The sequence below is a fragment of the Zingiber officinale genome, chromosome 8B, assembly GCF_018446385.1.
Source record: "Zingiber officinale cultivar Zhangliang chromosome 8B, Zo_v1.1, whole genome shotgun sequence".
Classification (NCBI taxonomy): domain Eukaryota; kingdom Viridiplantae; phylum Streptophyta; class Magnoliopsida; order Zingiberales; family Zingiberaceae; genus Zingiber; species Zingiber officinale.
In genome coordinates, this window is record NC_056001.1 from 99250990 (window position 1) to 99323078 (window position 72089).

The window sequence follows — 72089 nt, forward strand, 5'->3', positions numbered from 1 at the left end:
AGTAATCACTGTAGAGAACTTCTCAAACCAAGAACAAGGTGCTTGTTTGAGACCATAAAGCGCTTTATGAAGCTTGCAAACTTCACTAGGTTGGTGTGAAATACTAGGAGGAGGTGCATATAAACTTCTTCATGAAGATCACCATTTAGAAATACATTCTTGACATCCATTTGAGATATTCTCCATCGACGAACAGAAGCAACATCAATCAGAGTACGAATAGTCGTCATTTTTACAACATGAGCAAATATTTCATCATAATCCATATCATACTCCTAAGAATAACCTTTGGCAACAAGACGAGCTTTGTATTGCTCGATAGATCCATCGATTTAGTTTTGATCTTATATACCCAACGAGAACTAATAGTATGTTTTCCTGGTAGCAACGGAACCAAATTCCATGTATGAGTCTGATGGAAAGCAGTTAGTTCTTTATTCATAGCACTATGCCAAAGTGGGTTACAAACAGTTTCTCTGTAGGATACAGGCTCAAAAAAATAATGAATATATGCAACAAATGAAGTAAAAGAATGAGAATAACAAAAGTAAGTAAAATCTGACAGTTTAGTAGACTTATGAACATGAGTGGATTGACGACGGTGGAAAAAAGGATCATCCGCAACCTAGGAGATGATTGGGTAGTGGCAGAAGGAGAAGCATGTGGAGCGGATATCTCAGGAACCAAAGTATCAAATTCAGTTGAGCTACCACTAGAAGCTGTGGGTGAAACTTCTTTAGTGTTGATATTGAAAGGATCAATACAAAGTAGATCTAACTTTGTCATATTATGTGAACTAGTTGGAATAGAAAAGAATGGAATATTCTCAAGAAATACAATATGACGAGAGGCATACAATTTTTGACTAACGGGATCAAAGTAATGATATCCTTTTTGAGTAACACCATAACTTAAAAAGACACAAAGAGAATATTGAGAAGCTAATTTATTACACTCGACATGTGGACGAAGGACAAAGCAAGTACAACCAAAAACACGCAAAGAGGAATAGAGAGGAGCATGCCCATATAATTTTTCAAAAGGTGACAAACATAAATTGTGTGAGGTTGGAATTCTATTAATCATGTGAGAAGCGGTAAGTATTGTTTACCTCCAAAAGGTACTAGGAACACTGGCAGACAATACAAATGAATGAGTTGTTTCAACAAGATGCCTATGTTTTCGTTTAGCTACACTATTCTGTTCAGGAGTATCTGTTGGAACCCCAAGGTTGTTTTGATGTGATCAAACAAGTTAAGTTAGGTCATGTTTAGTTTAACTCTTGTGTTTAAGTGTGCAGGAGTTTAGGAGCACAAGAAGTCAAGCGGAAGACGCGGCTAGCAAGAAGGACGGTACGGGGGAGAGCCGACGGGCTCGGTGTGTCTAAGGGATGATGTACCGCGGAAGAGTACACCGGTGGATGAAAAGAACGTACGTGACATTCGAGGGATGAGAAGTCGGGGAGGAAGGCTGTTCGAGGAGAAGGTCGGAAATTGGGTTCCGGTGAGCCCTATTCCAGATGCTCGAGATCACCCAAGCGAGGCAGAACCGAAGTGGAAGACCCAGACCGAGGCGAACAGAACCAGAGCAGAGGGCCCGGACTGAAAAAGTCAATTGTGTTGACTTTTATGGGGCCGGGTGCCTGGAACGCAACTCTTATCAGATTTGACGTGTCCGTTGACCTACGCATCGGGGATAGAATTCTATCCCACTCCAGGTGCCCGGAATCCTTCCATGCACCCGAAATCCTTCCAGGTGCCCGAAATAGTGCTATAAATATAGCTCTATTTTCAGTAGTTCAGACAACAACTTGTAATTTATTTCTTTCTGTTCTACTTTCGTTTGTGAACTGTTAACATTGTAAGAGGCTACTCCGCCTGAAGGAGATTGTCATAAAAGTGCGCTTCATTTTCCTTGGATTAGCAATCTTCTGATTGCAAACCAAGTAAGTCTCCTTGTGTTTCTGTGTCTATAATTAGTCTCTAGTTTTTTATTTACAAGTTTTCTTTATTAAGCTATAAGTCGAGAAAGGGTTGAGTTTATTTTTGTAGGGCAATTCACCCCTCCCCTCATGCAGGCCACCAAGGGTCAAACAAGTGGTATCAAAGTAAGGACGCTTCAAAAGAACTAACCACCGACCGAAGCAAAGGAACCAATGGATAGACCAAGCATCGTTCCACCAAAATTCGAGGGAGACTTCGCACATTGGAAATGCCGAATGGAGGTATTTCTAAAAACTGACTTTGAGATTCGTTTAATAATCAAATATGGCTTTGTAGCTCCTACGAATCAAAATGGAGAGGAGAAGGAAGAGACTCTTTGTACGAAGAAAGAACAAAATGATTCCGTAGCAAATAATCGAGCGGAATATCACTTGCTGAGTGTGCTGCCGCCTCAAGAAGTCAACCACATCGGGAGCTACTCGTCGGCCAAAGAACTCTGGGAAAAATTCTTGGAACTCTACGAAGGCACATCCGAAGTCAAGCTCACAAGATGAGACATGCTTCGGAACAAACTGACGAATATCTGTCTAGAAAAAGGTGAGAAGGTAGCCGATCTATACGCGAAGGTCAAATAACTAAGCACTGGACTCGAAAACCTCAGTGAAACGATAACCAACTGGGACTCGATACGCTACACACTCAATGCCTTTCCCAGGACTCTAGAATGGTCCTCGATAATCGACGCCTACTACATCTCAAAGGACCTGGAGGTAAGTACCCTAAAGGAACTCTTTTCTACTCTAGAATTACATGAAACCAGATGTGCAGGTACAACAAAAGAAACAAGTCAAATTATGGCACTAAAAGCAACCAAGAAGGATGAACCCGAGTCAGACTTAGAAGAAGATCAAGAAGCTTACATGGTAAGGAATTTTAGAAAATTCTTTAGATCTAACAAATTTAAAGAAATGCAGAACAGGAAAAATCAAAGAAATAGAAGAAGGGTTCGATGCTACCAGTGTCAAAAGGAAGGATACTTAAAAGATGACTACCCATAACTCAAAAAGGAAAAGGCAAGATGCCCAAGCAAAACAAGCACAAGACCTAACTGCTACTTGGGACAACACTTCATCATCAGAATCAAAAATAAAAGAATATACTGGACTAGCACTGATGGCAAGCCATAAAGAGCAAAGCACCTCAGAAGCCAACATCGATCAAGGGGGAGCGACTTCAGATGAATGCAGCAAAGCAGGGGGAGAGTCAGACTTCAAGTTTGATATGATAAGTGAGGTATGTATCTTACCTCCTGATCAACTTTATTTTGGTATTAAGTCTATGACAAAATCTATGTATAAGTTAAAAAATAAAATTGATAAATTAAAAAATGAAAACTTAGAAATAAAAAGAATTTTAGTAAAATCATGTTTGATAGAAGATTTTGAAAAAGTAAAACTTGAACATGTTAAATTAAAAGAAGAAATAGAAAACTTGAAAAATTCTGCATGTTCAAATGTTTCTATTTTTAGAAACTATAGAGGATTAAATTGGCACTATATATTTCACAAAGGTTAGATCAGAAAAATAACAAAATCTTATATCCCTAGTAAATACCTAATTAACCCTGTAGGAAGGAACCTATATTGGATTCTAAAAACTTGTTTAAATTAAAAAGTGAAATTAGACTTAGGGCTTTCAGGTAGAAAATTAAATATTTGAATTCATTAAAAGACTTTGTCTAGAAGTGGTTGATGATCCAATAACCAAGAAGACCTAGTGCCTCACCACAGCTTGGAAGCCAATTTCTGAATTGAATATTTAATTGACAAACTGATAAGCATGAAATAGTTAAATGCTTTCAATATTTGTCAAAGGTTTAACATTTGTTAAAAATTTTAAATTGTAAACTTCACTTAAATTTTTTTTCAAATTTCACTTAGAAATTTATCTTTAAATTGCAAAATTCATTTAAATTATTTTTGTTAATTTTTCTTTGTGTGTGTTTAACTTAATTTTTTTAAAGTTATTAAACCAAAATTTTAATTTTTAGAACTTTTTTTTTACTTAGAATTTTTTTTCAGATTTACTTTACCAAAATTTCTAAAAAAAATTAATTCTTGAAATTTTTTTTTGAGGAAATTTTTTGTTTTTATTTCATTGTTAGCGCTATCAAAATTATTTTCAACATTTCCAAAATCATAGTTTACTTAGAAATTTTTTTCTTACTTGAAAAAATCTTTTTGGAAATTCAGAGGTTTATTAAAGTTATCCTTAGATTTTTATTGTACCCCATTTTTTATGTGATCAAAGGGGGAGAAGAAAAAGATTAAGTCTAGGGGGAGGTAGCTTAAAATTAAATTTCCTACTTTTAGTGCTTTATTGCAAAATTTATTTTTGCTTTAACTTTATTTGTTTACCTTAGCTTAACTTGCATTGCTCACATCAAAAAGGGGGAGATTGTTGGAACCCTAAGATTGTTTTGATGTGATCAAATAAGTTAAGTTAGGTCATGCTTGGTTTAACTCCTGTGTCTAAGTGTGCAGGAGCTTAAGAGCACAGGAAGTCGAGCAGAAGATGCGGCTAGCGAGAAGGACGACACAGGAGAGAGCCGACGGGTTCGGTGTGTCCGAGGGACGAGGTGTCACGGAAGAGTACACCGGTGGATGAGAAGAACGTACACGACGTTCGAGGGACGAGAAGCCAGGGAGGAAGACTGCTCGAGGAGAAGGCTGGAAATTGGGTTCGGGTGAGCCCTATTCCAGATGACCGAGATCACCCAAGCAAGGCAAAACCTGAGTGGAAGACCCGGACCGAGGCGAGCAGAACCAGAGCAGAGGGTCCGGACCGAAAAAGTTAATCGTGTTGACTTTTATGGGTCTGGACGCTAGGAGTCCGGGCACTCGGAACCCTTCCGGGCGCCCGAAATGCAACTCTTATCAGATTGAACGTGTCCGTTGACCGACGCATCAAGGATAGAATTCTATCCCACTCTAGGCGTTCAGAACCTTTCCAGGCGTCCGGAACAGTGTTATAAATATAGCTCTATTTTTAGTAGTTCAGACAATAACTTGTAATTCATTTCTTTCTATTCTAGTTTCGTTTGTGAGCTGTTAACATTGTAAGAGGCTACTTCGCCCAAAGGAGATCGTCATAAAAGTACGCTTCATTTTCCTTGGATTAGCAATCTTCGATTGCAAACCAAGTAAGTCTCCTTGTGTTTCTGTGTCTGTAATTAGTCTCTAGTTTTTTATTTACAAATTTTCTTTATTAAGCTATAAGTCGAGAAAGGGTTAAGTTTATTTTTGCAAGGCAATTCACCCCTCCCCTCTTGCCGGCCACCAAGGGTCCAACATTATCTGTACAAGAGGTTTGATGAATAGTACCATCAGAAGTAAGTAATTATGAAAAATGATTCGAAGTGTATTCACCACCCAAATCATAATGAAAATACTTTATGACACTAGAATGTTGAGTTTTCACAAGAGCTCTAAAGTTGTTGAAAATGGTAAGATAATCATATCTGTGTTTCATAAGATAGACCCAAGTATAACGAGTGCAATCATCAATAAACGGAATATAATACCTTGACCCCCTTTTGTAGGAATAGGAGAGGGCCCCCACACATCAGAATGGATAAGATCAAATGGAGCAGAAGAAAAATAAAGACTTTTAGAAAATGGTAAGGCAGAAATTTAACCAGTTTACAACCACTACAATTAGAAATATCAGAACTTTTTAAAGATCCAAATACTCCTGTAGAAGCTAAAAACTACAAACAAGATGCTGAAACATGACCTAAACGAGAGTGCCACAAATAAAAAAATAGAAGATGAACGATTCAGATGATAAATCTACACTCAAAGTTACAACTTCTGGTACTTTGAGTTAATCTAAAATATAGAGTCTTCCTTGCCTATGACCTGCTCCAATCAGCCTCTAAGATTACAGGTCCTGAACATAACAATTGGATGAAGGAAAAGAGACTAGTTATCCAGACTTACATAATTAACTAACAGAAACAAGATTTAAAGTAAGACTTAGAATATAATAAACATTAGTAAGAGATAAACAAGATGTACAATTGAGCTGACACCTACTGATCCTGTTCGAAAGCGTGAAGCTGGAAGGTAGGGGATGTAGCGACTTTACTGACTAGATGAAGACCTCACTCCTCTCTGCAAAATAAACCAAACCAGGTAAGGGGTCCCTGGCGTTGACCCTCTGACACTTAAGTTAGAAATAGAAGTGAGAAGAGAAATTGAAAATAATAGGGACAGAGATGAATCTTACCTTTCTTCATACCTAGCATACTCTTTTATACCTTTCTTAGTGACATTCCATCTTCTCCTGTTTAATGATATTAATTACTGACAGAAGACATCTTTATCTTGGCTTCTTCGCATTCAATGATAGATGCAGTGTTCTCTTTTATTTTCTCTTTCCTTTATTAAATATCTCAGTTTTTTCCTCTTTTATTATTTTATCGGTTTATTATTAATATGTACGATGCCAATGTCATACCCCGAGTTGGATGGGTGGTCCGCTTGGCCAACTCTCTTGCTGATCAGGCTGATCAGACACTGGTTCATCCAGATGTCCGACCAGACAGTGGTTTCTCCGATCGACCGATGTAGCCACTTCCAGCTTGAGTCATGCGAACGAGCCTTGCTTACTCCATAGTGCTGACTGCCTTGACTTTGACCTACATCGTAGCAATTGACTCGTGCCAGGTAAGCTCCTTCTTATCGCCGCATCACAAGCCTCCCCCTCAAGTCTAATCAAAGGAGGCTGCAAGTCCGACTGACTAGACAAGTGGTGCCTTAGGTGATTTCCACGTCCGATCGGACTGTGCTCGGTCCTTAATTGTCGATCGACCCATAAGCCAACGCCGCTCGGCTTCATTTTGCTGTTGCCAGGTTCAGCCCTATAACCCATTCTTTGCACGGATGGGGGCGATGAGCAGCAACACTTAGCAAATTTTCGTCCTTTCCTTGCACTTCCTTGGGCGAGCGTGACCTTAGCTGACATCATCTAACTTTCTCGAAGATCATATAAATCCCTGATAATTATGGCCAAGCACTCGACCATACCATTTAATTAAGTGCCTTAAATGCTGCCCGATGATTGAAGGACACGTGCCCCATACTACTACCACACGCTCGATGTGACAGGCGAATATCCGCTTGTGACATGACGTGCACTTTTTCAAATTCAACGGTTAGATCTACTTCTAGGTTTTTGTAATTTTGGATTGGATGGCTGAGGTCGATTGGCCACAAGGTTTATAAGCCTCGCGTGTGTCACCGTCGTGTTCATTTAGTGTGCCTTCATCTTCGAGCTTCCCATTGATGCCTTGCTTCCTCTTCCTCTCTGACGACCTTTTCTATAAGCTTCTATGTCCTCACTTGAATTTTTTTCGTTGTTCTTAGCATCCTTTCTTTTAATCGAACTTTCTCGTTGTTTCCCATTGACCTTTGTTTCCTATGGCAAGCTCCTCGCAACCTCCCGTCTCCATCCTTGGGCTCTAGTACATGTCCATCGAGTCCAGGTTTGACAGAGGCGTCGCCAAGAGTTTGAGAGTCGCTTTTGAAATTCCACTTGATTATCAAATCAGCCTTCTTTCGGCTTTCGACCGCTCGAATGAGCCACCTCTGGATTTTGCATGTTTCATTAGGGACCAATTTACTGCCAGTCTGCGGTTCCTTTCCCACCCCTTCTTCTCTGTAGTTTGTAAATATTTTCGTATTTCTCTCCACCAATTAGTCCCGAACTCCTTTAGGCTGCTGTGCAGGGTTGTCATCCTTTTCTGCCTACACGATATTCCTTTGACCCCTCGACTCTTCTACTACTTCTACTATCCTAAATTGTCTGAGCCGAAGACCTTCTTATTCCAAGCTTGAGTGGGCTTGGTCTTCTTCGATAAGATGACGTCCTCCAATAAACATTGGAAGGACTACTATTTTTTTGTTAAATTCCCCGAGCGGCCCAATTTTCCGGCTGGCTGGTAGCTTGAAGTGGCGAACCCGCCGGAACTCAAGAAGTATAAGAGCCGATCGGACTACCTTCATGTGACTTCACACTTGGCCAGTCAGAAGTACCGTATCCACAAGTTGCTGCATGAGGGAGTCCTCTACGTGTTTGGCTTGAGCCTGATTCACACAAAGCTCCAGTCCAGCCTAGGTATGCTCTCCTTCTTCTCCTTTGTTGAATCTAATTGATTTTTTCTCCTTTTTTCAACTCACATCATGCTAAGGGCGCGTCTGGCTAGCAAGAGCAAACTTGTGGACGCAGAGATCAACGTTGTGGCCGTAGCCAAGTTGGAGAGCCGCGGCTTGTAGCTAGTTAGCTCGCAAGAAGATCTGCTCAGAGAGAGTGTGGGAGTGCCAACCCAAGGGAGCGAAGGGGTAGTCAGCTGGACGACTACTGGTGAAGCGATTGGGGTAGTGAATCCCCACCAGAATAGCTTCCGGTGATTCCAGTTGATGGAGCCTCTGAATTGACTTCTTTCGGGGAGCCACTGATAAGTCGAAAGAGGCACTGCACGAAGGCTGCCTCCCGATCCGCTTCCTTCGTGATGCGATCCCCCACTAGAATCAGCACGCACCTTCCTTCTGAGCGGGGTGAAACTTCGACACCTGCTACCCAAACGACAGTCGTTTCTCATACATCCTTGTCGTCCAATCGGATGCCTTCCTTGTCCGGGCTGCCACAAGGAACCATCTACGCGTCGTTGGTCGCTTTCATACCACCTCCACCGCCGAAGGATCAGAAGTCTCATATCCAACCAGCATCAATGTCTCAGTCGACTGGTAAAGCAACTTCAGCCCTGTTCGCTCCGAGTGGCCGACGTCATATAATGACGATCATCCATTTGCCTACGGATGAGTGGCGTGACTTCGATAGTGTCGAATACCGAGCCCCTGAGCATCAAATAATTATCTAGGGGTCGCTCGCAAATATATGGACTGACGCCCGGGCCCGAGCGGTGGTCATGCCTCTAGGGGTGCTCGTCGACAGTCCTACCTAAATGTCCACTGGGGTAAGTATTTTACTTGTATATTCCTATTTATCGCCGCTCGACCCTAACAAATTTTTGCTTCCTCACAATATTGGGTAGAAAGCCTGGCCATGTGCCAAAAGCTCACCTTTTTAGAGTAAAAAGTTAAACAGCTGCGCACCCCAAGTGGCCAAGCAGCGGCTTCTCAGGCACAGCTGGAGCAAATGAGCACAGAGATGGCTCAATTAAGAGCCGATTTGAATAAGAGCTTCGAGCAGCTAGAGATGGGGAAGAGCAAAGGCGCCGAGTATGCTACACAATTGGCTTGACTTGATAAACATGCTAGCTCCTTCGAGTTCAAGCTCAACTTGGCCAACACTAGGAAGTTCCAGGCCATTGAGGACTTGGAGATCAAAAATAAGGAGTTTCGGGTGCTAGTTCAAAACCTGAAGGATGTAGAGGCCTCGGTAAATGCCGAGCGGGAGAGTAGGTCAGCCGAATGCTCTACCATGAAGACCCACCTCGACGCAAAAGATGAAGAGCTGGCCAAGTTGAAGGAAGAGCTGAAATCCTCCTGAGCGGCCCTAGCGACGTATCAGGAGGCCAAGCCTAGTAGATTCAAGCTCATGAGGTGGGCTTACATCCGCTCGGACCTCTTTAATGACAAGGTTGCTAATCGGGCACTTCGATTATTCAACCTTGCCATTAATGGTACACTCGATCAACTGAAGGAGGACAGCTACATTCTGACCACTTTGACAAATAAGATCATCAAACGGGATAAGATGATTGAGTCATTGCCCGACGATGTCTTGGATTATCTTGAGTGAGCCTCCTCCAGTATATCCCGTCTCCTTTCTGTACTCTGTTTAGACTTGTAAAAGTTACGAAGTATTAATGAATGGTCGCCCGTTCGGCGTACCTTTTTATTTAATATTGATTCTTTTTACCCCGTCATTCGGCTTTTCATATTTTCCGCTTTGTTTCACTGCGCCGTCGCTCAAGATCAAGCAAGTCTGCGAAGACAAGCCTTTTTTCATCCATCTTGGGTTTATAGCCGACGCTCGGCTGTTGGTGTACATGAGAGTTTGAGGTCGCCGCTCGACTGTTAATAGGTGTAGACAGGGGTTTATGGTCACCGCTAGACCGTTGATAGGCGTAGACAGGGGTTTAAGGTCGTCGTTCGACCGTTGATAGGCATAGACAGGGATTTAAGGTCGCCGCTCAACTGTTGACGAAGATTGGGGTTTAACGTCGCCTCTTGACGATTGGCAAAGATAGGGGTTTAACGTTGCAGCTCGACGGTTGGCGAAGACAGGGGTTAACGTTGCCGCTCAACGGTTGGTGAAGACTGGGGTTTAACGTCGCTGCTCGACGGTTGATAGTCTTAGATAGGGGTTTATAGTCATCGCTCGACTTTTAACTTGGCCGATCAACTCACGAGTCTGGAAAACTTAGTTGTTATTCACATCTGTCATGCATGTAGAAGGCATATACACAAGTACATCTATATTTACTCACACACCTCACTCGGATTTGTAGGGTTGTAGATGATTCATGCTCCATGTCCGCTCGAGCCATTTTCTGTCCTTATCCTCCAAGTAGTAGGCCCCCGAACATAGTTTCTGCATGATTTTGTAAAGTCCTCCCCATGGTGCCTCTAGCTTGGAGACATCACTAGCTGATTTGATTTTCTTCCACACCAGATTGCCGACCTGGAAAGACCTCGGGATCACCTTTTGGTTGTAGTTCTGCTTCATCCGCTGTCAGTATGCCATTAACCAGACGTCAGCTTTATCCCATGATTCATCCACCAAATTGTGCTTCATTAACCTCTGCTCGGCATTTCCCTCGTCATAGAGTCACACCCGGTCAGATTCTATTCCAACCTCCATAGGGACCACCGCTTTTCCTCCATACACCAGTTGGAATGGTGTTACACTGGTCACCTCTTTTGGAGTCGTACGAAGTGCCCACAAGACACTCAGGAGCTCGTCGACCTAGCTGCCCCCGGCGTGGTCGAGTCGAGCTCGTAAGCCTCTAAGAATCTCCCGGTTCGTGACCTCCGTCTGACCGTTGCTCTGGGGGTAGGCCACTAAGGTAAAGGCATGCTGGATGCCATACCCTTCGCACCACTCCCTGAGTATCCGACCCGCAAACTGCCTTTTGTTATCCGAGACGAGCCAGTGGGGGATGGCAAACCGACATAAGATGTTCTTTCAAATGAATTTGATGACCATCTGCTCACTTATCCTTTCCAGTGGCTCAGCGTCCACCCACTTTGAGAAGTAGTCTACCGCGACGAGCAAGAACCTCCGCTAACCAGTCGCTATAGGAAACGACCCCACGATGTCCATGCCCCATTAGTCGAATGGGCAATACACTGTGGCTACCTTCATCTCCTCGATTGGTCGGTGCGGGATGTTGTGATACCTTTGACAGGACAGACATGTGGCTACTATCTGAGTGACATTCTCTCAGAGAGTTGGCCAAAACTATCTGTCCAGGAGAATCTTTCGAACCAATGAACGACCGCCCGGATAGCTTCCACAGGAGCCAAGATGTACTTCTTGGAGTATATACTTTATGTCCTTTAAGCCCACACATTTGAGTAGCAGCCTTGAGAAAGATCTCTTATAAAGCTCGTCTCTGATCAGGGTGAATCATCCGTCCCTCCTCTTTAGTAGTCGAGCTGTCTCTTGGTCGGTCGGCGTGCTACCCGATCGAAGGAATTCAATCAGCGACGTTCTCTAATCTCTTGGGAAGACCACTCCTTCCATTCGGTCGATGTGCGTCACCAATGAAACCTATTCAATTGGCTGGCTAATCACGACCGATGATAATGAACTAGCTAATTTAGCTAGTTCGTCCGCTGCTTGATTGCCCGATCGAGGGACCTTCTGTGTAGTGACCTCTTGAAAATTTACCTTCAGCCTCTCAAAATCTTATGCATATAACTTGAGTTGGAAACTGCTAATCTCGAGCGTCCCAGATAGTTGTTGGGTGACCAATTGAGAGTCTGAGTGAATGAGGACTTTTGTGGCTCCGATATGCCGCGCTGCGTGTAGCCGACTATCAAGGTTTCATACTCAGCTTTGTTGTTGGTGGCCCGATAATCCAGCCGAACGAAAAGTTACATCTGGTCTTCACATGATTAAATGAGCAGAATGATGATCCTGCTTCCTTGTCGAGTGGACGAACCATCAACATATATTCTCCAAGTTGCTGTCGGTTCGATATTTTGGACCTCTGTGTTAAAATCAGCCAAGACCTGAGCTTTGATCGTCGTTCGGGGTTGATATTGAATATCAAACTTGCTTAATTCGGTTGTCCATCCGAACGCTTCTGGGTTGAGGAGGACTTTTCCTAGGGTACTATTGGACATGACGATAATCGGATGGACGAGGAAGTACTGGCGGAGTCTCTGAGCAACTAACACCAATGCATAAGCCAATTTTTCAAGACAGGTGTAGCAGGACTCTGCATCTTTCAATATATAGCTTAGAAAATACATTAGCTATTGTTTAAAAATATTATGCTTAACTAATACCGAGTTGACCGCATACTCGGTAGCTGACAGATAGATCCAGAGCGGCTCCCCAACACTTGGCTTAGCTAACACAGGAAAGGAGTTAAGATACTCCTTGAGCTCCTCCAACATCCGGTCGCACTCCACGCCCCACTAGAATTTTATCGCTCGGCGCAGTACCCTGAAAAATGACAGGCTCTGGTCGGATGACTTAGATATGAATCTGGACAGTGCGGTGATCCGTCCGGTCAGTTGTTGGACCTCCTTCATGCTGCGGGGTGGGGGCATGTCTTATAGTGCCTTCAGTTTGCTCGGATTCGCCTCGATACCCCGTTCAGTGACGATATATTTGAGTAAGTGCCCACTCTTAGCGCCGAGCAGACACTTGCTCAGGTTCAGCTTCATCCCATATGTTCTTAAGGTTCAGTATGTTTCTTCGATATCTGCACATAGATCAGAAGCTCGGACTGACTTTATTAATATGTCGTCGATGTATACCTCCAAGTTGCAACTGATCTACTTCTGAAACACCTTATTCATTAGCCTCTGGTAGGTGACACCAGCGTTCTTCAGTTCGAATGACATGACGTTGTAGTAGAACGTTCCATTGGCCGTGATAAAGTTAACCTTTTCCTAATCTTCTTTGACGAGCGACACTTGGTGGTAGCCTTGATATGCGTTGAACATGCAGATCTGCTCGTAGCCCGTCGTAGAGTCCACCATCTGGTCTATCGAGGGCAGCGGATAGAAATCCTTCGGGCACACCTTTTGTTGCTCGGCTTGGAGACCAGCACGACATTAGCAAGCCAGCTTGGGAACTGGACTTCCTAAATGTGATCGACCTCCAATAATTTCTTTATTTCTGCCCAAATGATCAGGTTCTGCTCCGTGCTGAAGTCCCTTTTCCTCTACTTCACGGGCCAGGCGTCCGATCGGATATGAAGCTCGTGTTAGGTGATGCTTGGCGAGATTCCAGGGAGCTTGTGGGTTGACCAGGCAAACACATCATGATTCTGCCTAAGGCAGGCATACAACTCTGCCTTTCTCTCGCTCTCCAGATGGGCGACAATGAAGGTGGTCGCTTCCGATCGGCTTGGGTGGATCTGGACCTCTTCCTTTTCTTCATAAACCATCGCAGGGGGCTTCTCAATGATGGGGTTCACCTTCAAGCATGGGTTTTTCCGAGCGGCTCTTGCTTCAGACTTGACCATCTCGACGTAGCATCGTCGAGTGGCCAACTGGTCTCCTTTGACTTCCCCTACCTTATCATCCACTGGGAATTCGATTTTCTGACAATAGGTGGACACCACCGCTCGAAACTCATTGAGTGTTGGTCATCCCAAGATGACGTTTTAGGCCGAATGCACGTCTACCACAATGAGGTTTGTTGTCCTTGTCCTCTTCAGGGGCTCTTCTCCAAGCGAGATGGCCAGCTCACCCCGGTCGATTTGCAACTGATCGAACACTTTTTTGAATATGATGTTGACCGAGTTCCCTGTATCAACAAAAGTTCGATGGATTATATAATTGGTGATTATCGGTCGGATAATCAGTGCATCATCGTGGAAAATTTCCGCTCCCACTAAATCTCTTGGGCCGAAACTGATTTCGGGTCCTTCAGCTCTCTCTTTGCTGCAGCCAACAACGTAGATCTCGAGTCACTGAGTGTGCGACTTTCTTGCTCAGTTAGAATCCTCGTCGGTCAGACCACCGATGATCATTCCTATCTCTCCTCGAGTGGCGTTACTCTGGTTCTCTTCCTCCCATGCCGATGGTTTGTTCTGCTCGACAAAGACTCGGGCGGGACTTGGATTGCTCCCACGCTGAGGCCGATGGTAGCGTGGTTCATCTGTTGTTCTTTCTTCCTCTCTTCGGATGGTTGATCGACGCCTTTATCACTGATCAGGTGATGGGGATTGACGGTAATATCCCCATGGGGCCGGCCTGCTAGCTACCAGGTTGTAGTAGTCCCGGGTGTTGTGCGTCATCGACTGGTGGAAGGAGTAGAGCATTAGCGTCAACATCTTGCCTTTTGTAGCCTTTGGATAAGCGATCGCCACATGCTGAATGACATGTGTCCTGGGCTCGTGTGGCGGGGCTCCTGATCGAGGCCCCTTGGGGGGTTGATGACTGCTCGACTGCCGCCATTCAACAGACGCTCCTGCGAGCGCTCCTGCGAGCTCGGCGGGCGTCTCATTCTTCCTTGCCGCTTGGGCTTCTTCCACGTTGATGTATTTATTGGCCTTCTTTTGTAAGTGGCCAAAGTCCTTCGGTAGCCTCTGAATGAGCGACCGGAAGAACTCTCTTTCAGTGAGCCCTTGGATGAAGGCGTTCACCAACACGTCCGAGGAGACCGCTGGGATGCCCATAGCCACCTAATTGAAGCACTGGATATAGGCCCTTAATGCCTCTTGAGGCCCCTTCTTAAGCGAGAATAGATTCACACTCGTCTTCTGGTGGTGGCGATTGCTAGCGAAGTGATGTAGGAAGGCTGCTTGGAAGTCTTTAAAGTTGTGGATCGAGCTGATCGACAACTGTTTGAACCAATGTTGTGCCTATCTTGATAGCGTGGTGAGGAAGACTCGGCATTTTACCCCATCCGTGTACTGGTGAAGTGTGTCCGTGTTATCAAACTTGGCTAAGTGGTTGTCGGGGTCGGTCGCTCCATTATATTCCCCGATCGCCAGTGAGGTGTAATGCTTCGGTGGAGGGTCATTTAGAATTCCCTCCGAAAACTACTGATTGACCCGCTTGGGCGAATCAACCACTCTGGGTGCCTTCCTTTTCCTTGTGTCTTGAGCTGGCGCCTCATCTGAGGAAGTTCCTTGATCTCTGTCCGCTCGACCCCTTTCTTCTACTAGAGTCCATAACAGCGCTTGGTGGAATGGGACCGACACATTAGGGGCTTCCCAAGAGGTGCTGATCGACCTCTTGTTCGGTTCCCGAGTGGAGAGTTGTTCCATTCGGTCCTCTTGCTCAGCCTGGCGACCTGCCGCTGAGGCTGCAGGCTCTTGTGCTTGGCGGTCGGCCAACGCCTGCTGTTACTATTGCTCTACTATCTTCGCCGCTCTGGCCTGTATCAGCATGTCGAGATCCTCTTGCGTCAGCATCATCGTTGTAAGTCTTCCAGCATCTTCCATCTTCTCGTTTGGATGCAGGTTACATTCTCATAAACGACGCCAAAATGATTCTGTTCGAAAGCATGTAGCTGGAAGGCAGGGGATGCGACGGTTCTGCTGACTGGATGAAGACCTCGCTCCTCTCTGCTAAACAAATCAAACCAGGGAAGAGGTCCCTGGCATTAGCCCTCCGACGCTCAAGTTAGAAACAGAAGTGAGAAGAGAAATCGAAAATAATAGGGACAGAGATGAATCTTGTCTTTCTTCATACCTAGCATACTCTTTTGTATCTTTTTTAGTGACCTTCCATCTTCCCCAGTTTAATGATATTAATTACCGACAGAAGATATCTTTGTCTTGGGTTCTTCTCATTCAATGATAGATAGAGTATCTCTTTTATTTTCTCTTCCCCTTATTAAATATCTCAGTCTTTCCCTCTTTTATTATTTTATCAGTTTATTACTAATATGTACGATGCCAATGCCATACCCCTAGTCGGATGGGTGGTCTGCTCAACCCACTCTCCTGCTGACTGGGCTGATTAGACACTGGTTCATCCAGATAGCTGACCTGGCAGTGGTTCCTCCAATCGGCCGATATAGCCACTTCCCGCTCGGGTCATGCGGGCGAGCCTTGCTTACGCCCTAGTGTTGACCGTCTTGACTTTGACCTACACTGTGGCAATTGACCCGTGCCAGGTAGGCTCCTTCTTATCGCCACATCACCTACTAATGACATAGGAGTACCATCAGCAGTCACAATAGATATAGATGAACGGGGAGAAAAAGAAATAAAATATGATAAATTAAATGACATATGATGGGAGATACCAGAATCTAAAATCCATAAGGGTGAAGATGTACCTGACATATCAGATGATGACAAATCTATATGAGAGGAAGCTAACATGGCAGAGGGTTGTGAAGTAAGGAACTATTAAAACTGCTCCAACATATACGAATCAGATTTCCATAAAGCATCTGCACGACTAGGCATGATGACAGAACAAATAATGCTCAGAATAACCAAACTGTAAGAATACACATCTGTACAATCCGTAAAAACTAATGTCAAGATAACCCATGGTCACACAGAGAATTTGAGGCAGAAAAGGATGTCAAATGTAGAAATTGGCAGCATAGGGTGTCAGTGTCAAAATCAATAGAAAAGGACGTCAATACCAAAATCGATAACATAGGGTGTCGGCACCAAAATCGACAGAAAAGAGTATCGGCGCCGAAATCAACAACATAGGACGTCGGCGCCAAAATCGACAGAAAAGAGTGTCAGTGCCGAAATTGGCAGGACAGGTCATCGACATCAAAATCGGTCGGACAAGGTGTCGGCGCCGAAATCGATAGCAGCAGTAGGAGATGACAACGACAACAGAAACAATAACAGGGGACGACAGAAAAAAAATAGGTCAGAGAAAGAGAACCTCGCTCTGATACCATATAGAAATTAAGGAAAAGAAAAAAAACTAACTATATTATTGAATCCAAAATTGATAATAGGAAATACAGAGTATAAGGTTTTTATATAATTTAGTTAAGAAATCCTAAACTCTAAATATAAAAGGAAAAACGACCAAATTATCCTGAAAACTATAAATAAATAAATATATATAATCTAACACCTTAAACCCTAAATAACTCCAAACATTAATTAACCCTAAACCCTAAAGTAAACCCATACCTTAAATACTCCTAAATCTCATACTCTCAAATCTAAAAATTTGAGCAACAAGAATAAAATTCAACTATCATGAAAACCATGAAGAACACATTAAATTGAGTATCCGACCTTCTCATGGAAAGGGTTGTACTAGAATAAAATATCCCTTATGATTTATCTATCTATATCTAGTCGAGGGTCCGCTTAAGTAAATTTTATCATCTTTTACTCCAATAAAAAATATATTAAAATACAAAACATTATTAAATATTTCATCAACTGCTTACCATATAAATTAACGGTGATGTGATGACATTAGGAATTATTATTAATCTCCTAGAGGTCTTATACTTTCTAATATAGATATATTCAATTCTTGATTATTGTATACAATATTTTTCATTGGCTTGTATTATTTCAATTCTTATATTCTACTAAATCATCAATAAAAAAAATTAATAAATTGATAATATCTCTACTTTTAGAGGCTCCTTACCAATTTTTCTATAATATATTTAAAATTTAAAATAAATTATTCACTTTATTAAATTTAGACAATCACTTTTCACTCCACGCTATATAACATCAATTTTCCTAAAATTTTCATTATCCTTATTTTTATTATTTTATTCTCTCTCTTTCACTTTTTAAATTATTTTTTCTCCCTATATAATATCTATTTTTTATTACCCAATTCATTCCCTTTATTTTTTTCTCCCAAATTAAATGATATTCTAATGTTTAAGAAATGAATTTCATTTACTAAATTTAAATAAGTAATATTTATGAAATCTAAATTTAGGGAATGAATAGAGTAGTTGATACCAAAGTTTTTTTTACGTCAAATATAAAATTTAATATAAATTCTATATTTAGGGAAATGGATGCAGATGCTCTTATCACTTCTCATTTCTCCCTACTTACAACTATAATCTATCCCTAGCCTAACAAACCCTAAATAATATATATCATAATTATCAACCTTTATATAAAGAATTGTAATTAACAAGTGCAATTTTAACAAAGATAACTAAAAACAAAAGAAAATCATTTTTCCTTTCTAAGAAACTTGAGACTTAAAAGGGATATAAAATTGCTTTAGTTCAATTTAGAATAGAAAGAACAAGATGTGTTAATCGAACAAGAAGAGAAAAATCAAAATAATCCATTAGTACCCTTAAACTCATTTTATAATAGCTATAAAATTATTACTTGCATAACAACATATTCATCTAGCAAGATGAGTTGGGAAGGATAACAGTATCTCACATAAAATGATGGATTCCACTTATTATTCTTCATAATTCGTGTATTGATTTATCTTGTCACTTCTATTGAAATTTCTAGACGGAGAAAGAGAAATAACTAAATATCATTGTTTGTTTTGCGTAGAGTGTCACTTAATGAAAATTAAATTTTACTTATGACTATAAGTATGATCTTCTCTTCTTGTTGTTGTCATTAATATTGGGTTGAGAGTTTATTGATAATAAAAAAGTGTAGATATATGTGTCATGATCTACTATGACAATTTAAACTTTTCATCAGACTTCTAGTTGGTGTTAGAAGATAAATATGTTTCGTATCGGTTCCTAAAATTTTATTGCCTATGTTTCACTATGGAAACTAGAAGGCTATTTTGGAGCAACTTGAAGGTGCCTGAAATATATTGGATCAATATTTGAGTTCAAAATCAAACATGTTTATTCATCATCGTCGATCAGTGTAGCATCCTTAGATCCTAGTTTGGCGATCTCACGAACCATCTCGATCGGAATACCGAAACCATAAACCATTTGGTTCACTGCATCGGCAAGCTAAGCTCATTACTTCTCATCCAACACTCAGTTGATTTTAGCTTTAGAACCTAATAGAAATTTATTAATGACTTGATTCTAGTCAGGGTGGCATTTCATATTAATATCAAGTTCTAAATAGTCTTGAAAATTATAACACAATAGCCCTGATTTGATATTTAAGGTCTTGTTTATTTGAGATGGAAATAAAAATTATAGAAAGATTTTCACGATAAAAAACTTTCCTCTATTTATTTCGTAAAAATGGATAAATTATTCGTAAACGGATCAAGCTAAGCCGTAAGCAACTACAATGAAAAGTAATAGATTCTAGGGTGAACCACTCGGCTCCACCTATTTCCATTTTTGAAAAAATAATGGCATGTAGAGCCACACTAGCAATACCAGCATTGTAAGCATATCTCGCTTAATCTAGCAAATTGGTATCACAGAGTTGTATAAAACTTCCCCATTTCTGTTTCTATTCGCAGAATAACATCATAAGACCGTTAAAGGTTCTAGTTGATCTTGTAATTTCCTAGTACCAATCAATAATTAGACAAATCTTTTGTTTAGCTAAGATTCTTGTATTTCGTTGGTTGCGTTATAATAACCTGAACTATTACAATATAGTTTTGTTTCCTCATCCTCAGGAGGCAACTTTGAAGTCCATAGCCGGAGATTGTCCCTTAGCAACTGTATGATCAAAGCGCTATCTTCATGCGGTTCCTCACTCGAGTTGTCTTGCTCTGCAACTGCAAGATCAAAAGCTTGCTTTGCCAGATAGCATGCCCTAAAGAAATCAACAAGCCATAAAGATAAGAGCAGAATCAACCAAATAATAACAGATGCATAATTTGGAAAGAAGGCATATATACCTATCAGGAGAATTTAGGATTTCGTAGTACAATACTGAAAAATTTAGAGCCAGGCCGAGTCTAATAGGATGAGTTGGAAGCAAATTGATTTTGGCTTTCTCATAGGCAATCTATGGAGATGGAAAATATTACAAGTAGCCATTAAGAATGCAAGACGTAAAAGAATAAGTTGTCTATAATGTTTTAAAGAATACGAGATCCTTATCCAAGATGCTAAAGATAAAGGTTATAGGATCTTGACATGCCTCATAAGCTTTCATTGATTGATCAGCTGCTTTTTGTTTTTCTTCTCCAGTCTTGAACTCTGCAAGGTAGCGAGAATAATCGCCCTTCCTAAGAAAAAAACAAAACCTTCTTAAATATATCTAATTCTTACACAAAAAAAATGTTGCACTTTCTTGAGAACATGACTTCTGAAATCTTCTGAGAAACAATGCTGCATTTTCTCAGATGGAAGAGAAAGGGAAAGAAAGAAATGATAAAAAGGAGGTGAAGCGAAGTTCCGGCCCAAGTTACTTCTGAATGAAAATCCAATCAAACTGCATGGTTGGCTTGCAAACTTACCAACCCTTTCATCATGTTGGACTAAGAGAACCTTTTTTACAAGGGTACCTTTCCTACAAAAATTCAGGGTTCAAAGTACTATTGTAATTTGTAAAACGAGTTATAAATACTGATATGTGTTCATCACATTCTGATTATTTTTGTGGGAAACACGATCGATCTCGTTCATCATAACTTAGCAATCTTGCACATGACAGCCTATGTTTAATAATTGCACATCTTATAGTTTTGATGCCATAGTTAACAAAATATAATACCTTTACTTGCTAGTCCACAGAATATATTAATTCATAACTTCATGTCTAATCATCAGACTTTAGTTTCAGTTCTTATTGATTGTAATGAACCCCCTTTCCCCATTGTTGGAGCTTCATCAGTGAACCAACACCAACATAGATTGATTAAATTGGAAAAACAAAATAAAAGAAAATAATTCTTTGTTAACTAGGCACAATTCATGGATACTGTGTACTTTTAAAATGATTGAAATGTCACTTACAATCTTGTAGAAGTACATGAATCAAGTAGCCGTCCGTGATTTACCTCCTCCATGTTGGCCCTGGGACGGATTGGCGGGGGCGCTGGGGGTGAGCGTATTCGCCTTTTGCCACCATGAATCAAGAAAGTGTCAATGCAATTCCTTAGTCACCAAAAGCAAAGCAACTTTAGATACACATAAGCAATCAGAGAAACAAGAATAAGTATGCTCAACAAAGCTTGATTTGGTGGCATAATCATCAATTCAAATTAACAACTCTGATAACTGATAAGTAGTAACAATTATCAACCAGCCATCTGGCCAAAAACTTTAGAAGATTAAATTAATAGACAAAGTGGTAAAAAATACTTGTTACAAAAGTGCATAACTGGGACAAACAAACAATCTTGCATAGTAAAAAACAGATAAACAAGCTAAGCCGTTCAATAGGCCTTTTTCTAAGTCATTATCATGATGGTTAAACAATTTAAACATAAAAAAAAAAAGTTCTATGCTATATCTATTTCCTTTTCGCACACAGTAAGAAATTTTAATCCTCGCCAACATTTATGACAACTAGTTTGTTTCAGTTCCCAACTCTAACTTTTCAAATTTGTGCTGCCTAAGAATTTTATTCAACTTCAAAATTTTGAAACAAGAAATTGAAAATAATAGTAAGTTTGGCTGGTTGATAATTAGCATAATGTTTGAGAATAATATGCTTACATTTTGTGATAGAAAATTGTTGGTTCGGTACTACTCGAAAATGGGATAAGATGTTGTTCAATGAAGGCCAAAATTTCATCACAAATCTGGACCAGTTCTTCTTCTACCTTCTGCCGATAGCTTTGGATTAACTTAACACTCTGCTCGTTGCTGCTGGACTCCTGTTTTTTGCTCAATCAAAGACATGATGTGCCATGCGGTTCGATGAGATCCAACAACCTTCTTGTAGCCCACTGAGAGGAGGTTTCTCTCCTCTGCTGTTAACTCTACATCAAGCTTGGCAACTTTTTTCATGTTTTCAACCATTTCTATATCAACATTACAAATTACAATCACAATGTCCAACAAATAACAAAATTCAAACCCATAATCTTAGCCATAAAATTACCAATCAGGAACATCAATCGGATTAAAGAGCAACATGATAAAAAAGCCACTAGGGATCGACAAAAGTGCTCTATTAAAAATTGTAAAATAATAATAATAATAATAAATAAAAACAAAAAAAAGGAGGCACCTTTCCCATTCAAATAGCTTAATCCCTTAAAAAAATAATAGAAAGGGAGTAAATTCACACCTATTTACTCCGACACTGAAAGGAGAACTGAAATGAAAAGATAAAAGTACGAGATTTAGGTCAAAAGAAATACGGCGAAGCAGAGGCAGATAGATAGATTAAAAAAAAAGAAAAAGATCACCATCATAGTGCTCGGCTTTCTCTGCGAGTTTGGCGAGAAATACGAAACTTTCTCATTCTCCATGTCGACATCGACTGCATGGAAGAAGAACTTGAGGAATTTGAAGAACGAACCGTCCGGTCCCAAACATGTTATTCACGCGCCAGGCGGATTCCATAAAAGAGGAGAGTTTAGCCTATTGGCCCGATAAAGGCGGCCCATGTTTCTCCATCGAAAATCGAAACCGGAATTTTATGAAATCACGCCTCTAATATTTCATATTTTATGTCTGTAAATTAACTTCAGAAAAAAAACTACAAACCCACACATAAATGTACGTAAAAAACTTAATTTACAAGTTAATTTATAAATTTGTTTATACTTATTATTAACTTTGATCCTGTCTAAAATATGTGAAGTGGTACGTTGACTCTGGTGAATGATGATCTTGGATGAAGATAGCCTCCTGGAGACCTAAAAGAATCTCTCCATGATCCTACGCATAGCGAGACAAACCAACAAAGCGTTAGTGACCTGTGACCGGGGTGGGGATCACTGGATAGACCCTCCGACGCTCAAGTCAGTTTCTCTCTCAAGAGTGGAAGAAGAAGAAGAAGAAAAACAATAATTGAAGTACTTTGAAATTGATTTTAGATGCTAGAATTTGCGTACCTTGCCAACGGAGGGGATCCTCCTTTTTATACTACCTCATGTGCCCTTCATACTCGTGAAGCAGTCTCCGATTCATTAGGGTTTGTTAGGAGATGAAGTCATATCCCGAGCTTCTTGCAATAATCTTTTTAAGGAATTTTTTTTGTATCCCAGATGTACTTCTTTTATCGTTTGTGACTCATATTTATGATGAGATATGCATATGAACACATCATTATAACTGAAGAAGCTTCTAGAAGATATTTCCCGTCAAGTTTGCCGGAGTGTCATACTCATATATTTCTGTTAAGCATGTTTCGACCGATCGTTCAAGTCGGCCGTATATATATTGAGAATACCTCCTGCTAAGAATGTTTCGGTTCAAGAATACTTATGAACTTTAGGAGGCTGAGTGCCCTTACGTCCGGTCAGATTTTATCCAGCCGAATGCATACTGACCATAAGCTACCGGCCGGTAATATACCATAAGCTGCTATAAAGTTAAGTACCTTTACGCTCGGTCGAACTTTGCCTGACTGAGCGCGTGAAGACACACATTGGTACCCGCTCGACCTTCCCTCGGCCAATAATATATTAAGAGTTTTCATAAGGCTAAATGCCTCTACGCTTGGTTGGACTTTGCTTGACCGAGCGCGTGCTGGCACTCATTGGTGTCGACTCAGCCTCACTCGGCCGGTAATATACTAAGAGTTTCCATAAGGCTAAATGCCTTTACGCTCGGTCGGGCGTTGCCTGACCAAGCGCGTGCAAGCACTCATTGTTACCCACTCGGCCTTCACTCGGCCGGTAATATACTAAGAGCTTCCATAAGGCAAAATGCCTTTACGATTAGTCGGGCTTTGCCTGACCAAGCGCGTGCAGTTACTCATTGGTACCCACTCGGCCTTCACTCGATCGATAATATACTAAGAGCTTCTATAAGGCTAAATGTCTTTATGCTTGGTCGAGCTTTGCCTAACCAAGCGCATGCAGGCATTCCTTGGTGTTGGACGGCGTTGACCGGCTAGGGGGGTTGAATAGTCCTGCACAAATTAAAACACAACCCTTCTCGAACTTTTAAAAGAACACTTGCATATAATTAAATAAAGAAAGCAATAAACTAAAAGAAAGGCTCATAGACTTGACTTGGTTATAACCGGGAAGATTATTAATCTAAGGAATGAATCACACACTAAAAAGATCTCCTTCAGGAGGAGAAGCGTCTTACAGCAGTGAAAGCGCAAAAACTAAAAAATAAACTAGAAATGAAAGATCACAAGTGTTATATTGCTAATTCTTGTTCTTGTCAAAAGCTTCTGGACTAAGGCTGTATTTATAGCCTTGGTTGGGGCACCAGGAAGGTTCTAGGTGCCTGGGAGGGGGATAAAATTTTATCCCCTTCGCAACGGATTGCGGTTAAACGTAATTTGGTCAAAATTAGGTTCTGGGTGCTCGGAATCGTTCTGGGTGCCTGGACTGGTCCGGGTGTTCGGAATGGGTCCGGGCGCCCAGACCACTAAAGTCAACTTAGTTGACTTTTGGTCGGGGCCCTCTGCTTCGGTGCTGCTCGCCTCGGTTCGGGTCTTCCGCTCCGGCTCTGCTCGTTTGGGTGATTTCGGCCAACCGAAATAAGGCTCACCCGAAACCAATTTCGGCCTTCTCGAGCAACCTTCCGCTCCGGCTTCTCGTCCCTCAGAAACACCGCGCGCTTCCTTCTCGTCCGCCCGCGTACTCTTCCGCAGTGCCTCATCCCTCGGACGCACAGAGCCCGTCGGCTCTCTCCCGTGCCGTCCTTCTCGCTAGCTGCGTCTTTTGCTCGACTCCCTGTGCTCCTAAGCTCCTGCACACTTAGACACAAGATTAAAACACCATAGGACTTAACTTAACTTGTTGATTACACCAAAACAACCTTGGGGTTCCAACAATCTCCTCATTTTTGATGTGAACAACCTAAGTTAAGTTAGGGTAAATAGACATAAAAGTAAAACAAATAATATTGCAATAAAGTGTAAAAAAAAAATATAAAAATAATTGTAATTTACCTCCCCCTAGACTTAACCTTTTCCTTCTCCCCTTTTGATCACATAAAAAATGGGGTACCAAGAGAAAATCTAAGGATAATAATTTTGAACACTTTTGAAAAATTTTGAAACTTATTTCAATACTTTTTTAGAAAAAATTTCTAAGCAGAAAAAAATTTCTAAGTTAAAAAAAATCTAAGTTTAGACAATTTTGCAGAAAAAAAATTCTAGAAAAAAAATTTCTAAAATTTTTCAAGTATAAATATTTTTGAGAATTTACAAATGAATTGAGTAACCTTTTAAAACATTATTTAATTTCAATTTAATATTTTTTTAGTTAGTCAATTAAACTTTTTATTTCAATACTTGGCTTCTAAGCAGTGGCGAGACACTAGACCTTCTTGATTATTGGAGCAACGACCACTTTCGAGACAAAGTATCATAAAGAAATTAAATGTTTAATTTTTTTGCTGAAAGCACCAAGTCTAATTAAAGTTTAAGTTAGACAAGACTTTGGAACTCAATGTAGGTTCCAGCCAACTGGATTAACTAAGAACTTTTTGGGGATATATTTATTTGAAATATTCCTAATTTGTTCCTTGTGATATCTATAATACCAATTAAAATGAGTGAATTTTCTAAAGCTTGTATTTGATGAATATGTATGATTTTTCAAGTTATCTACTTATCTTTTCAAATTTTCATTTTCTACTTTTACTTTGTCTAACTCTTCTAATGGGCAAGATTTAGCTAGAATTAATTTTAAATTCTTAATCTCTTTTTCAAATTTACAGCAATCTTTAGTTAATATAATTTAACGAACTTAAATAATTTATCGGGAGGAAGAGATCGTACCTGACTTACCTTGTCGATCTCATTATCCATGTCTCCCCCTGAACTGTTGCTTTCTTCCGACGTAGCTCCCCTTTCATCGATGCTCTTGATGCTCATTTCGGATGAGCTTGAATCGTAGTCCTCGTCTTGATGACTTTCCATTAATGCAAGTTCGGAAAAAGCCTTGACTTCCGATTCGGACGGCGTATCATCCCACGTCGCTTTTAGTGTCTTGAATTTGTTCGGTTGGACAGACTTCTTTACTTTGTCCTTGCTTCTTAGCTTGGGGCAGTTGTCCTTGACGTGCCCTTCTTCATTGCAGTGGTAGCATCGGATCGTCCTTTTCTTTCTACCATGCGGATGATTAGTTTTTCTAGGTTTACATAATTTCTTAAAGCACCTTACCATCATTACCAGTTCCTCATCATCGAGAGAAGACTCTGACTCAGGTTCGTCTCTCGATGCTTTGAGGGCGATGTTGTTCTTCTTCTCCTACGTACCTACACATCTCGATTCATGCACTTCAAATGTGGAAAATAATTCTTATAAGGAAATAGATTCTAAGTCCTTAGATATATAAAAAGCATCTACTAGTGATGCCCATTTTGTGTTCCTAGGGAAGACATTAAAAGAATACCTTAGCGAATCTTGGTTACTTACCTTTTCTCCGAGATTCGAGAATTCGGTGATGAGCTACTTAATCCTCGAGTGGAGATGCGCAATGGTTTCGTCCTCTCCGAATTGCAAGTTGGTGAGTTGGTTACGAAGTAAATCCCGTCTCGCGAGCTTGGCTTCAGACGTCCCTTCGTGTAGCTCAACGAACTTCTCCTAAAGTTCCTTTGCTGAGTTGTAGGTGCCGATCCGGTTGACTTCTTATGGCGGAAGGATGCTTAGCAGATGAAACTCTGCTTTGTCATTTGCCACATAGTTGGCCTGCTCCTTTTTCGTCCACTGGTATTCCTCCTTACCTTCGGGTGCTACAAAATCAAACTTCATTATTAAAAGTAATTCGAAGTCGGTTTTAAAAAATACCTGCATTCGCTTTTTCCAGCCAGCGAATTCCCCTTTTAACTTTGACGAGTATATACTTGGTCCGACCATTGATTCTGTGCTTCGATCGGCGGTTAGTCCTCCTGAAGCATCCTGGCTCTGATACCACTTATTGGACCGTGTTGACCGGCTAGAAAGGGGGGGGGGGGGTTGAATAGCCCTGCATAAATTAAAACACAACCCTTCTCAAACTTTTAAAATAACACTTGCATATAATTAAATAAAGAAAGCAATAAACTAAAAGAAGAAGCTTACAGACATGACTTAGTTACAACTGGTGAGGTTGTTAATCCAAGAAATGAATCACACACTAAAAAGATCTCTTTCAGGCGGAGAAGTCTCTTACAGCAGTGAAAGCGTAAAAAAAAGAAGCTAAACTTGAAATGGAAGCTCATAAGTGTTATATTGCTAATTCTTGTTCTTATCAAAAGCTTCTGGACCAAGGCTATATTTATAGCCTTGGTCGGGGTGCCTGGAGGGTTCTAGGAACTTGGGAGGGGGATAAAATTTTATCCCCTTCGCAATGGATCGTGGTCAAACGCGATTCCGTCAAAATTAGGTTCCAGGCACCCGGAATCGCTCCGGGCGCTCAGACTGGTCCGGACGCTCGGAATGGGTCCAAGTGCCTGGACTACTAAAATCAACTTAGTTGACTTTTGGTCTGGGCCCTTGGCTCTAGTGTTGCTCACATCGGTCCGAGTCTTCCACTACGGCTCCGCTCGCTTGGGTGATTTCAGCCAACTGAAATAAGGCTCACCCGAAGCCAATTTCGTCCTTCTTAAGCAACCTTCCGCTCCGGCTTCTTGTCCCTTGGAAACGCCGCACGCTTCCTTCTCGTCCACCTGTGTACTCTTCTGCAGCGCCTCATCCCTTGGACACACCGAGCCCGTCGGCTCTCTCCCGTGTCGTCCTTCTCGCTAGCTGCGTCTTTTGATCGAATCCTTGTGCTCCTAAGCTCTTGCACACTTAGACACAAGGTTAAAACACAACATGACCTAACTTAACTTATTGATCACATCAAAACAACCTTGGGGTTCCAACACTTGGTGCCCACTTGGCCTTCACTCGGCCGGTAATATACTAAGAGCTTCTATAAGGCTAAATGCTTCTACACTCGGTCAGACTTTGCCTGACCGAGCGCGTGTAGGCACACATTGGTGCTCGCTCGATCTTCACTCGGCCGGTAATATACTAAGATCTTCTATAAGGCTAAATGCCTTTACGCTCGGTTGGACTTTGCTTGACCGAGTGTGTGCAGACACACATTGGTGCCCACTCGACCTTCACTCGGCTGGTAATATACTAAAAGTTTTCATAAGGCTAAATGCCTTTATGCTCGGTCATGCCTTGCTTGGCCGAGCGTATATGAGCACATGGGTACTCACTTGGCTTTTGATCGACTGGTAATGTACTAAAAGTCATACATAATGTTGAGTGTCTTTATTCTCAGTTGGGCTTTGTTCGATCGAGCGTATATGAGCATACTGGTTCTCGCTCGGCCTTCGGTCGACCAGTAACATGTTAAGGACTATCTACAAGGCTAAGGGCCCTTATGCTCGGTCGGACTTTGCTAAGCCAAGCCTATATATGCGCACTGGCTCTCGCTCAACCTTTGGTCGGCCGGTAATACACTGAGAGCTATTTATAAGGCTAAGTGCCTTTATACTTGGTCGGGCTTTTCCTGACCGAGCGCGCAAAGGCTCTTTGGCTATATACCTATCTTATCTTTCTCGATCTTGACTCCTTCTTCATTTGATAGGTCGTCCTATCATAACCCATATCACTAGCCTCCCCTTTAAGTCTAGTCAAAGGAGGTATGCCCGACTGGCCAGACACGAGTTTCAATTTTGTTTGTTTTCTTTATTTGCCTAAGTCATTATTGTTTCTTTTTTCTCTTTTTATACTTCAAGAATCAAGCGATTTTTCAAAATTGTCTCTTTGGTAATTGGTTCTTCAACGGAAAGAGAATACCAGAGGTGCTCGAAGATATGACGTCTAGGCATAGGATTTGGCCTATTCTGTCTATCATAAATGCCTCTTTATGGGTGATCGCCATGTGACCTTTTTTTTTCTATTTCTTGAAGTAACCTTTAACATGCTTCTTCATTGACGTCCTATCACATGCCCTTTAGCAAATCAACACCTTTCCCATCACGAGCCATTTCATTTTGATGGAGATCCTTATACCCTCTTAAACCCTAACTCTTTTTTTTTTTAAAAAAAATTTCTTTACTCTTCGTCTTCCTTAACTCATTTTCTGGCACTTCTCTTTTTTGACCTTCTTCAACATTCTGTGCTTCTTCATCTTCCCCGATCTTCTTCTGTTACCTTCCATCCTTAAGGACCTAGTAAGTTACCTATCCCTTAAGTGTCTCTATTTTTCGCCATGGCGGAGGAGTCACTAGTTCCTTGCTACGCTCTAACTTATTCCTCATTTAGCACCGATGATCGAATTTCTATTCGCACTCAGTATGAAATACCTAAAGAATATCGCATTTGGTCTCGCAACCTGATGTTCATCCTCATCTTCCTCCTGATAACTGTGTTACCTTCTTCAAAGACCAATTAGCAGCAAGCTTACATTTCCTTGTTCCTCCATTCTTGTCGGAAATAAGCCAATATTTTGGTATCCCTTTACAACAATTTGCCCCAAATGCTTTTAGATATCTATGTGGGTTATACATGTTATTCCGTCTTTTCAGTATTCCTCCTACTTCTCAAAACTTCTTCATATTTTCCTATCCCAAAAAATCAGAATCAGGAGTATTTCTTTTTCAGTCTCATCCTAAGATGATGTTCTTCACAGAAATATCTTCCTCCAACAAGGGTTGGAATCACGTTTCTTTTTCATAAAATTTTTTAGACCTGTTACATGGTCTACCGCATGACAATCTTCTTTCCCTCCTCTTCCTAATGTAAAAGAACTTCATCAACAACCAACCTTTTTTGATTATTACAATAGATTACTTGGCCATCGCTTTTACATCCATAAATGGCTACGTAATGATCTTCTCTACCTTTTTAGCCTGAGCCTTGTTAAAAAAAGATTGCAATGTTCCTTTGGTAAGTCTTTACACTTCAACCATCACTCTTTTACTAACTAAAATACTCTTTTTATTTTTTGTAGTGGATGTTGTATTTAGAGCTTTGGTTGATAAAGAAATCCACCTGGAAGAGGAAGCGTTACTAGCCAAGGAACAGGAGCTTAACGTCGCATCAACTCAAGCTTCTAATGCTTCTTTGCCTGAACCTTCGACCCAACCTATGCTCGCTTCTAGTTCTCACACCACCTCTGGGAAAACATCCACGAGTTTACCTCCTTTACCGAAGGATGCTCCTTTAGAGCTACTAGAACATGCGCCAGAAAATACTCCTACCAGAAAATGCCCTGGGCGGATGTTAACCTTAACACCCCTCTCTAAGAAACGGGCTCTCTCTATTCCTGAGGATATATCTGTAGGAGATATTCAACCCACTTCTCCAGAACCTACCATATCTTCCTTATACCCAATGCTCGCTTCCCTACCTATTCAACCACCAGAAGATCCTCCCCTTCAAAGTACTAGTTTGGATCCTGAGTTCATGATGACCTTCCAAGAACCAATTCCTTTACTTAACCAAGGAACTCAGGGTCCTCCTATTCTTCTCTTCTCTCTTCCTTCCCTTCATAGTTCTTTATCATCCTCCTCCACATCTTCTTCCACCCTTCCAATATTATTAGGGGGTTCTTTAACTACAGTTTGGGTAGAGGCCTGTAAAGAACTTGAAAAGTTCACATATGCTGATTTGGCTGATAGGTTTTCTTTCGAGGAGACTAAGGTAACATGCCCTTCATCCCTTTGTTTTTTCATTAATACATTCTAATAATAACTTTCCTTTTTACAGCGGTGGGTAATAAATATGAGTGTGTCACACCAATTATATAATTTGGCTCAAGAAAACTACACACTGATGCAGCAAACGCCTGGAGCATCTTCTTCTCATGCCTTTAGAGAATTAGCAGAATTATCTAATTGGCTACAAGAGACCTGCAAACTTCTTAAGGTAGAATCTAAAAATTCGAGTCAATGGAAAGTCTCTATAGAGAATTTTGAGTCTCAAGTTAAATTAGAGGCCAGCCTTCGCACTAAATTGACATCCAAACTAGATAAGTATACTGCCGAGAATGCTCAATTGTTATCTCATCTGCAAGCATTGAAGGATGCTCATGCTCTAGAATTGGCTGCTAAAGACTTTGATTTATAATCTAAAGACTCTGAGCTAGATTCTCTATGTTCATCCCTATCCGCAGCTAAGGCAGAGATTTCCTCCAAAGAATCTGAATTAAAAACTTCTCAAGATACTCTAGCGGATTATCAGGTAGGTGAAGATGAATGATTTGAAAAGAGAAAAAGAATACTTCTAGAATCTCCTAAATTCAATGCTCCTATCGCTGCTTCGATTGCTAGGGCTTTCACTCTTGGGGATGAGGGGGGGGGGGGGGGTATGAGGCAACTAAAAGAAAAAAGACATATAATTTCTGATCCTCCAGCCAATTTCCTTGATTGTTGAAAATTGCTTGAGACCATACCCCCTGATTTGTTTCCCAAGTTGATTTAGCTTTTGATTTGATTTTCAATATATTTTTATGATGTATAACAATTTTAATTGTTAATTTTTTCTTATGATGTTTGACTATTTGTATAATGTATCTCTATCCTGATCCCTTGAGTATCCAGAAATTTGCATACTTAATTGGGTAAAGTTATGTTGATTTTAGTTGATTTGGTTTTATTATTTAAGTTATTATTTTTAATCAGAATTGGTATGTTTTAACATTCACTCGGATTTGTTTTATTGCATTTGGGGTTATCATTTATTAATCTTCTTACAAGTAGATTATCTTTATTTTAATCTCTACATTATTTCTTGATAAAATTTTTTTGTTAAACCTTTACCAACCGAGAAAGCCCACTTCTGTATTTAATTTCAATCGAACTTAATACTCGACCGACCTTTAATGACCGGTCAAGTTTAGATATATATGTGCATATATCCTTAATTAACCTTTGGACTCGATCACCCAATAATCTTAAGACCCGATCAGTTGATACTATCCGACCGAGTTTATACACATATTTTGAATTAGCCTTAAGATTTGATCGGTCGGTAATGGATGACCGAGTTTACAATACAAGAAGCATATAAGTTTTATTTTATGCAAATATTTAGTCTTTCTCGGGATCTTAAAATTTTTTAAGTTTAACCTTGATAATGGATTTAATATCTTGGGAACATAACCTTTTGTATCGGTTATCCACATTGTTTTCCTATTGGTGACATATATGTCTATGATGTCTGAACAGTACCTTTCTCATTATGTCCTCCGCCTTATCAATCAATCCAGCGGTTCTTCTTTGACTTTGTTTTTCTCCTTACCTTAATCTAACATTCCCCCTTAAAACATCTTCCTTCTAAGGCTTTTAAAGAGGAAAAAGAGGAAAATCCCTAACACTTCGTCTTCTTCCTCCGGCGTGCATACTTCTTACTTTCTGCCTTTCATTAGTTGTTTTTCTTGTTCTCACCGATCCTTCAATGTCGACCCCTCGATGAGTGGTATACTCAATGCTCTTCCTAATTTTTATTATAGGAGGCCTATGAGCTCCAATGGAACTATGACTTTTCTCCATACCTGGACGCCCCTACCTCCAGGGATCGTCCTCATCTTCCCCCTCTAGAGAGTGTGACCATCTTTTGGGAACAAGTCCTATGTGGTTTCCGATTTCCTATTCATCCCTTTTTGGTTGATGTTAGTAGGTATTTTGATCTTCCTCTAAATCAACTTATTCCCCAATCCTTCTCTATTATGGTTGATTTGTTGTTGTTTCTCATCTACTTGACTTTCCTTTATCTCCTCGACGATTCCACCATTTTTTCATTCCTCGTCAAGTGGAAGATAGTGTTTTTAAGTTTCCATCACGCCCTAAAATCACTCTGTTCCATAGAATTCCCCTCAAGGAGAATGACGGGACAATCTCTTTTTTATACATCTTCCTTCTCCCCCACCATATCCCATAGCCTAGCATCGCAACCTTTCTCTTATTCTTCAATTGGGCAATATTTCTGAAGATCCCTCTCTTCGCACTTCCCTGGGAAAATTAAAAGGAGCAAAGTTTAACTTGCCTGTCTTAATCGCTGAAGGCTTGTTTTTTTTCCTTTGGTCTCAGCCCAGCTGACATAGCCTTGAATGTTTCCTTTGGTAAGATTATTCTCCTTATGCATGTTTTTTGGTCATTTTCATATTATTTTTAACATGAATTTCTCTCTTTTTCTAGCTGATGCTATCCTCCCTGCTTTCATGTACAATAATACTCGACTCACAAGAGAAGTCTTGACTAGAATTGGGGATGAATTATTAAGGGATCATCATCTCAATCACCCTTCCTCCTCTCTTGGTTTACTACTCTGAGCAACCTCAAGAATCATCAAGCTCATCAGATTAGGAAGGTCCTTTTGTTGTGAAGCGTAAAAAGCCTCGTGCTTCCTCCCCGTGTCCACTTTCTTCTACTATAGCTACTTTTGAACAAATTCCTATTACTTCTTCTGAAATCTACCATAGCAGAGGTAAGGAACCTGCCCTTCCTACACATGCTCGTTCTAATTTTGCTTTGAATATGATGAGGCCAAGACTTCTTATTCCTATGTCTATTGATATTCCTTTAGCTGTTCCTTCACTTGAGGAAGCACCAACTATTCCTATGGCTTCATTGCCCCTTCTTCCGGCTCTACCTTCTTCTTCTACCAAGCCCCGTGATAAAAGAACTCCTTGCAGGAGATCAATTACCTCCAGGCTCATCAGAACATCCACTGAACAGGATCCTTCATTAGCTAGCCTTTCATCTCCTGATCTATCTCCACAGGGTTCTGAACTTTCTTCTTCTTCTTCTTCTTCTTCTTCTTCTTCTTCTTCTTCACCGTTTACAGCTTCCACCAACTCCTCTATCCTTTTTAAACAATCTCATGGGCTACCATCTCAACTTGGTCAAACCTCTATTCCCACCTCATATGGGCTACTTCAACTGAAAGGATCATTAGCTGAGTCCTGGTTGCAGTCACAAGCACATATGAAAAGGAATACAATATCTGAACGTGCTGATGATCATAATCATCAAGCTACTACGGTAAGTTTCTGATTAAACTTTCCTAATTGGTAACCACAAAATATAACCATGTTGTTATTCTATTCAGCTCTATGCTTCAAGCCTACATTTGAGAAAGCTAGTTGGGGATTTAAAAAGGACTAACCAAACTTTGAAAGATAAAGTGGAGGAATTATAAGCTACTTCCAACCTCCCTAATAATGAACTCATTCAGCTACAGGATAAAGTGCATTCACAAACTGAACACAACACTAGCTTAGAAAAAGCTCTACAAGATTGCTGTCAATTGCTATAATCTCGAGAAGAAGAAAAGAAAAACTTAGAGCTACAATTACAAGGGATTAATTCTAAGCTTGATGTTGAAAAGGCCTTAAAAGATAAAGCTCTCTCGGATGCTGCTCACAAAACCTCTCTTCTAGACCAATTACAACTGTCCTATAGCTCGAAGTCTCCTGAGTTAGCCCCAGAGTTAGCTTATAAAGATTTTGCCTTATTTCAGCAACAGGAAGGATTACGAGCCCAAGACTTGCAGATAAGCTCACTTTTGAAAGAACTAGAGGACAGGGGGGAAATGATAGTCTACAATTTGAGTTTTAAGCATATAAGGCAAGTGAGGAAGAGCGCTGGCAGAGCAAACGCAGATCCTATTTGAATTCTCCTGAGTTTGGTCATGTATCGTAGGAACCCTTACCCATTCTGTTGAAAGGGTAATTCAACAGTTAAGAGAAGGGGGTTACCTATCAAAAAAACCTCCTCCCTTGTTCGTAGATCACCGACGACTTAACCAGGAGCTTCCAAGAGACTTTCTAAGCAAATTTGAGTGAACTTGGGATCTTGTATCTATATTTTCTTATCATTTCATCACTACTGTATAATACTTGTTGTTTATCAAATGTTAATGAAAATTTACACTTACCTGTCTTTCCTTGTGTAACTTCCCTATCTTCAGAACCACCCAAGTGTTTATATAAATAAACTTTTTCAATATACTCGCTATATGTAGAGAAATCCCATAGAAAATTTATAATCGAAGGAAGTAGATCTCATAGTTATCTTTTGAGTAATATATAATTCTAAATGAGCTTTTTTTTTATGATCTCCAGATTTGTATGATGAGTTAAATGCCTTGTTTTTATATATATAAAGAATCCCCGACCTTTCTAATAGGCCGGTGAGACGTACATTTCTGGATGAAATAAGCATACAATATAAATGCTCTTTTGGACTATTCCCGATGATATAATAGACTGGTCGAATTTATGTACCCAGGCGAGATTAAACATCTGCAATGTAAATGCCCCTTTGGGCTTTCCCCGACTGTATGATGGATCGGTCAGATTTATATACCCGGGTGAGATTAAACATCTGCAATATAAATGCTCTTTTGGGCTTTTCCTTGACTGTATGATGGACCAGTCAGATTTATATACTCGGGCGAGATTAAGCATCTGCAATATAAATGATTCTTTGGGCTTTCCCCTGACTGTATGATGGACCGGTCGGATTTGTATGCTCGAGCGAAATTAATTTTCTGCACAATAAGTAATGTTGATGCTAAAACCCATGGTTGATCTTAAGGAGGGTTTAAAGTTTCTGGTTCCCCTTAAGGAAGTATGTTTGGTCACTCATTAAGGTCCCCGATCGACTATATAATGATTTAAGTTTCGGATTCCCTTTAAGGAAGCTTGTCCGGTTCCCCTTAAGGAAGCCTGTCCGATCACTCCTTTTCTGTTAATATTGCCCATGGTTTAAAGAGAAGTATATGACCCCTCCAAATAATATTGCCTGTACCTTTTCTGTTACTCATATCAACAATGTTTGTACAAAATATATGAATGACTTATAGGAATGTTTGCTAAGTTCTATATGATTGCAAATGATTAGCACTCCAAGGTCATTCAAGTTTTCTCCCTTCTACATCTTGGAGGTAATAGGAGCCTGATATAAGTTTCTGTATGATTTTATAAGGTCCTTCCTATTGGGATTCTATCTTGTTAACATCTTCAATAGGCTTGATGTGCTTCCATACAAGATCACCTACCTGAAAAAACCTTGGAATAATTCTTTTATTATAATTTTATCTCATTATTTGATGATATGAAATGAGCCGGGTTGCCGCTTTGTCCAGTGCTTCCTCTATTAAATTAAGTTCCATGAGGCGTCGATCTACATTGTTGTCATCATAAAGCCTTCTTCGATCAGATTCCACTCTGACTTCAATCGGAATCACTGCTTTGCCCCCATAAACCTGGTGAAAAGGAGTAATTCTTGTGGCTTCTCGAGGAGTGGTACGATATGCCCACAATACATTGGATAATTCATCTACCCAGCTACCACCAACATGATCTAATTTTGTTTTGAGTCATTTGATAATTTTCCTGTTGGTTACTTAGGCTTGCCCATTACTTTGTGGATATACCACAGAGGTAAAAGCTTGTGTGATGCCATAATCAGAACACTATTGTTTAATTTTCCTACCCTGAAATTATTTTCCATTATTAGAAACTATTTTGTGTGGAATGCCAAAACTACAAATAATATGCTACCATAGAAATTTGATAACTGCATGTTCAGTGATTCTAGCCAATGGTTATGTCTCTACCCATTTATAAAAATAATCAACAGCTACTAATAAGAATCTCCTTTGAGCAGGTGCAAGAGGAAAAAGTCCAACTATATCCATGCTCCATTGATCAAAAGGATAGAATACCATATAAGTCTTTGATAGTTCAGTGGGATGATGAGGAATATTTTGATGTTTCTGATAAGATAAACATGTTCTCACAAGTTGAGCAACATCTACTTGTAAAGTAGACCAAAAATATATCCCGCTAATAATATCTTTCTAGCAAGAGATCGACCTCCCATATGACTATCATAATAGCCTTGATGCATCTCTTGTAAGATATATTGTATATCATCTAATCCAACACATTTAAGTAAAGGACTAGAGAATGCCCTTTTATATAGATGATCTCCAATCATAGTATACTGGCCTGCCCTTTTCTTGAATACCCTAGCTTGTTCTGCATCAATAGGTAGAATTTCTTATCGTAAAAATAGAATGATAGGTGTTCTCTAATCACTCTGGATTTCTAGATTGACCTATTGCTCAACACAAGATACTAATAATGTTTGCTCTACTAGTCTATCCAAATTCCAAGGTATAATGACAGAAGCTATTTTAGGAAATTCATCTGCTGCTTGATTGTCTGCTCGGGAGATTTTTTTTATACTTACTTTATGAAATTCAGCTTTTAATTTATTAAATGTCTCTGCATATAGCTTGAGTCGTTCATTGCTAATTCCAAAATTACCTATTAATTGCTATGCTGTCAATTGAGAATCAGAATGAATTACCACTCAAGTAGTTCCCACATGCTTAGCAGCCTATAAGCTTGCTATCAATGCTTCATATTCGACCTCATTATCGGTGGCTCTATAATTCAATCTAACAGATATCTGTATTCGATCTTCTCTAGGAGATATAAGAAGAATCCCTATTCCACTACCTTGTCGAGTAGAAGATTCATCCACATAGATGATCCAAGTTTCCTCTGTTTCTGGACTTGGTATTTCTGTTATGAAATCCGCTAAGGTTTGAGCCTTGATAGCAGTCCGAGGCTGATACTGTATATCATATTCACTAAACTCGATCGTCCACTTGATCAACCTTCCGGACACTTTTGGATTAATGACTACCCGACCCAGAGTGCTATTAGTCAATATTAAAATTGGGTGTGACAGAAAGTAAGGCCGTAATCTCTGAGCTGCTAAAACCAATCCATAAGCTAATTTCTCGAGTGTTGTATATCGACACTTTGCTCCTTTTAATAAATAGCTCAAAAAATACATAGGTAACTATTATTTTTCTTCCTTCCTCACTAATACAGAACCAACAGCATGTTCGTTGGCTGATAAGTACATCCATAAGGTCTCTCCTACTACTGGTTTAGCTAATATAGGGAGAGTAGACAAATATTCTTTCAGCTCCTCAAATGCCTTGCTACAATCCTCATCCCATTGAAATTTAGTTGCTTGTCAGAGTATTTTGAAGAAGGGGAGAATCTGATCAGCCGACCGAGAGATGAAGCGGGATAGAGCAGTAATCCTCCCCATCAATCTTTGTGCTTTCTTTAGGTTCCGTGGAGGAGTCATATCTTGTAGTGCTTTTACTTTGCTGGGATAGACTTCTATTCCCCGTTCGATCACCATGTATCCCAAGAATTTTCCACTCTTGGCCCCAAATAAACATTTGCTGGGATTGAGTTTGAGTCCATACCTCCTCAGGGTCCTACAAGTTTCTTCTATGTTAGCACAAAAATAAGAAGCCTGTATAGATTTAATAAGTATGTCATTCACATAAACTACCATGTTTCTTCTAATTTATTTATGAAAAACCTTGTTCATGAGCCTCTGATAAGTAGCTCCTACATTTTTAGACCAAAAGATATAATATTGTAACAATAAGTACCTTCAATAGTTATAAAGCTAAACTTTTCCTGATCTGCCTTAGCGAGTGGAACTTGGTGATACCCCTAATAGGCGTCTAGCAATAGAATCCACCACTTGATCTATACGAGGCAGAGGATAATAATCCTTCGGATAAGCCTTGTTGAGATCCCTGAAATCAATACATACTCGCCACTTATTACCTGGCTTAGAAACTAAGACGACGTTAGCCAGCCAGCTTGGAAATTGTACTTCTCGAATATATCCAGCCTCCAACAATTTATCCACTTCTTTCTTTATAATTTTATTCTAATCGGCTCCAAAGTCCCTTTTATTTTGTTTGACAGGATGGACATCTGGATATACATGAAGAGCGTACTCCATAACCGTTGGAGCCACACCTTTCACCGCCTTAGGTGTCCAGGCAAACACATCGTTATTTTTCATCAGGCACTTTATCAAGTCCTCCATGAGATCAGGAGCAAGATGGGACGCGATGTGGGTAGTAGCTTCTGGTTGGCCGATTTGTATATACACTTCCTCCTTCTCCTCATATACAAGGGTGGACAATTTTTCATGGATGGCATTGAAATCCATCCTCTGATGTTTTTGGGTGGCTTTGGCTTCCGCTCTCACAACCTCCACATAGCACTTACGTGCTACTATTTAACCTCCATTCACTTCCCCCACTTGATCATTCACAGGGAATTTTATCTTCTAACAGAAAGTAGAAACGACTGCCCTGAATTCATTTAAGGCTAGTCGACCCAAGATAACAATATAAGTTGACGGGGCGTCAACCACCATGAAAGAAGATTGGCGTGTCCTCATAAGGGGCTCCTCCCCTAAGATATGACCAATTTTATTTGACTTAGTGGCTATACTTCATTGCCTGTAAACCCATATAATGGAGTAACCATAGGATGAAGATCGCTCGGGTCCATCTGTAGCTGACCAAAAGCTTGTTTAAAGATAATATTAATAGAACTGCCGATGTCAATAAAAGTACAAGAAATGTTGTAATTGGCTATAACAAACTTAATTATTAATGCATCATCATGGGGCACTTCTACCCCTACTAAATCTTTGGGTCTAAAATTGATTTATAGTCCCGCCGCCTTCTCGGCACTACATCCGATGGCGTGTATCACTAATCGCCGAGCGTGTGACTTCCTCGCCCAGTTGGAATCACTATCAGTGGGTCCTCCCACTATCATATTGATATTGCCCTGAGCAGTGTTGTTGTGATTCTCTTCTTGCCGAGCCGATGGTTGCTCTAATTGTACTTGGTCCGGTGTTTGTGCCTGCACAGTGGGGAGAGATAATATTCCTGCTTGTGATTGGCTCGGCTGATATTCGATCTTAAGCGAGCTATTCTGCCGTGGTATCATTGACAATTTGGAACTGGGGAACACCGATGGTAGCGGGTGTTACCCGCTTGTTGATTCTTTAGAACAAAATAATTTTCAGTATTATGACTACTTGTCAGATGATATGTGCACCATCTCTGAGGAAAGCGTTGAGGAACCTCCACATGTTGTACTGCTTGAGGTCGAGGTTCCGAATGACGATGATTTGGATCTGCCCGAGGCCCCTTATAATGCTGAATAGGCCCCGTAGAACGTACTGTGGCAGGAACGGGCATGGAAATAGTGGTATCCTTCCTCCGGGCAGCTTGAGCTTCCTCCACATTGATGAACTCCGAAGCTCGCTCGATCAATATATCGAAATTGGTGGGAGGGTTCCTAACTAAATCTTTAAAGAAATCATTATCGTTAAGCCCCTAAGAAAAGACGCTTACCAAGATCTCCGTGGTGGCCGAAGGGATATCGATGGTCATTTGGTTGAACCTTTTAATATAAGCTCTGATAGATTCTTTAGGTCCTTGCTTGATTGAAAAGAGACTCCAAGGGGTTTTATGATACCTCCGATTGCTAGAATAATGATGTAGGAACACCTTGCGGAAGTCCTTAAAGCACCGAATAGAATTTTTCGGTAGTCACTTGAACCACCTCTGAGCTGCTCCCCCAAATGTAGTAAGGAACATTCGACATTTAACACCATCGATAAATTGTTGGAGGAGCGCCACATGTTTGAATTTGAGAAGATGATCCTCGGGATCAGTTGTCCTTGAGTACTCTCCAATATTTAAATTTTGATAATGCTTCGGCAAAGGATCATCTAGCACTGGTTGAGAAAATGGAGTGATAATCCTTTTAGAGAACTATCACTGGCTACAATCTTCCCTTTTCATTTTATTCTTACACAGGTTTCTCCAGAAGACTCCTGAAGAATTACTTTTCATCCCCTTTGTCCAAGAGGTGTCCGAAAATACGCTTTAGGACGTCGGGTGGGAGAGAGAGGGGTAGAGAGCAAATGAACTGGATTTCCCCCCTCGATCCCTCTTTCCCTATGATGAGAAGTTATAAACATTGTCGGATGTTGTGCTACAGGTAGCGTGCCAGCAGTATTGACTTGTTGTTGTTGCTGCAATATCTTCTGCACTCTAGCATTGATGAGCAACTCTAGATCCTCCTGCGATATAGTAATAGTGTTGAGTTTTTCAGCTTCCTCCATCTTCATAGCTTCAGATTCAGGTGAATAGTTTTTTAGAGACGGCGCCAAATTTGATCCTATCTGAAATCTACAAAATGGTGCGCTGGCTCAGGTGAATGATGATCCTTGATAAAGATAGCCTCCTGGAGACCTAAAAGAACCTCTCCACGATCCTGCGCAAAGCGAGATAAACCAACAATGCATTAGTGACCTAAGACCAGGGTGGAGATCCCTGGCTAGGCCCTTTAACGCTCAAGTCAGTTTCTCTCTCAAGGGTGAAGAAGAAGAAGAAGAAGAATAAGAAGAACAGTAACTGAAGTACTCTGAAACAGAGTTTAGATGCTAGAACTTACGTACCTTGCCAACGAAGATAATCTCCTATAACTTCATGTGACCTTCATAGTCATGAAGTAGTCCCTGGTTCATTAAGGTTTGTAAGGAGATGAAGTCATCTCTCGAGCTTCGTACAATAATCTTTTTAAGGAATCTTTTTGGTACCCTAGATGTACCTATTTTATTATTTGTGACTCATATTTATGATGGAATATGCATATAAACACATCATTATAACTGAAAAAACTTCTAGAAGATTTTTTCTGCTAAGTTTGCTAGGCTATCATACTCATATATTTCTGTCAACCATGTTTCGACCAATCATTCAAGCCGATCATATATATATTGTGAATACTGTTGGAACCCCAAGGTGTTTTGATGTGATCAAACAAGTTAAGTTAGGTCCTGTTAGTTTTAACCCTTGTGTTTATGTGTGCAGGAGCTTAGGAGCACAGGAAGTCGAGCGAAAGACGTGGCGAACGAGAAGGATGGCACGGGAGAGAGCCGACGGGCTCGGTGTGTCTTAGGGACGAGGTAACCCCGGAAGGGTACACCGGTGGACGAGAAGAACGTAAGCGACGTTCAAGGGATGAGAAACCGGGAAGGAAGGCTGCTCGAGGAGAAGGCCGGAACTTGGGTTTGGGTAAGCCCTATTCCGGATTTCGAGATCACCCAAGCTAGTGGAGCCGGAGCGAAAGACCCAAACCGAGACGAGCTGAACCGGAGTAGAGGTCCTGGAGCGAGAAAAGTCAACCCTATTGACTTTCCTGGTCCGGGTGCCCGGAACCATTCCGGGCGCCCGGACTTGACTTTTTTTGACCAGATCAAGTTTTGACTCGATCTAAACATTAGGGGATAAAGTTTATCCCCACAGGGCGCCCAGACCCTTCGGGGCACCCCGAATAGTGCTATAAATATAACACTGATCTGCACAATTTATTTAATTCACTTGTAATCCATTTCTATATGCTTTACTTTTCTGTCTATGCTGTTAACGCTGTAAGAGGCTACTCCGCCCGAAGGAGACATCAGAGTGTGCCATATTTACCTTGGATTAGCAATCTCTTGATTGCAAACCAAGTAACTTCCTTGTGTCTGTTTGCTTTTTATTAGTCTCTTTATTTTAATTACAAGTGTTTTATTTAGTTGAAAATTTGAGAAAGGGTTGTTTTATTTTGTAGGGCAATTCACCCCTCCCCTCTTGCCGACCTCCAAAGGGACCAACATATGATGGAATATGCATATAAACACGTCATTATAACTGAAAAACTTCTAGAAGATATTTTCTGCCAAGTTTGCTAGGCTGTCATACTCATATATTTCTGTTAAGCATGTTTCGACCAATCATTCAAGTCGATCGTATATATATTGTGAATACCTCCTGCTAAGCATGTTTCGGTCTGAGAATGTTTATGAACTTTAGGAGGCTGAGTGCCCTTACATTTGGTCAGACTTTATCTAGCCGAACACATACTGACCATAAGTTGCCGGCCGATAATATACCATAAGCTGCTATAAAGTTAAGTACCTTTACGCTCGATCGGGCTTTGCCTGACCGAGCGCTTGTAGGCACACATTGGTGCTTGCTTAACCTTCCCTCAACCAATAATATACTAAGAGTTTCCATAAGACTAAATGCCTTTACACTCGGTTGGGCTTTGCCTGACCGAGTGCGTGTAGACACTCATTGGTGCCCACTTAGCCTTTACTCAACCAGTAATATACTAAGAGTTTCCATAAGGCTAAATGCCTTTACGCTCTATCGAGCTTTGCCTGACAAAGCGCGTTAATCCCCCACACTTAATCTTGAACATCCCGTGCAAGTCAAGAAAAACCTAAAAATTATCTTCACAATAATTCCCTAGCAATACCTAGAAGATGGTAAAAGGTAATTAACTAATGTCATCTAAAGATCACAAACAATCATGAATATAATCCAAACAATAATCAGTAGGTATGGTGGTTTCAATCCAATCAAAAAATTAAACAAGTTACAACCTCACAAGGTATTCACCTATTCTAACTCTCACACTCAAACATGCATATAAGTGGAGCTCAACTCAATGTCACTCACAACATTTCACTACCAAAAGCTTGCTTATTTTCTAATTCTCCACCATTATAAAACATAGCATACATGAATCAAAAGGATTTATCAAGAATTGAAATGGAATAAAAAAGAACAAGGAAGTGAATGTAGTAGGCAAAAGAAAAGAATTTAATGAAGAAAGTAAGAAAATGAGAGTATTAGAGGAATATACTTAATGAGTTGACCAATTTGATGTGAAAAGAGATGAATACCATTTGTCGTTACCAACTCAAAAGATCAAGCTAACCTCTCCTTGAATTTGATAGTCATCCATAATTCTTGATACTCTATCTTCACACTTGATACTCTTTGTCTTGCCACTATTTTTTTTCACTATTTTTTTCCACTTCAATTCCAGCACTTTGAAACTAAAACAATCTCAAATCACCTTATGGAGAAGAATTCCGTCCCCCACACTTAAAACATTGGTTGTCTCGGACAATAGAACACTGTTAGAATGTCTACTAAAAGCCTAGCTTTTTATATAAACATTTATTTTAAAATAAGAATCACATTGGTCAAATATCTGTATTTAGTTAAATGTAGTTGCCCATTTAATTTATATTGTAGATAACATAGTGTGTGGTGTCACATAGAAGATCATGTTATCAGTTCCTTATAAATTATAAATAGTAGTTCACAACCAAGATGGATTGGGACAAACCATTAGAATGGTTGTAGTGTAATTTGGTATGAGTTTATCTTGACTATAAAATTACATTAGTACACTATGTGTGTATTGAGCAGGATCATTTGAGGTTGTTCCTTTTATACTGACTGCATAAAAGAACAGAACCTCTGTTATTATGGATGTGCATACTCTTAATCCCGATATAATAACAAGCACATGTACTTAGTATTTATTTCTTTAATTTATCAATGGGTGAGATTTATTCGTTAAATCAATAGGCCCAATAAGTTGAGAAATAATATTATTTATATGGCGTGTTGTTGATTATAGAAGGAAACTGTGTCCTAGTTATCTAGGTTGATGATGTCCCCTTGAGGAGCTCATAAGGATTGTCATGTAAACCCTGCAGGTGGACTTAGTTCCGACATAACAATGAAGTTGAGTGGTACTACTCTTAGAGCTAGATGTTAATTAAGTGAGTTGTCAGTAACTCATTTAATTAATGGACATTCGATATCTTAAACACAGGGAGATTAATGCACTCATGATAAGAAGGAGCCGATAATGTAACATGGGATTGGTGCGGTAGTTCAATAATAACTCTTTAGTAGTATGAGTTATTATTGATGAACTTGAGTTGGGTGTTCAGGTCGAACATAGGAAGCTCAAGCTCATCAGGAGGCCAAAACCAATTCCTCCTCTAGGTCCCTGTTATAGCCTCTATAAAGCCTCATATTCACCCATGTTGATTATCCTTCCTACCCATGAAAGGGGCTGGCCACATCCTTGCTTGGTGCCCAAGCAAGGGGCCGGCCAAGCCTTGCTTAGTGTCCAAGCAAGGGGCCGACCATACCATAAAAGAAGAGAAAAGGAAGTTTTTATTTAAAATAAAATTTTGTTAAAATCTTTTCTTTTATGGTTATCTATAATGGCTTAAAAGAGAGATTTTAATTTTGTTAAAATCTTTCCTTTTTTGTAAACAACCATTATAGGAATAAAAGGAAGATTTTGTTTAAAACAAAATTTTGTTATCTTTCCTTTTATAACTATTTACAATGGTTTAAAAGAGAGATTTTAATTTTGTTAAAATCTTTCCTTTTTTGTAAACCATCCACAATAGAAATAAAAGGAAAATTTTATTAAAACTTTCCTTTTTTACCGCTACCAAAGAATATAAAAGAGAGGTAGATGGCGTCTTATAAAAGAAGACAACCTAAGCTCTCTCTTATATTCCCTTTGGTGGCCGACCCCTTCCTCTCTATTTTTCCTTCCCTAGGGCCGACGGCATATACTCTCTTCTTTCTCCTTTTCTTCCCTCTAGGGCCGGTGCTCATCTCACCTTGGTGATCACGACTTGAAGGAGAAGAAGAAGAAGAGAGGAAGCACTTGGTGGTTGGTTGCTTGGAGGAGAAGAAGAAGGAGGAGGAGGCACCTCTTCACTTTGCATTCTTTGTGGCCGAGAGTTTGGAAAGGAAGGAGAAGGCCGGGTGTCTTTGTCTTTGTAGATCATCGCCCACACGACGTCCAAGAAGAGGAGAGGAATACAGCAGAAGATCAAGAGGTCTTTGTCTACGAAGAAAGGTACAACTAGTTCTTTATTCCGTAGCGAAACTAGTTTAGTTTTTCTTTGTATGGATCCTGAAATACCAATACAAGAGGCTATCGATTTTGTGCTTCAATTGAGTTCTCTGTAGTTAAACCTAGGGTTTACTGTAAGGTGTTTAAATATTTAATTTCTTTGAAATGCTTTGTCTAGAAAGTGGTGGATGATCCCATAACCAAGAAGGCCGAGTGCCTCATCAACGACTTAGAAGTCAATCCTTGAAATAGATATTTAATCAACTTCTGTAATATGGTTTAACTTCTGAAGAACACATGAGTTGAACTTGGATTAATAATGTTAAGTTTCGTTTGCAATCCAAGTTTAACTTTTGAAGAACGCATAGGTTGCTAGGAAAAGTTCTGTACTTGTATAAATTTTTGTACAGGGGAAACAAAATAGAATTCTAAGTATTGGAGGAATATACTTGATGAGTTGACCAATTTGATGTGAAAAGAGATGAATATCATTTGTCGTTACCAACTCAAAAGATCAAGCTAACCTCTCTTTCAATTTGATAGCCATCCACAATTCTTGATACTCTTTGTCTTGCCACTATTTGTTTTCACTTTTTTTTTCACTTCAATTCCAGCACTTTGAAACTAAAACAATCTCAAATCACCTTATGGAGAAGAATTCCCTCCCCCACACTTAAAACATTGGTCGTCTCGGACAATAGAACACATCATACCTTCCAATGACTTGATACATCTCTTGCCACTATTTTTTTCTCTCTGCTGCAGGTTTCCTTTTTCATTCTTTCTCTATTTCTATACTTTTGGAACTCAAGTAACCAAACTATGTGATTCAAAACCTCAATTCCAGTAGGAGCTCAGATCATTACAGCTGTCAAAGACTAAGAATTTCAACAACTTGCATATCCAGATTGTGCAGAAATCACAATATCTATGGCTGTTGCCACTTTTCCATCTTAAATAACCTCTACACTCATAAATTAACAAATTTAAAGATTCAAGTTCAGCAATATCTTTCTTTCAACAATCCTTGCTAAATGTTTCACTAAATTTCAGTAGCTGTGATGCCCTATCAAACTCTTTAAGTTCTAGCTTTCACATTTGCTGAAATAAACATTCCTACATCTCATCATCCTCTAACATATACCAAGCTTAATTAAGTTCCAAAATCCTCTTAACAGAGCCAAATTGAATTCAAGTATATCTCTTTGTGTGTCACTCAAGTTTTGGAATTCTTCACAAAACGTGCAGATTTCTTTTGCACAGAACTGCACTTCTTTGAAATCAGAATACAAACTCCACTTTCAGCTGCACACTTCCCTCTTTAAATTTTTATATCCTCCTACACTTGACTTGCAGCAAGATTTAACCACTTCCTTGCAATAGCACAAGAATTCAGCTCAAATTTAAACTTCCCATAAATGTAATTTCAGTAACCGAACCCTAGAATATAGAATCAAGTGCTAAGTTTCAGTTCCAACTTGTGTTTCTGATTTTTATTCATCTTTCATCCTAAAAATCAGGTAAACTCTGGTGAAGCAAGATCAGCATCTATCAACTCTGAAACAACAGTTGGATTTCAATTTTTCCATGAATGAATGGCTTTAAACTCCATTTCATGCAGCAAGGTGCAGATTTCGGCATTTTTTACATAATTTCTTGACTTTGTATCAACTTGTAATCGTTTAGCCACTAAAAATTCCTTTTCATCTAGCTTCTTAAGATCTTTATCAATTCATACTCAAAAGCTTTCCAAGTTTCAACAGTTCTAGCTTGTTACAATTCATTTCCCAAATTGGCACATAAATGATACATTCCTTATTCTGCAAAATTTCGCACTTTGTTCATTTCTGTCCCTGCAGCAAACACATCCTTTTGTCTGCATTTGTTCAACTTCCAAGCTTAGATTATAATCCTTGAATGAAGTATCACTTCATAACTTAAAATTCATCACTGTTTGCTCTTCTCTTTTTGTGGCACAGATTGAAGAACAACCACTCCTACATTTCCTTTCTTTTCAGAATCAGCTTCTAGGCTTAGTTTCCCTTGTTAACCTCCAAAATTCAAATTATAGCAATTAGTCGCTAATCAAGTTTATTTTTCAGCCTATCAGACTAATTAGTTCCCAAGAGTTCTAGAGATTGAATCTTAACAATTGCTACAAGTGACAGGATAGTAGAAGTTGAAACACCATATTGATATTATCCTTCAAATGTCACTTGTTTCCTAAACCTCTTAAGAGTTGCATCAACTGCACATAGGTTAAGAACTTGTCTCTGATCAGCAATTGATTTGAAAGGTTTGTACCATAAAAAGAACATGCACATGTGGAACAAACTCTGTAACTACAATTTGTAAGAATAAGAAGTGCCATGAACCTCAAGAATAACCTCTCTCCCCTACACTTAATTCTTTGTTCATCTAGTCAATCCAACTCATCAAGAATTTAACCAAAACTCTCAATAGAAATTCAACAAGCAAAGATAATCAATGGTTAAAATGCTAGATGACAATGTTTCAAGAAAATTGTGGGGAAAGAATTTGAAAATTATGAGGGAACAAAAATGACAAATATCCTTCATTTTCATGCATACATATGTTATTGTGACTTTGAAAAGAAGCAAAGCAAGTTCTAGAGTTCAATTGCTATGAGTACATGGCACACAAGAGGAAGTAATGAAGTATAGGCTTAAGGTGGTCCTCTCTAGGTAATTTTCATGCAATCTTACTCAATTAATCAAAATAGAATCCACCACCACACTAACCAATATCATGCAAGTAGAGCATCCAGTCATGTTAAATGACCTAAAGTTAATGATTAAATTTAAGAAACTTTTACCATCTTAAAAATATTACTAGAACAATTCCATGGAGAATTTTATTCAAAATGACATGCTATGTAAACTAAACAAAATGCAAAGTATGGAAACAAAATACAAATATAAAGTATTAAACTAAAGAAACATATAAAGCAAAAAGAAAAGTAAGGAACAAACTGCACATAATGGCACAGGAATTCAAGGGACTCCCCTTAAGTCTCGGTGGTTGAAGGAGATTTAGAAGAATAATCCACGCCGGTAGTGGAGTAATTGTGATTCCACTTAAATTCTTTTTATTAATCATTTTTCCCATGAAAACTCGTTCTGGAGGTCTATGGCGGTTCAGTATAAGAATCCACTCCGGAAGCTTAAATTCTCCTACACAATCAATAAAGGAAAACACCTCCCACACACATATGGGATAAGAAGAAAATAGGAGAATATTAGTTTTGACAAAAAATATTCCAAGCAATGAATCACATCTAATAAAATCAATGAATGATACCTTTATGAAATTTTATGATAAATTACAAGAAATACTAACCTTGTCATACTAAAAGGTACCTGTGAGTTCTAAAATGGTGATTGTTACCTCCTCTTCATCAAGTAATGCACATGCTCTGGTTTAAGTGAATGTATACCCTCACGCAGTGATTCTTGGGTCCTTGCCTCTATAGCACAAGTCCCTACACTCTCTTCATCATCATCATTCCTTGGGGTATTGCTTCCAATAAGCAATCCCCTACACTTATATCTTTATCAAGTAAATCTTCATTTCCTGCATCATTCACAACATCTAAAGCAACAATATTAGTAGAATCAGAAATCTGAACAACTACATCATCATCACAAATAAAACTAGAGAAATCTTGTGAAGTAATGGAAGTAGGGTCAGGCTTGACAGAATCTCTACTTTCCATCTCCCCACTGGAGTTTTGTGTTTGTAACTGATTGATGAATGATGTAATTTGATCTAACTGATTCTGTATATTCTGTATCTTTGAGAATTGTTGCTCTTGATGTTCTCTCATTTGTTGCATTACCTCATTGAATTTCCATGTTGACATTCCAAATTGAGGATCATTCTGTTGAAAAGAATATGACATAGAAGATGTTGAAACCTCTTGAACCCCATATGAATTCTGGTAGGTTGGATATGGCTCAATAAATTGTCCTTGTACATTTCCATACCTGAAATGTGAATGATCCACCCAATTAACATTATAAGCATTTGAAAATAATTCATACCTATTTTGTTGATCCATGGTTGGGTAAAATTGATGCTCAGGCTAAAAATACTGATTCTCCATTCCACCTCCAAAATTCTGAAAATATGGATCCATACTAAAGAAATCTCCTGTGCTTACACTACAACACTAACAATCAAAATTAGAAGACTCAAGAGCATAAAGTTTCAAACACATGAATTTATGAACATTAAAGAAATTGACAATTCAAGAATAAGCCAGCATGAAAATACAAAAGATAAGCAATCAAATCAAGAATGATGCTAACAAAATAAACCAATCAATGCACAATCCAAAATAAACACACACTACTAGTTTTGATTCCCCAGCAACGACGCCAAAATTTGGTAGTCGTCATTTTACATGTCACAAGGCGCTTCAAATTAATAAAGAAAGGGAACCAAAGTACTCAAGAAAATAGATGTAGTAACGAGTCCCAAGTCATATTTTTCTAAGGGTAACTAATGAATGTATGTGAATTCTAGTATTGATTCAAATTGAATTCTTACATCAACAAAGTTGACTAAGCACTTCCATATGACTCACATTACAAATTGTTTTCATCTAATTAAATCAAGAATTGAATCAAAGAAAGGTCAACCTCATCTAAACATGATTCTCTTCCATCTCATCAAGCGAGCTTCAACTAAATTCGGATTCTTATATAACATTGAATCAAATGAGTCAACTACAATATCCTCATTCACAATCCAGTAACCATTAAACTCAATCACCAAACAAACTTGTAGAGATCAAAATAGCATTCAATTCACAATCATAATCAAATTCAACAATTAAACTAAATTGCTTAAACAAACAAATGTTGAATAGAAGTAACAATCAAAAACTCAAGTTAAGCATTCAACACTTAAACAAGATCATAGTCACAAAGATTAATTGAATAGAGCACGAAATTGCTAACTAATTAACAAAAACCTACAAACTAACAATAAACAGTACTACAAATTCAAAATAGAACATGGACCATTTGCAAAGGTTCAATAAGGTCGAGATTGCAAGCAAGAAATCAAAATTAGAATTACAAAAACTCAAACAAAAATTAAATTGCAATGCAAGGATTCAGATTTGAAGATCTGAGTAAGTTTAATAAAAAAGAAAAATAAATTGCAAGAAAAGTAAATTGTTCACAACTCAAATCCATGCTTAAGCTTCTTCACTCTACCAGAAAGCAGAGTCACCTCTGAGAACACCCTTCGAGCAATCACTGGTGAAGATCCAATCTCCCAGCTAGTGCAGCCTTTCGATCACAGCTTTTGGGAATGCCCTTCAAGCTCATGGACTGGCTGGCACTCTCATCATACGAAGAACAGTAGCTCAATTCTGGAAAATTGCGTCACTCGATCGATTGATCAGTTCAACTCGAGTACAGCAGATGAAATGGAAGTCGTAATGGAATCGGAAGCTTCTGGGAACGCCCTTCGAGCTCCGTTGGCTGATGGAGATCTCAGATCTTGGGGAACGCCCTCTGCCTAGATCGCGGACATATATCAGAAATCGAACTCACGTTCTGGGGAACGCCCTCTGCCGCTCTCTGACCTCGGACGACGAACGCCGGCAGCTTAGGAATCACCGACGATGAAGAAAACTTACTCACGAATCTAGAAATGGAACGGAAGCTGTGGGAACGAAGATGAACAGTGGATTTGTTGCGAGAAATACCGAGCTCCCAAAACACTGTAGCTTCTCAAGCCTTTTAAATCAACCTCAAATCTGATCAACGGTTGAGAATGCTCTGATCTCATCTAACGGCTAGATGACTTCAAATCTAGATCAAAAGCTTCGGATCTTCATCAACGGCTAAGATCTGCTCTTCATTAGGTTGGATGGGCCATATCTTCAATTGATGGCTTAGATCAGCTCCGATCTTGGATGAATGGTCCATAATGCTTTTAAAGCTTGATCGCCTCGTTTAACCCTACATTTGATCACAATTTTGATCTAATTTGATCGGATCATGATCCTTTTGATACCTACAAAGAATATATCAACTATTATTATCAAATACCATGATTATAAGCTAATTTACAATTAAGTCTAAAATAAATGTAATGCATGAAATATGATGTAAACATATGTTTCATCTATGAACAAGATCATTAAAAACATGCATTATGAATCAAAATAATGTAACAAAATCATGGTTATCATGTGTGCAGACACTCATTGGTACCCACTCAACCTTCACTCGGCCGGTAATATACTAAGAGCTTCCATAAGGCTAAATGCCTTTACGTTCGGTCGAGCTTTGCCTGACCAAGCACGTTCAGGCACTCATTAGTACCCACTTGGCCTTCACTCGGTCGGTAATATACTAAGAGCTTCTATAAGGCTAAATACCTTTACACTCGGTCAAGCTTTGCCTAACCAAGTGTGTGCAGGCACTCCTTGGTGTCCACTCGGCCTTCACTCGATCAGTAATATACTAAGAGCTTCTATAAGGCTAAATGTTTCTATGCTCGGTCGGGCTTTGCCTGACTGAGCGCGTGCAAGCATACATTGGCGTCCGCTCAACTTTCACTCAGCCGATAATATACTAAGAGCTTCTATAAGGCTAAATGTTTTTACACTCGGTTGGGCTTTGCCAGACTGAGCGCGTGTAGGCACACATTGGTGCCCGCTCGGCCTTCACTCGGCCGAAAATATACTAAAAGTTTCCATAAGGCTAAATGCCTTTACGCTCAGTCGGTCTTTGCTTAGCCGAGTGTATATGAGAACATGGGCACTTGTTCGGCCTTCGATCGACTAGTAATGTACTAAAAGTCATACATAAGGCTGAGTGCCTTTACGCTCGGCCGGGCTTTGCTCAGCCGAGCATATATGAGCATATTGGTTCTCGCTCGGCCTTTGGTCGACAGTAACATGCTGAGGACTATCTACGAGGCTAAGCACCCTTATGTTCAGTTGGACTTTGCCAAGCCAAGCGCATATACGCGCACTAGCTCTCGCTCGACCTTCAGTCAGCCAGTAATATGCTGAGAACTATTTATAAGGTTAAGTGCCTTTATGCTCGGTTGGACTTTGCCTGACCGAGCGCGCGAAGATAATTTGACTATATACCTCTCTTATCTTTCTAGATCCTGACTCCTTCTTTATTTGACAGACCACCCTATCATAATTCATATCAAACTTGATCTTAAATTTAGAAAGAATTTCAAAATGGGAGTAAAATTAATAAAATTGATAGTACGACTTGGCAGGCAGTAAAAGGAGTGTGATTTAATAATTTTAAAATATATATATAAGGAGTGCCACTTGATAAATACTTTTCCTATTTTTTATTTATAAATATAATAAATGTTGGTGCAAAAATGATGGTAAGTTATATTTGATCTTTCATTTTTGATGTTTAGAAAAAGAATTTAAGTTAGAGTTTATATTTGTATTTGGTATATGTTAAGTTGTGAAGGAATTTGCAAAGACACACACTGAGCTCATGGAACTAGTGACATTTAGGGATCAAAGGATAACAAGTATTAAGGTAGTGTTGGAGATCGTGTATAGTTTGATTTGGCGTGACCAAGTTGGTTAATGTTGGGGAGTTGATGCAGGTACATCCTAAAATATGTTTCATAAACATGCATAGTAAAAAATAAAAATAATAATAATTTATAATTATTACAGCACATACCACATATATACAAGGATATATCTCATGCGGACAAGATTGCAATATAAAATTTTACGGAAATAAATTTACGCTAGGCATATCTGACGGATGACGTGAAGTGAAAAGGGCATCAACCAAGCGACACTCTTAGAGCCTCGCCTCTATTCGTATCCACGTTGAGTGATCGTTGAGATGACTTCGGAAGTCACGAGTTTCATCCTCGTGAAAGGTACTAGCCTTACGGTTGAAGATGGAGTTTGGTGCCCAGCAACGTACACAACCAAACGACACCAAACGGAGAGAGCAAATGAACAAGAAGGCTTTAGTCTCATAAAAAAAAGGGACTATCCACTCCTTTTTCTTCATTGTTTAATGCCCATAATTCGCTGCCAATGAGGTATGAAGTACCCTGAGACTTTGGGATTCTAGCAACAATGCTTGCTCGCTGAAACGGAGTGAAGGGGGGCCGGAAAGGGGGGTTGTGGCGCAGGCAGAAAGAATCTATCCGTCGATTCTTCTTGCCTTAGATTGGCGATGGTCGGCCGGACGGAGCACCTCCGGGTTCCTATTGGCCAGCGGGGGGTTGCTGGCCGGTGTTGGTAGGCGGTGGCATAAAAGGGACAATCTGCTCCTTTTTCTTCATTGTCCAATGTTTTTAATTCACTGCCAATGAGGTATGAAGTACCCTGAGGCTTTGGGATTCTAGCAACAACGCTTGCTCACCGAAACGGAGTGAAGGGAGGCTAGAAAGGGGGGTTGTGGCATTGACAGAAAGAATCTATCCGCCGGTTCTTCTTACCTTGGAGTTACGGTGGTCGACCGGAGGTGTTGGGACACTTCGGAGCTAAGGGGGGGGGGGGGTGAATAGCTCGTCCCACTCACTCGCTCAATAGATGTTGTTGTAGTGGATAAATTTGAAGTGACAAACTCCCCAATGCTAACACTAGGATTTACTTGGTATCCACTTCAAAAAGAGGTAACTAATCTAAGGATCCACATAGAACACTCTCTCCACTATCAAAACACTTGTTCTCGAAAATAATCCGGAGGTGGAGAAACCTTTTACAACTCACACAAGCAATACAACTCGAAACAAGAAGTAAATACACAAATATAAATGAAAAGTCTTCTTGCTTGATCTCTTGTTACTTGTGAATGCCTCTTGGAAGTTTAGAAATGTAGCAACACCTTAGCTCTAAGCTTCCAAGAACTGGCGGAGAAGATCAAGTAAAGAGTAATTGCATTTGAACCTCACTGTTGCCTTATACTTCATGATCTAGGGCTCCCAATCGATTGGGCTTACTCCCAATCAATTGCCACATAAGATCCAAGCAATCCCAGCCATTCAAAGGTCACAACTTGCGCAACGGTCATCTCCCAATCGATCAGCTGATCGATTGGGAGTAGCTGGATCGATCGGCTGATCGATCCAGCAACCTTCTGTGCTTTCACAGAAGGCTCCGGAATCGATTGGTCAATTGATTTTGACTTTCCTCTCATTATCATGAGAAAACCTGCTCCAATCGATCAACTGATCGATTGGAGCATCCCAATCAATCGGCTGATCGATTGGGGAGCACATTGTGCTATTGTGCGAATGACCACCAATCGATCAGTTGATCGATTGGCGTAGCCCCAATCGATCAGCTGATCGATTAGGCTATCATTGCTCTCAAAACTCTCCCAATCGATTAACTGATCGATTAAATTCTGGTTCAATCAATCGACTGATCAATTTACTAACCCTAACTTGACTAACTCAAATCTAGGGTTCCAAATCCCAACATCTGGTCAATCGTGACCTGTTGGGACTCCCTCATGCCTAGTATCTTATCAGCCTTAACCTGCTAGGACTTCATCACAAAGTGTCTGATCAATCCTTTGACCCACTTGGACTTTTCTCCCCATGCTAAGTATTCAGTCAACCTTGACCCACTTGGACTTATCGTCTCATGCCAAGGGTCTGGTCCTCCATGATTCACTTTCACTTCCAAATACCATGTGTCCAATCAACTTTAACCCACCTAGATTTACATATGCTTGACTTTACTCACTAGGACTTACTCACTGCCTAGCTTCACTCACTAGGACTTTCAACTTGCTTCATTTACTAGGATTTTCCATCTATCTGGCTTCACTCACCAAGGCTTTCCAATTGCCTAGCTTCACTCTCTAGAGCTTTTCACCTGACTCCAGTCACCAGAATTTTCCTCTGCCTAGCTTCATTTACTAGGATTTTCACCTGGTTTCACTCACTAGGATTTTTCCCATACATAGTTTCACTCACTAGGATATTTTCACTACTCGACTTCACTTACCAGGACTTTCACACCAGTGTTCGGTCAACATTGGTCCACTTAGATTTTACATGTTGCTGTCAACATTTCAGTTGGACTTGTCCTTGCCCAACCTCTAGTTAAGACTTTCCAATCAAGTATCCGGTCAACCTTGACCTATTTGACTCTTCTTCATATTAAAATGGTCAAACCTTGACCGAGGAGAATTACACCAACAATCTCCCCAAACAAACAATTGCATCTGCAATTTCTATATATTGTGAAACATCAAAACTCAAAAATCAAGACTTAATCTTGAGCTAACTCAAGCTTAGTCAAACTGATCAAACTTGACCTAGGGAAATTGCACCAATAATCTATTAGATTTCGAGAGATGTCCTGAGACAATCACCTTACGATTTTTGCTAAATATAGATTCACTATTTGAGCGTATATTATATGCTTGATTATCTTAAACATATTTATTGAATGTTCGTAATATAATTCATAGCATGAGAGAAATTATGATTAGATCACAATTAGTGATTATCTCTACATGTGCAATTATGTACGTATTAGAATTTCCCTAGTCATCGAATTGATGCATTCATACATCATCAATACTGTAAGACTAGCATGGGTTATACTCTTTGGTTCGCCAAGTAGCTATTTTCTCACTGGTTGGAGACATTAGGATGTCGAGAGTTAAACGTAGATGCTAGTTATGGTAACTAGTTCATTGGAGTGACTCACTGTAAGACTTCATATGGTTATCTATATATATTGATATGTCTGTAAATCTCTTATTGCAGCTCAAGTGTAAGTTTCCTTCGACTTGAGGTATACAAGTCATCTTGGTTATGAAAACTTATACTTTAGCATCTAAAGCAAGTACCTCATTAAGGTGTGGACCCAAGATGAGTCAAAATACCCAAAGATGTTTGGATAGCCCATAGAGAATTCACCTCTCCTTGCGAGGAGACGTATACCCTATGACAACTCATTAGAATTATTACTTAAAGTTTTCGGCCAAAATATCACATGTTAAGAGTGTGAGACTCTTAGACACATGTACGAGTAATTTAAATCCATAGAACGAGAAAGTATTACTTGGGCTAGGTGTGACGTAATCAGTCTAGTGGGGAAAGTCACATAGGCCATGTCCTGAACTAAGCGGGTATAAGATGAATGAAAGGAATAATGCACGACTCACTATCGCTGCTGAAGAGTTTAGAATTAGTTCTAAGATCAACTATGATTTTTCAACTAATTGGGGATCATGATGTACTACTAGGTGCCATTTATGATTATTCTATAATTAAGTAGTTAATTATAGATAGTTAAGATAAATCGAGAACCTATTGGGTCACACACATTAATGATTCTCTAAAAAACGTAAAACAGGTTAAAGAATATGATTCTTAGATCAAGAGATAAATATTTAGTTGGATCATACATAAGACAAATATGAAAATATTTGTTATAATGGAAGCGTGGATGGGTTCCCAGTTTATGCTATGCGTGCAATGTGTCATGTCATCATTTATGTCATGCATGCGACGTGCCATGTCATCATTTATGTCATGCATGTGACGTGTCATGTCATCATTTATACCATGCATGTAATGTCATGTAGATAGAATATTTGCATAATGTAAATGAGACCAAATCACTTACTCAATATTAAAACCTACACCTTCCATTAATATGGTAAGAACCAGAATTTAAGTTCTTATTTGAGTTGTTGGCTAAAGTCAAGCTAAAACTTGAAATTAAATATGTTCAAACCATAGAGATACAATCTCATGATTAACGGGTCAGTTTTAAACTTGTAACGTTGATTTGTTGTGCTAAATCCATAATCAATATGAATAGAGGTGAAGTTGGGTGATATGCATTTGATGTATACTTATTAATGTGTTAACAACCCGATGTTTATGCGAAGATCAATCAGTTGCTAGTATAATATGATAACTGCATATACGTGATATGCAATTGGAAAACTTGTTACCTACCGCTATAGCTAAGAATGGTTTGTTGGCCAAATTCAGGGTTATTCTTATCTATAGTGGATATCAACCCACTTGGAGAAAACCTACCATCTCCCGAATTCAAAAATAAGGGTATTTGAATTTGATAAATAAATGGGCTTTTATGTAAATTATTTACATAAATAATATCATATCTCTCATACATTCTCGATTTTATATTTCTAGACTAATTATTTAATTATGACTTCTGTTAATTTTGTTTAATTTTGGACTCAAATAAACTAACTAAGCCAAACTTCTTGGATTGGTTTCAAAATTTGAGAAATATTCTCAAAGCTGAGAAACTAGCTTATGTCCTTGATCAGTCTCTTTTCACAAGTCTTGATACTGATGCAATTATGGACCAATTGTTGGTCCTTCAGAAATATAAGGATGATTTTGTATTTGCAAGTTGTTTCATGCTAGCTGCTATGACTCCTAAACTACAGAAACAACATAAGCATTTGGATGCTTATGATATTGTCTATCATCTTCGTGAGCTATTTGATGAGCAAGCTAGATCCAAAAGGTTTTGTTGGTGCAATCAACCTCTAGGGTTTCGATGTTTGACAATATACCTAAGTTTGGTCAATTTGACCAAGGGTTGATCCAAACAGGACTTGATGTTTGGAAGAGAGAAGTCTAGTCAGGACTAGATGACTAGCAAAGGTAAGTCCTAACCAAAGGATAGGCAGGTGAGAAGTCTACTGTGTGACTAGTTTTAACTAGAGGTTAGGCAAAGTGGAAGTTCTGGTGAGTGAAGCCGGGCCCTAGTGAGTGAAGCTTGGTAGTGGAAGTCCTGGTGAGTGAAGCTAGGTAGTGGAAGTCCTGGTGAGTGAAGTCGGGCCCTAGTGAGTGAAGTTAGGTGGTGGAAGTCCTGATGACTGAAGTTAGGCAATGGAAGTCCTAGTGAATGAAGCTGGGCAGTCCTAGGGGAGGTAACCCTAGGTTATATGTGATCGACTGGTTTCCGGTCGACCGCGTGCGGTCGACTGGACCAACGAGTCTTAAAATTTGTTAACACTATTTTACTTTACTATTTTATCTATTGTGCTAACTTAGTGTTGCAGGAAAGTCTAGCTAGGTCAACGTGCCGATCGGATAGCTGACATGAAGTCCAGATAGGTCAATGGGCTGACCAGATGTCTGACAAGATGGTAAGTTAAGGTAAGTCACTGGAGGAGAGTGATTTGGTGAGGACGCGTTCCCCGTTTAAGGGAACAGTAGGCATTGATTCAACTTAGATCCATTTCAAAAATATAACTTAAGATCTTGACTAGTTCTGGTCTCGAGGAGACAGAATTTAATTACTATTCTATTTTTATAATTGTGTTAACTTTTATTTTGTAGGATAGTATAATGTTTATTACCTCGGACTAATCTTTTTCTTGCAGGAAAAAAACTTTGCTAGAAAAAGTGGTCTGGGCACCCGGAAGGGATCTAGGCGCCCGGAGTTGGTCCAAGCGGCCGGAGCTAGTCTCGGCTCCCAGAATTGGTCCGGGCGCCCGAAATGCAAAAGTCTATCTCGTCACAAATGTGGAGCAGGCTGATTGGCTAGGCCGATGTCACAGTCTAGGCACCTGGAAGGGATCCGAGCGCCTAGAGCTACCTATATAAGAAGCCTTCCGCCAGAGCACGATACACAACTTTCTACCATGATTACTCTATTGCGCACTGCTCCAAAGACGATCCTGCGATGCTACGAAGCACCTCCGACAACCTGCGACTCAGTTTTAATTTCCTTGTTGTCGGTAATTTAGTTTTATAGTTCTTGTACTAATCTTGTAACTCTTTTCATGAACTATTAGTGGATTGCCTAACGAAAGCACTCGACAAGTGCGGGCCTTGGAGTAGGAGTTGATGAAGGCTCCGAACCAAGTAAAAACTTAGTGTGTTAGCATTGTTCTTATTTTTCTATTTCTGCTGCTTACTCGATTAAGTTTCAATGATCACTATTCACCCCCCCTCTAGCGAACTTTACGCCTTTCATTTTTTCCCTCCAATTTTTTTTTTAAATTATTTTAATTTTTTCACTATTAGTTTAAATTGACAAAATAACCATTCTGGTAAAATTTTTCATAATACTTATTGATCCTGTCTGAGAAGCTGGACAAGACGGAGATCCGGTGAAAAGAAACCCACCGTTGATGAAGAGCAATGCCTGGAGAACGCCGATCCGAGAAACCCAAAGCGGATCGGGAAAAATAGAGTCACCGAATGCCTTCCTTGCGCGGAGATCCGATGACGAGAGAGAAGCCCAATCGAAGAGACACCCAGATTCGGAGCTTCCAAGACCTCCTGCGCACAAGAGACCAGCCAACACTATCGTCAGTAACCTAAGACCGGGGTGGGAATCCCTGGCTAGGCCCTCCGATGCTCAAGTTAGTAATCTCCCTTGGTGTAGAAGAAGGAAGGAAGAAGAAGATGAACAGTAGCTGGAAATTAGGGTTATAAATGTGCGCAATGATTTGAACCTACCTAGCCAACGGAGAGGATTCCCCCTTTTATACCACTTCATATAACCTCCGTAGTCATGAAGTGGACCCCGGTTTGTTAGAGTTTGTTATGAGATGACGTAAGCTATGTACTTGTGGAAAATGACTTTTAAGGAATCTTTCTTGTATCCCAGATGTACCTTCTTTGTCGTTTAGTACCTGCAAAACAATCTAAAAACACATTTCCCGCCAAAATATATAATGCCTATCATATAGTCACATATTGCAGATATCTTCATTAATTATCTTATTTGAAATATTTACCTGTATCCTATCTCATGAGTTCCTTTGAAGTGTTTTATCGTTTCTTCTAGTCCCTCCTGCTTTTATTATATCGTGGATAGCTCAATATACTCATGTTTCTTGTATCGGTCGAAGTTAGTCATGACTATATTTAGTTAATGATTATTATTCCTCCTAAGGCTTCTGTCCGCGCCCTTCTATGTGAATTATCCTAAATAACACGAGGCTATATTTTATTAAGTATCTTTCCAAGGTATTGGTCAACCGGCCGGTCTTGGCTTTTCTTCTCAAAGGCATATTTAAGTCGATACAGACCTACCTCTTCTCCAGGTATAACCCGTCTGATATCAGCCTACCTCCTTTGAGGTATATACTAACTGATATGGATCTTCCTCCTTGGAAGCATATTTCGGTCGATACAAACCTACCTCTTCTTCGGGTATATACCGGCCGATATTAGCCTACCTCCTTTGAGGTATATACTAACTGATATGGATCTTCCTCCTTGGAAGCATATTTCGGTCGATACAAACCTACCTCTTCTTCAGGTATATCCCGGTCGATATTAGCCTACCTCCTTTGAGGTATATACTAACTGATATGGATATTCCTCCTTGGAAGTATATTTCGGTCGATACAAACCTACCTCTTCTTCAGGTATATCCCGGCCGATATTAGCCTACCTCCTTTGAGGTATATACTAACTGATATGGATCTTTCTCCTTGGAAGCATATTTCGGTTGATACAAACCCACCTCTTTTCTAGGTATATCCCGGCCGATATTAGACTATCTCCTTTGAGGTATATGCTAACTGATATGGATCTTCCTCCTTGGAAGCGTATTTCGGTCGATATAGACTGACCTCTTCTCCAGGTAGAACCCGGACGATATTAGCCTACTTCTTCTCCAGGTATATCCCGGCCGATATTAGCCTACCTTTTTTCCAGGTATATCCCAGCCGATATTAGCCTACCTCCTTTGAGGTATATGCCAATTGACAGGAGTCTTCCTCCTTGGAAGCATATTTCGGTCGATACAATCCTACCTCTTTATGTGGTATATCTCGGCCGATATTATCCTACCTCCCTTGTTTGGTTGTATCCTTTCTCCTTCTTACCGGGGACCTATGAAACCTAACCCATATCACTAGCCTTCCCCTCAAGTCTAGTCGAAGGAGGTGTAGACGACTGACTAGACATAAGTCTGATTTTGTCTTTTCCTACCCGTGACTCTGCTCCAGATATTGAAATGACCTCACAAATTTTGTGTACAACTATCTGATGAAACTGAGTATAGCGATCCTGTGAACCCCAGTACAGTGATTCCCTGAGTCTTGTGATCCTTTAAATAGGGTTACAACCTTCTCTTTGTTCACCACCCATCTTAGTTCTTTTCCTTCCTTGCTAACTCTTATTGCTATGGTTATGGTCTCGGATCCTCCTCTTTGGAGGCAACTTTTGTCGGACAAGGCGAGATCTATATATGAGTTTATTCAAGTTTTTTGCTTTGGCTAACTCTAGGGTTCAAAGGATTGTCTTAAGAGATGAAGCTTCAAAGTCCAGACTTTTCATCCAAAGATGCCAGGGTTCTGAAGGCTCAAGAAACTTTAGAGAGATTTTCACCACTCATGGAGATCCAACTAAATAGCCCATGGATGTCGCGAGAAGGGCACAACACATGTTACCAACAGGCTAAGTTGGGTGGCTCTAGTTGCAGAACTCCAGGGCTTGAGAGGGGAAGTGACTTTTTCATTTACTTTTCCATCATGGTTTGAATAGATCCTTCCCCTTCCCCTTGCCCTTGAGTCTTTTTGCTTTGTTGCTTTCTTCGTCCCAGGCAAAATATTTCCACTTATGCGCCTTGACAAGCTTGGGTGGAATAAAATATTTCCATCTCTGCTCCATGGTAAGTTTGAATCCAGTGGGACTGAAATTTTTCAAGAACTTATGTTTGTAACTTTTGTTATCTATCTGAGGTTTACTGTTCTGAGGGAAAATGTAATGTTATGTACTTGATCAGATTCTAAGTGTAAAAATAAACTTTTGTATTGAATTAAGTGACTCTATTGAATCCTTCTTTAATTTATAAGAATAAATGTGATGTTGTATTTATTACCCCTTCATATATCCTATGTGTCATTTATCATGGCTGAGATTATCTTAACTATTGGAATACTTCTATATTATAGCTAATATTGTACCAACCAATATTGTTTCGTTGATTATAAACAATATTATTTCAGTTAATATTATACTTATCTAGCATAACCAAAGTTATACCGGCCAATATAAAATTATTTTGATCAGTACTAGTTTGCATTTTATAAGGATGTTAATTCAACATCTATTATTCGCCTAAATCTACATCCTTAAATGTTTTTGTCCTTAGCCTGGGCTTAGTCAAAATTTAGTCCTTTTCACTTTATTATGTCCAGTTAATTACGTCTCCTTTCGAAGCTTCCTAGCTGGTGATTGGCTCTTCTTCGGGTGAGAGAATGTTAGAAGTGTACCCCGAGGTGTTACCAGCCCCAGCGTGATCCGACTTGTCACATCCAATATAAATGTTTTTATGATGGTATGACACATACTTTTCCTGGTCGCCACGTCACGTAAGTCTTTGCCTTTTTCATGTGATCCTCAGCGTCTGCTGAGATAAAAGTGTTTTGATCTGACGACGGTTGTGTGCTTTTCAAACCCTAAACCCTTCATCTTCTTTTCAACTTTGTCCCTTCTTTTCTCTTCCTCAACATTCTTTTCTCGCTGCATCCTTCGACCAAACCCCGCGCTCACCGTTTCTCGACGATCTTCTTTCTTGTTTCCAGTAAGTAATCTATTGTTTCACTAGCCTATACTCTTGTCCATGGATGAGGAAGAAATTGCTCCTTGGTATGTCCACATGTCTTCTTCCTTTGATAAAAATGCGAGGCTAGCCATCCGTCGTCAATATGAAATTCCCCGGGAATATGGCATCATAATCCCAAAATCGAATGATCGTCCTCATCGCCCCCTGATAATTGCGTAACCTTTTTCAAGGATTAGTTGATAGGAGGTTTAAGGTTTCCCATTCCTCCTTTCTTGATTAAAATAAGCCAGTATTTTGATATTCCTTTGCAACAATTTGCCCCCAACGCATTTTGTTATCTATGCGGTACTTACATGCTGTTTTGTTTGCAGGATATTCCTCCTACTCCTCAAAATTTCTTCATGTTCTCTTATCCCAAATTTTCGGAACCTGGTGTTTTCTTGTTTTATTCACGGACTAAAATGGTTCTTTTTTAGGATATGCCCTCGTCTCTCAAAGCCTGGAAATCTCGTTTTTTCTTTCTAAAGTTTCCAGGACCCATTCCTTGGTCTCATGCCTGGAAATCCTTCTTGCCCCCCTTGCCCGACGTCAAGGAGTTCCATCTTCATCCTTCTTTTCCTGTTTATTGTGAGAAGTTGTTAAGCCATCGACTTTCTATTCCTAAGTGGTTGAGAGTCGATCTTCTATACTTATTTGGCTTAAGCTCCGTCAAACCTGATACTCAAGTTCCTTTAGGTAACACCTTGTTTCTTCCTTCTTGCTTTTAACTAACTAAACTATTTTTCTTTTCTACGTAGTGGAGAGCTTTATGACGCTTTGATCGACGAAGAACTACGTCTAGAAGAGGACGCAATTCGTGCCAAAGAAGCCAAACTTCTGGCTGCTATTATCCCTCCCCCTTCAATCAAAGAGCCGGTTCCCTTAGCGAAGGCACCTAGTTCTTTGGGGGTTCTTGAAGCTCTTGAGGCTCCTGAAGGTCCTTCTGCAGAGATCCTTGCTGTTTCTTTACCCGCTGTTACTTCACCAGTGGCTACTGCTGTTTCCTCATCTGCTCCTCTTCCCATCATTGAACTCACATCTTCTGGTAGCCCCAATAAATCAATAGCTGAACTTGTTACTGGCAAACGCCCGGGGCGCAAACTTACCAGAATTCCTCCGTCCAAAAGGAGGCTCATCCTTCCGGCTGATGAACAGGTTTCAGAAGGTTTTGTTCCTGCTGACCCTCCTTCTTCTCCATCTTCCTTGATTCCTCTTTTATTGTCTTTCTGCCCCCAGGGCATAACGTAGATAGTGGGCGCATGGTATCTCTGGCGTAATGGCCAGGGGTCGATTCTCAGGAACTGACGACCTGGGGTTTACCCCGCCATGCGCCTATGGCCTGTGTACCTGCATGAACCTCCCTCCATATCCGTTGGGCCGGCACTAGGGGGGCCGCTAAGGTAGCGGATCTACCTTTTTCTTTTATTGTCTTTCTATGGAAACTTCCCCTCCTGCATGGTTTCTCTCATGCACTTCTGACCTTATAGATACAGAAGAAGTGGATTTAAAGGCGACCTATGGTTTTCCTTCTTATATAACTCGTCCCGCTTCTCATGAGGGTCCACATCTTCCTCCTTTAGGGTGTATTTCTATCTTCCGAGATCAAGTCCTACAAGGTTTTTGATTTCCTCTTCACCCTTTTTTTTGTAATGTTAGCCTCTATTTTAATATTCCCCTCAACCAGTTTATCTCTCAATCCTTTTCTATTCTTATAGGTTTTATTGGGGTATCCAAACTGTTAGATTTTTCCTTGTCTCCCCGTCTTTTTCATCACTTTTTCATTCCTCGTCGAGTAGATGTTGGTATTTTCAAATTCCAATCTCGTCCTAAGGCTATTCTGTTCAACCGTATTCCTCCTCAAGGGGAATGATATCACAAATTTTTCTATATGCGTCTCCCTTCTCCTCCTCCATTTCCCATCCAATGGATACATGATTTACCTCCACTTCCTAGCACCCAGGATCTTCTTAACGATCCCCTTGCTACTTCTGCTTTACCTAAACTGAGAGGCGCGAAATTCATCTTGCCACATCTAATTGTGGAGGGTTTAATGTTTCCTTTCGAGATAGGCAATATTGACACCCCTTTGGATGGATCTTTTGGTATGTATAAACATTTCGGTCTGTATTTACTGCTTAACACATCTCTTTTATAACGGTGTTTACTTCCTGTGTTTCAGCTGATGTTCTTCTTCCAGCCTTTATGTACAAGAACTCTGCTATGACTAAGTCCTTTGTCAATAATCTTGGAGAAGAATGGTTACGCGCCCGCCGATCTAATCCTAATTCCTCTACCTTGGGTTTGTTATCTGAAGAAGACCGACGGGCAGAGGCCGTCGCATCCATGGAAGAGGAAGAAGAAGAACCCTTTGTTGCCTTAGTTAAAAAGCCAAAGCTTACTGAGGATTCTCCCTTTAGCAATTTCTTTGGTACTTTTGTGTAAACTCCTCTTGTCCCGATGCCCATTTCTCAAGAGAGAGGTAAAGCACCGATAACTCCTACCCATATTATCTCTAATCCTTCTCTTAGGATGATGAGACCCGGTCTACTTATCCCCTCTTCTTCTATTATTTTAGCTCCCTCTGCTTCTGCTTCTGAGATGGCCTTTATCCCTTCTGTGTCTTCTGCGCCTCTCGCATTGGCCTTGCCTCCTTTGGCTTCTAGGCCCCGGGCAAGACGGACGCCTTGCCGAAGATCTTCACCAAGTGCTAGTCCTTCAACTATTAGCGTTCCCATAACTGAATCAGCCTCCCCGCATTGTTACCTTCTATTCCATCTAGTTCTTCTTCTGCTTCTATTGTTTCTACTATTTATTTTCCTTCCATTGCATCTTCTTCTTCTCTACCTCCTTCTTCCTCCATTCCCCTCCCTTTATTTAAACAGGCTATGAGTTTGCCCTCTCAACTGGGACACCCCTCTGATCCACCTAGCTATGGTTCTTTACAACTACAAGGCCTATTGGCCGAATCTTGGCTACAAGGCCAAGAACAGCTAAGAGGCCTTAGTCTTCCACATCGGGCCGACCGCCATAGTCGTCAAGCAGTAACTGTTAGATAGAGCCCTAGAGCCAATCATTTGATGATTGTATTTTGGACTTGTTGTATCATATTCTATATATAAATAAAGGCATTTGGTTTTTGGTTATTATACTTACTTGTATTGGTGTCAAATAAACTAAGTATAATAACATCCTTCAGTAGACGATTCTCACCTATATCAATCGGTTAGTTGAACCGATAGTGAGATGATATAGGGAACACTACTCTTAATCATTCCTAGTCGAGTATTAACATTCAGGGACAATGTTAATGCAATAAGACTAGCATGTAGGTCAACTCGATGATTTGATCTCACAAGTCATGGATATAGAGATATCAAGTTGACACATGGGTATGCATTAGAGAATGTATACTGAATGACCCACTATGAGAAAGTATCATGGATCGTTATATGAGTGTCATATACTTTCTCATATGACTATTAGTATGACTACTAGTCCTTAGACCTGAAGTCACCATGGTTCCCTACATAAGGAGTTATGTACTTTGGTTTCGTCAAACGTCACCCGTAACTGGGTGGACTATAAAGGCGATTACTAGGTATGTAACAAATTATGCGGAGGGATGTGAGTGATGTAGATGAGATTTATCCCTCCTATATGACGGGAGAGACATCGATATTCTTGATAGAGTGAGACCACGAAGTGCATGGCCATGCCCAAATGAGTCAATATGAGATATTGAGCTCATTTGATTTAGTGAGTCTACTTAGAGTTCAAGATTTAGATTGATTAGAGGATGACACGGTCTATGCCTCATATTGATCAATCTAGATGTCTAGGATAGAAGGACATTTGTCATATATTGTGAGGAGTCACAATTAGTAGTCACAAGGTGATGTTGGATCTCAACATTCTTGTAACTTGGGTAGTAATGATGTGTTGCTAGATACCGCTCATTACTTATGCTCCTAAATGGGTTTAGGGTCATTGCCAACATTACAAGAACCTATAGGGTCACACACTAAGGATAATTAGATGGAGATTAGTTTCATATGATGAACCAAGAGGATTAGATTCATTTGATGAATCAAATTAGATTAAGAGTAATCCTAATTGGGCTAACTTGAGTTGGACTCAAGTTGATTCATGTATTCAATGAGTCTAATTTAGATTATGACTCATTAGATCAACTTAATTTAATGAATTAGATTCATTATATTAAGTTGGCTTGAATCAAATGGTTAGATTAGATCAACCATGGAAGAGATTTGGTCAAGTTTGACTTGACTTGAGAGGAAGATAAAAGTCAAGTTTGACTTGACTTTATGCCACCTCATTGGTGAGTTGGCATTGATGTGGACTAATGATGTTACTCCACATCATCATGGGGTGCCACCTCATGGAAGTTACAAAGCCATTCTCTTTAATGACTTCACATTAATTACACTTAATGCAAAATTTGGGGGTTACACTTGGGAAGTGGCCGGCCACTTTTGAATGGGAAGTGAATTCATTTTTCTCATTCAAGTGCATTCACATCTTCTTCCTCTTGGAGCTCTTTCTTCTCCCTCTCCTCCTCTCTTGGCCGAAAAAGACAAGGTGCTAGCACACCTTTGTTTGGTCTTCTCCATCAAGGATTGTTCGTGTGGATACTTCTAGAGGACCGTACGCTTGACGGTCTAGAGATCCGGCACCTTGGACGAGCGGGATTCGCGAAGGGCGCGCTTCAAAGGTATAACCTTTTCTTCATGTAGATCTAGAAGTAGATCTAAGTAGAAACTCGTACATGTAAATTTTTGAAATCTATCCTTCGCACGAGATTCAGTGGCATGGGTGATTCGGGGTTTCCGCGACGCGAAAACGTGGTTTTCGCGGCCCGAAAAACCCAACAGTGGTATTAGAGCCACGTGAGAAGGCGTGTACGAGTTTATTTTTGATTTTATGAAAAAAATAGCTTCTGTGATTTTCTGTAAATTTAGGTTTTTTATAGTTTTTATGGGTAATTTTCTCGTAGAAGCGAAGCACAAGTGTTCGGCACTTGTAGGCTTCCGCTACCGGGAAGATTTTTCCAAAACGGCTTGGTTTCGCCCCAAATCTTTTTGGGACAGCGGGCTAAGGCACTGTTAGATCGCAAAGGAACCCTCGCGATGGTTAGATCGCGGGTAGGGGTGCTCCCCCTGGCCTCGCAAGGGGATTCGTTCCGCGATTGCGCCCGAAAACCGCTAAACGGAACCGCCGGGAAATTGTACCCGCAAAAATTGTAAAATTATAAAAAATTACAGAAAATTATAGAAATATATAATTTTGAATTATATATTAATTTTGTGATAGTCATGGCCCAAACGACCCAAATTGGATTTGGAAATGTGTTGTAATTCATAATACGGCCTGCGTGCCGTTATGTGATGTGCGTGCTGTATTTATTCTTTTTATTTATTTTATTTTCACGACCTGCGCGTCGTGCCTTTCTCTTATATTCTGGTTGTAAATTAGATTTAGACTCGAATGTAACTCGAGTTTCAAAATTGTAATGTAATTTTGAAGCGGTGGAAGGTCCACACGAGACGGAGTTACGAGGAGGGCGCGAGCAACACAAGGTGGTCAATGGAAGAAGCTTAATAAGCTGTTGACCTTAGGTTGACCATCCGATCTTCACATTGGCTTGAGAAGATCATAGTAGGGCCATGACACAATCACAAAATAATTTAATTAATTGCTTATATGTATGTGATGCATGTTTAATTAAGTAGTTAATTAGTGCCTAGCGATTAGATTAGATCTAAATCGTTCACATGATGCACCCCACGATTAGATTAGATCTAAATCAAGTATTTGATACGCATCATCATTTAGATTAGATCTAAATCACGTGTACTCGTAATGCCTACCATGCCGTGATACCTACCACTACCTTGATCGCATGTTGTTGTTGAATCTGCCAAAGCAGAGCAACACATACAATCTTGGTAGGGTACAGAGGGACAATTTTGGTCCCGCCTATCAACGCATGGGTGAGTACAACTCAATTAGATTGAGTAACTAGTTAACTCAATTGGATCAAGTTTAACTATAGGCATTATCCAATGGTTGGTAGATAGGTCAAAATCACGTTTATATTAACTCTTGGGCGTATTAGCCAAAGCTAACTCGAGTTTTAATATAAATGCGGATTTTGATCCTATAAACAAGAGTTGCATAGAGATGTAATTGGTAATCGTTACCTACCGATCATACTAAGTCTTGGGCGTATTAGCCAAAGCTAACTCAAGGGTTTGTATGATGTGGATCTTTTCCCACATGAATTATAGAATTCAGTGGGAGCATCATTTAATTAAAGGCCTAATTAAATGATTAAGAATATGATATTTATTTTTGCTTTTATTTCTGTTGTAGATTACCATGACGTCGAATACGAACACCTTCTCACTGCAATCTGTCCTCGAGAAGGACAAGCTCAACAGAGCAAACTTCCTGGACTGGTACAGGAACCTGAGAATAGTTCTCACCCAAGAGCGTAAACTGTACGTTCTGGAGCAGCCCATTCCGGAGGCTCCTCCTGCCACTGCCTCGCGAGCTGACCGAGATGCTTTCAAGAAGCATCAAGATGACGCATTAGATGTGTCTTGTCTAATGCTTGCGACCATGAACTCTGAGCTTCAGAAGCAACACGAGTTAATGGGCGCTTACGATATGGTTGAACATCTTCGTCAACTATATCAAGGTCAAGCGAGGCATGAGAGATTTGAGATCTCAAGGGCACTGTTTCAGTGCAAGATGTCAGACGGGGCTCCTGTAGGCCCATATATACTCAAAATGATTGGGTACATAGAGAACCTACAAAGGTTGGGGTTCCCACTTGGCCAAGAGCTGGCTACTGACCTGATCTTGCAATCCTTGCCGGATAGCTACAGTCAATTCGTTCTAAACTACAATATGAATGAGATTGACAAGCCACTGCCCGAGCTGCTTAGCATGTTAAGAACTGCTGAGCTGAACCTTAAGAAGGCAAAGCCCCACTCTGTTCTGATGGTTCAGAAACACAAGGGCAACGACAAGCTCAAAGGTAAGGGAAAGTCCCAAACCAAGGGCAAAGGCAAGGCACTGAAGCCTAAAGGAGGGGTCGCCAAGGATGCTACCTGCTTCCACTGCGGTCAGACCAGGCACTGGAAGAGGAACTGCAAGGTATACTTGGAGGATCTTAAGAAGAAGCGAAGTGAGACTTCCACTTCTGGTATATATGTTATAGAAGTCAATCTATCTATTTCTACATCATGGGTATTAGATACTGGATGTGCTTCTCACATTTGTACTGATGTGCAGGCGCTGAGAAATAGCAGGGCATTGACAAAGGGCGAGGTGGACCTACGAGTAGGCAATGGAGCATGGGTTGCTGCTGTTGCTGTAGGGACTTACTTTCTATCTCTACCCTCTGGGCTTGTACTAGAGTTAGTCGATTGTTGTTATGTGCCTGCATTAACTAAGAACATTATATCAGTTTCTTGTTTGGACAAGAAAGGTTTCTCGTTTACAATAAAGAACAAATGTTGTTCCGTCTATTTAAACGATATGTTCTATTGTAGTGCACCTCTGATAAATGGACTCTATATTCTAGACCTTGAGAGCCCTATCTATAACATAAATACCAAGAGGTTCAAGTCAAATAACATGAACCAAACCTACCTCTGACACTGTCGCTTAGGTCATATAAATGACAAGTGCTTATCCCAGCTCCATAAGGATGGTTTGCTGGACTCATTTGATTTTGAATCATATGAGATATGTGAGTCATGCCTACGAGGCAAGATGACCAAGACTCCCTTTAGTGGGCACAGCGAAAGAGCGACTGATTTGTTAGGACTCATACATAGTGATGTATGTGGCCCTTTCAATGTCGCTGCTAGAGGTGGTTATAGGTACTTCATCACATTTACTGATGACTTCAATAGATATGGTTATGTGTACTTGATGACACATAAGTCTGAATCCTTTGAAAAGTTCAAAGAATTCAAGAATGAAGTACAGAACCAGCTTGGCATGAGTATTAAGATACTTCGATCCGATTGAGGTGGAGAATACCTTAGTCATGAGTTCCGTGACTATCTAGCTGAGTGTGGGATTCTATCCCAACTCACTCCTCCTGGAACACCACAGTGGAATGGTGTATCCGAAAGGAGGAATCGTATCCTATTAGATATGGTATGATCGATAATGAGTCACACAGATCTTCCGACATACCTCTGGGGCTATGCTCTAGACACGGCAGCTTTTATAATCAACCGAGTTCCATCCAAGGCCGTGATAAAGACACCATATAGGATATGGACTGGGAAAGATGCCCATGTGTCTTTCATGAGGATTTGGGGTTGTGAGGCTTACGTTCGACGTCAAGTCTCAGACAAGTTAGGACCCAAATCCGACAAGTGCTATTTTATAGGATATCCCAAGGAAACTAAGGGATATTTCTTCTACATTCCCAGTCAGCACAAGGTAGTTGTGGCAAAGATTGGGGTCTTTCTAGAAAGGGACTTTGTTTCTAGAAAGGCTAGTGGGAGCGCGTTCGATCTTGAAGAAGTTCAAGATGCGAACAATAGCACTGATGCCTCGATGGAAGTTGAACTGGAACCACAAAGTGTTGTGGATGATGTTGTTCCACAAGGAGTTGAGGAACAATAACCAGTTCAAGTAGACATACCTCTTCGCAGGTCTGATAGGGTACGTCGTCAGCCTGAGAGATACTCATTTCTCTTGTCTGACCATGATGACATTGTGCTCATAGAGGATGAGCCCACCACCTAT

At 40.0% G+C, this 72089-nt stretch overlaps 1 pseudogene; it reads right to left on the reverse strand.

The window, feature by feature from the left end:
* Positions 1-18965: 18965 nt before the first annotated feature.
* On the reverse strand, positions 18966-23093 carry LOC122014084 (annotated as a pseudogene).
* Positions 23094-72089: the final 48996 nt, after the last annotated feature.